General features: G+C 37.6%; 2 protein-coding genes and 1 pseudogene across 2 annotated transcripts; 2 read left to right on the top strand and 1 right to left on the bottom strand.

Moving 5' to 3' along the window:
• Positions 1-11,084: 11,084 nt before the first annotated feature.
• LOC134754488 (uncharacterized) lies at positions 11,085-54,694 on the top strand. Its single transcript, XM_063690822.1, has 8 exons — positions 11,085-11,328; positions 17,707-17,889; positions 22,542-22,624; positions 23,687-23,857; positions 35,481-35,624; positions 36,155-36,295; positions 43,044-43,166; positions 53,997-54,694. Exons 1-8 carry the CDS (start codon positions 11,248-11,250, stop codon positions 54,097-54,099), a joined length of 1,029 nt encoding a protein of 342 aa, XP_063546892.1. The 5' UTR covers positions 11,085-11,247; the 3' UTR covers positions 54,100-54,694.
• LOC134754088 (uncharacterized) lies at positions 38,321-41,340 on the bottom strand. The gene is made up of 2 exons (XM_063690164.1): positions 40,304-41,340; positions 38,321-39,002 (listed from the first exon to the last, which is right to left on the bottom strand). Exons 1-2 carry the CDS (start codon positions 41,278-41,280, stop codon positions 38,972-38,974), a joined length of 1,008 nt encoding a protein of 335 aa, XP_063546234.1. The 5' UTR covers positions 41,281-41,340; the 3' UTR covers positions 38,321-38,971.
• Positions 54,695-54,751: 57 nt separating the features above from the next.
• On the top strand, positions 54,752-56,906 carry LOC134754714 (piwi-like protein Siwi; annotated as a pseudogene).
• The last annotated feature ends 15,183 nt before the right edge of the window (positions 56,907-72,089 follow it).

Consider the following 72,089-nt stretch of genomic DNA (forward strand, 5'->3'; position numbering starts at 1 on the left):
ACTCTTCCTTCTGAAAGAACATTACTGTACGATAAAACACATGGCGATTTATCAGAGCCTGGTGGAGGACTATGCTTGACTGGAGGGAATGAGTGACTATTCATGTACGGATTTTCTTCCTCCAGTGGTCTTGGTATAGGGGCTGCGTAAAGGCTCAATGCCTTTCTGTATGTACAGTTGAATTCGGACATCAACTCCCGTAGCTTCCTCTCTTTCTGGTATACTGGGCAGATCTTCGCCATCGATATGTGGTTACCACGGCAGTTGACGCACACGAAAGTTGCAGTTACGCAGTTAGGATGATCGCCTCCGCATTTAGGGCACATAAATAATTTTGACGTACAATTTCTAACGCTATGACCAATTTTCCAGCATTTGAAACATTGGGTCACAGGGTGAACATAGGGCTCTACTTTAATTCGTAAGCCATCTACGTAAACGAAAGGTGGCAGCTTCGAGCACTTGAAGGATAGCCGTGCCACCTCACTCGGGCACCAATGGCCATCGCCTTTATCTCGACGGTTTAATATTTTGACTGAAATGACTGTCTCAGTGCAAGACACTAACTTTAGTATATCTTCCTCGCAAAGATCAAGGTCTACGTTTCTGATGATGCCATAGCTCAGTCCAATCTCCATTGGTCTGTGTAAAACCCAACCTTGTTTAATAATGTTTTCACATTGAAATATTTGGTCCATATTTTCCTTGTCAATAAACTCCAGCCGAATTTTATAAGGGTTTAAATATTTTATTGCACAAATACCTTTAATGTTATTTTCTTTTAAAAAACGAGCCATGGCAAATTGTTTGGGTAGTTTTTCTTTATTCGAGATATACACCTGAAGGTTAGCTTTGTCGCTGTCATCTTGAGCCATTGTGATGTTTCTCCTTTTTTCTTTTCCTTTCCACTGTATTCCACTCTGGCTCTCCATCTTCACTCCCATTTTCCTTTTCTCTATGTCTTTTAATAGTTTGCCTGCTCATCTCCATCTCCATCAAATGTTCTTCATCATCACTTTTGTAATACTCGGGATCATCATGGGAATCAGTCGGCAGTCTTACCTTCCCTGTGCCATATTTTTAATTTTGAGGCTATACGACGAATTACACTTTGTCTTTGGGAATTTATCTGGCAAAATATTACTAGACGTAGCGTCTTGCCATTTCAGTGTTTGGCCGCGGGCCAACTCAGAGTCCTGAGAATCAGTATCAGTATGTGGTAAACTAGAAAATGAGTTGCTAAGGGGAATACCCGCTTCCTTGTTATTTCCAGCAATCTTGCCATCTGTTTTAGACTTATATTCGCTAATGGGGATGCGGGATCTGGTCTTAAAGTCGATATCCGGCCTACATCTGCGGGCTGAAATATCGCGGCAGATATCGTTCCTGACAGTTACAAACGCAGCGGGAGACGGCGGGGTCAGAACTGGAGGGTCTGTTGACCCTCCAGGATCGCCGAGGGAATCATTCTCCATTTATAAAATTTTAGGTTCAGTAAGAATACCTACACAAATGGGAGAATAGATCTAGCTACACCAGGTGCTAATCTGATAAATTTAATAATTATATTTAAAAAAATTAAATATTCGCGTTTGACGTTGTCAATCGAATGTAAAATAATGTTGACATTGGTGATTGGTGACAGACCGCCAATCTCTTAGTGTAAGGCCTGAGTGGACGCTCGAAGCGGAGCGTTCGGCGGGGCGTGCAGCGTGGCGTCGGACTCACAAGTGATTTGAGCCAGTGGTTGGAAACTCTCCTGTTACGAACAAATGTATGGCAAAGATATTTGTCATTACTTGTCAGTGGCGTGGCGTTGGCAGCACTGCTGAAATGAAATGCCAACTTGACATTAATGCGTATATACGAGCGGCAACCATTTTGAAATATAAAATTCGTGTGCAAAAACTGCAAAATAATATCAGTTTTCTAAAATTGAGTTGAGCACATTTGCTTCTCTTTTATATTATTGTGTGTACTTAGAATTTTGTGTTTTTGAAAAAGAAACCCGTGAAAATGGCCGGCAAAAACTGATATTGTGAAATATGCGGTGTCAGATAAATCACTCGAGGAGGATTCTTTGCCAGATTTCCCAAGCATGAACAGCGGTAAGTCAAAAAGTTCCAAAATACAACTAGGGAACAAGTTATTTCATTAAACATTTTGATTTTTCAGCCGCGTAAGCTGAAGGCCGACCGAGACGCCGATTCAAATCCGGTGTCCATCTCTCCCTAATACCGTAATAGGAGGACAAGCACGTACTGCTCGCCCTTAGTGTCGGTCAAAGACTTCCTAGGCATTTAAAGATGACGTCTATTTCAATTTATAAGTTCCTTAAAAAATGTTATTTGCTATTTATGCGGTGTGTTATTTGAAATTTGAATTTGCTGTTTGCTTAATAGTTAGGGTACAGGGTACTTATAAACCGACACAACACATTATTCATCATCATCTCAATCAATCAATTTTTGGGTGTTTTTGGCTCCATCGATATTGTTGATGATTCCGCCAACGTCAAGGTTTAGAAAGGCACGTGCTTTAGACAATTGGCCGCTGAATATCCACAACGCAGTTCACTCAGATGAGAATCAAATGTAGATCTACCTACAACCAGGATGTGCCACACTGTCCCAATCACTTTAAAGTACTTACTTACTACTACTATCTTCCTCTTATGTTTGCGATTCTTATTGATTTCATTTGCATCACTTGTGCCCCTCAATGTTATGTTTACAGTAGGTACCTACACAATTAAAAAGAAGCCAAAACAAATTTGCTTACAGGTGTAAAACTTGGCGTAGACAAGTTGGAAAAGAAGATCTTGTTCATTTACCCATAGAAAAGTTGCATGAGATTCGTCATCTTTGTGGCGATCATTTTGAACGGAGAGACTTTGGCAAGACAGGAAATAAGTATCCAAATTAAGAGAATTTCCTCAACATGTTGCAAGTAGACAAGGTAACTTTCTATTAGCCATAATTAGTGATTAGTTTTAGTTGTAGCCAACTAAGTGATTAAGTAATAAACACTTTATTGTAACTTTATTACAGACCAGCACAGCAACAGATACATTTTAAAATATAAATATGAAGTTATCCCTTCATCCAGCTTAAACCCCAAACAAACTTGGAACCGAGCGAGACCTAAAATCATGATAAAAAAAATAGATGATAACACACACATTTATAAAAAAAAACCTACATAAATATTAAAAAGTCTCAGTGTAACTGAATGTGTAATTGTAGATTCGACCTGCAATGTAACCTGATTCTTATATACAATAAAAACTTACTTACTACTTACTTACTACTTAAAAACATGTATTAAACGGCGGCATACACCTACCTACCGTCTAAAGAGGTGGTGCTATGCATTCAACAATTTTACTGAGTAACTTGCTCAATACATATATAGTTACTTAGGTAACAGTAATCTAAAAATGGTTACTTCATTTTTTACAATATTTTAAAATTTCAGCTGCAAACCAGATTCAGATTAGATCTATACATGCCAGAGTACCTGTGTCGGCATCAAACAGTGAAAAAGGTATTTATAGAATAGAATAGAAGATGCTTTATTCAAAAACGCTTAATTTAAACTTAACTAATGATGCTGACATAGATTACTATACTAGTTTTGTTTTAAGGCTTTTCACACAGATCTCAAGATAGTTTATCTCTTCGAAACCGTCCAATTTGTAAACGTTTTTAGGGTACCATACCCAAAATGGCAAAAAAGAAACCCTTATAGTTTCATCATGTCCGTCTGTTCGTCCGTATGTCACAGTCATTTTACAATACAAATACAACTCAGCTGTCCGTCTGTCCGTCTGTCTGTCTGTCCGTCTGTCTGTGACGTCTCATGAACCGTGATAGCTAAACAGTTGAAATGTTCACAGATGATGTATTTCTGTTGCCGCTATAACAGCAAATACCTACTAAAAAGTACGGAACCCTCGGTGGGCGAGTCTGACTCGCACTTGGCCTGTTTTTTTTAATATGATACAGGAGGCAAAGGAGCACACGAATCACCTGATGGTAAGAGATTACCGTCGCCCATAGATACCCGCAACACTATAGAGGTTGTAATTAGGCAAAGGAGCACACGAATCACCTGATGGTAAGAGATTACCGTCGCCCATAGATACCCGCAACACTATAGAGGTTGTAATTAGGCAAAGGAGCACACGAATCACCTGATGGTAAGAGATTACCGTCGCCCATAGATACCCGCAACACTATAGAGGTTGTAATTAGGCAAAGGAGCACACGAATCACCTGATGGTAAGAGATTACCGTCGCCCATAGATACCCGCAACACTATAGAGGTTGTAATTAGGCAAAGGAGCACACGAATCACCTGATGGTAAGAGATTACCGTCGCCCATAGATACCCGCAACACTATAGAGGTTGTAATTAGGCAAAGGAGCACACGAATCACCTGATGGTAAGAGATTACCGTCGCCCATAGATACCCGCAACACTATAGGGGTTGTAATTAGGCAAAGGAGCACACGAATCACCTGATGGTAAGAGATTACCGTCGCCCATAGATACCCGCAACACTATAGGGGTTGTAAACTTGTAATTTCATTGCCGGCCTCTTTTCTTGAAGGTTTGAAGGTCGTAATGATCCGGAAATACCGCACGCGACAGTTCATTCCACAGTTTGTCTGTGCGAGGCAGGACCAGGACGTTTCTGGAGAAACTCATAGTTGATGGTCTTCGCGAGTTCGCATGCTCTTTAATAGTTGAGGACTCTTTACTAGGTATTGGGTAGTATTAGATATGCGAGATTTGCTCTCACGCGGACGCCGATATGCATGCCTTCAAGCAGGTCATTAGTAGGTATTTACTAGATCGGTATAAAACAGATAAAAAGTTCAAAGTAAGATATTTAAACGGTCTAAGTACCTACTTGGTTAACAGCCGACTACGACTGACAAATAAAAATAAGTGATGGTGCTAACTGATGTATTATGTACCTATGTTTGCAATTTATTTTTTAAACTTATTTTAACGTGTGAAATGTCTTTAGATTATGTAGTTATGTATTTTTTGGGTTTCAGCACATACTTCAGCTGCTGCATCTGAGAGTACTAGCCAAGCTTGTCTGCAAACTGGAATCATAAGCATTCAACCGGATAAAGGTACCTTTTTAGGGTTCCGTACCCAAAGGGTAAAAATAAAAACGGGACCCTATTACTAAGACTCCTCTGTCCGTCTGTACGTCTGTCTGTCTGTCTGTCTGTCCGTCTGTCACCAGGCTGTTTCTCATGAACCGTGATATCTAGGCAGTTGAAATTTTCACAGATGATGTATTTCTGTTGCCGCTATAACAACAAATACTAAAAACAGAATAACATTAATATTTAAGTGGGGCTCCCATACAACAAACGTGATTTTTTTGTCGTTTTTGCGTAATGGTACGGAACTCTTCGTGCGCGAGTCCGACTCGCACTTGGCCGGTTTTTTTAATACCACGTCGGTGGCAAACAAGCATACGGCCCGCCCTATGGTAAACATTCATCATAGCCTATGTTTTTTTTTAATACTTCGACGGTGGCAAACAAGCATACGGCCCGCCCGATGGCAAACAATCTTCCCTAGCCTATGTTTTTTTTAATACTTCGACGGTAGCAAACAAGCATACGGCCCGCCTTATGTCAAGCAGTCATCGTAGCCTATGGTTTTTTAGGGTTCCCTACTCAAAGGGTAAAAACGGGACCCTATTACTAATCCGTCTGTCTGTCTGTCTGTCTGTCTGTCCGTCTGTCACCAGGCTGTATATCATGAACCGTGATAGCTAGGCAGTTGAAATTCTCACAGATGCTGTATTTCTGTTGCCGCTATAACAACAAATACTAAAAACAGAATAACATTAATATTTAAGTGGGGCTCCCATACAACAAACGTGATTTTTTTGCCGTTTTTGCGTAATGGTACGGAACTCTTCGTGCGCGAGTCCGACTCGCACTTGGCCGGTTTTTTTAATACCACGTCGGTGGCAAACAAGCATACGGCCCGCCCTATGGTAAACATTCATCATAGCCTATGTTTTTTTTAATACTTCGACGGTGGCAAACAAGCATACGGCCCGCCCGATGGTAAACAATCTTCATAGCCTATGTTTTTTTGTTATACTTCGGCGGTAGCAAACAAGCATACGGCCCGCCTTATGTCAAGCAGTCATCGTAGCCTATGGTTTTTTAGGGTTCCCTACTCAAAGGGTAAAAACGGGACCCTATTACTAATCCGTCCGTCTGTCTGTCTGTCTGTCCGTCTGTCACCAGGCTGTATATCATGAACCGAACAGTTGAAATTTTCACAGATGATATATTATTATTATTCTGTAAGTATATATAATTATAGGAGTAGATATAATAATATAGATATAATTAGTTGCCATTGTCTTAATGTTACATTTAATTCTATTCTTTGTTATTCTTTCTTATTATGTTGAAATATTTACTAAAGACTAGTACTTAATATCAAAATAACTTATTTGCTACACCCTGTCAGGGTTCATGTTTCACATATATGTAACTTTGTAGTTACTTAATTATAATGTTGTACATGAATGCAATAAAGAATGATTATGATTATGATTTCTGTTGCCGCTATAACAACAAATACTAAAAAGCACGGAACCCTCGATGGGCGAGTCCGACTCGGCACTTGTCCGGTTTTTTTAATACCACGTCGGTGGCAAACAAGCATACGGCCCGCCCGATGGTAAACAGTCACCGTAGCCTTTATACCACGTCGGTGGCAAACAAGCATACGGCCATGACCCGCCTACAAGGCGCATGATTCTCATCTTCCCCCGCTCCCTCGGCATTCGTCCTTAGCGTGGACAGCGTAGGTCGCAGTGGGGCTTCGTCTACCACGCGTGCTAACGTGTACGTGGGGGGCGTTTCGGAACAAAGGGGCCTACCGCCGCGAACACCGAAGTTTGCAAATTGCAGGCATCTTTTCTGTCACTCTAATTACGCCTTAATTTGAGTAAAAGAGAAAGATTTTTTTTTATATGATGAAATAGTCAGGCGTTTGACCACGATCCCACCTGATGGTAAGTGATGATGCGGTCTACGGTGGAGCACGCTTACCTATGAGATACCTATTAACTCTCCACTATGTCCGCAATTTGCGAACTTCGGTGTTCGCGGTAGGACTCAGGCAGGCATATGCTGCAGTAACGGAGGGATTTAAATACGGCAAACAAGGCAATATTGAGCAGGCGTTGCCAATATTGGAAAAAAATGTTATTATCTTGTATCACAAGTAAGAGATATTAAGTCTGAACAGATTTGAATTACGAGGTGTGAATTGGTCCCTAGACATTCTTTTAACACTATGCATTTTGTTACTGATTTCAGATCAAGTACAAGTACGAGGTACGAGTGTAAATGAGTGCCGAAGAGTACTTTTTACAGTAAGAAATCTCCAGTTAGAGAATCTGCCTCCAATGGAAGATGCGCTACGTAAACATATTCTCCGTGCAGTTTACCAAGGAGGAGTTTGGGGACAATTTATAGCCCGCAGCAACACAGCAACAGCGTTCAGAGCGTTAGAGTGCGTGTTCAGGTATTGTGAACACCACGCCCGCTCCGATATATCTGATGGCGACTGTACCTGCGCTTGTACCGCACAGCGCGATGCGCTCCTAGCAACCACACTGAACTTGTTTTGCATGTTTCTGTTTTAGCTGACACACACCACTTTTGATGTAGATTGTATTTCCACTGGGTATTTACTTACTAGCGCGGCACGATTATATTTATTATTTTTTCTCACTAACTTATTAATTTTGTTTTGTAACTGATTGTTGTTTTTATTCTCATGTAAGTGAAAAATTGTTATTCTTATGAGAAATAAAGATCTTTTAACCGAAACATTACAACCTCGAAAATGCATAAGGAAGGTAATAGGGTTACATTTTTTAGCTAAACAAAGTGATGTCTGCAGCTTTTAGTTTGAGGTATGTTGGCTATTATACGGATACACTTTTTCTGGAGTATAAAGAGGTCGTTTGCGTTTGTCCTATTATTTTTTTATTAATAAAATTAAAATTTTACACGTCATAGTAATTTACAATGCTATTCTAAATTACATTATTATTCACATACATTAAATTATTAAAATTACAATGCATTATTATAAATTCGGTACACAATTGTTAACCAAATGTTTATTATATATAATATTATAATGTTTTAAATATGCAGGACTCATGTGACATTCTATTCCTATCAGAAGAATTCGTTTAACGAGTAAAAGGCAGCAGAGACTAGGTATTTTTTAAGTTTGAGTACGAAAGAATTGTAGCTATTCGCAGTTTTTATGTCTTCAGAGACTCGGTTATAGATTTTAGGGCCAATTGTGTGCAGACATTTTTTAGATTTAGCTAGCCGTGTGCGGGGTGGACGAAGTCCGTGGCGGTGCCTTAAGTTGTATTTGGGTTCCGCAGCGTTAGACTGGAACTGTTCGTAATTAAACCTTACCTGTTTAGCTACCTCTAGGTTATAAAGGCAGGGTAGTGTTAGTATTTTGTTACTAGTGAACAGTTCTTTGGCAGGGTGGTCCCATTTGACACCGGCGACTACACGAATTGCGCGCTTCTGTAGTTTGAAGACTTTCGCGCTCCCCGGCGTCACCCCATAGGTCTATACCATACGCCCATACACACTGCATTACACCACATCTTAACCAGGCTTGCTCGTATGCATAGTAAACAGACAATGTACATTTTACATCCTGGGTTTTGGATTTTAGTATTCTCAAACCGTAAACAAATGACAGGGCCGGATTTAGGGGAGGGCAACCGGGGCAGTTGCCCCGGGCCCCCACAAAAGAGGGCCCCCACAATATATCCAGGGCTATAATCAGCTAGAGGTTAGAAGGGAATTGGCAACTAGCCTCTTATATATTTAGGTTAGTGCGTGGGGCGGTCAGTAACCCAGAGTTACTAAAGTCAATAGGTTTTTACGCGCCTCCACGGTACGTGTGGCGGAGGCGCAGGCCGCCCCTGCTGGCCGAGCCGCACGCGCGCACCGGGTTGATGCGCACGGCCCCTTGGACGAGACGAGAGCCACCAGCACATTTAACGAAGTTGCCAATCGAACTGACGTATTTTATTGTTCCGGGAGTGAATTTGTAAAAGTTGCATTGTTCGTGTTGTGTTATTCTTGGTTATAGTATGTATAGGTATATACCTAGTTATAGTAGTAGTATAGTTATAGTAGTAATTAATTATTTTTTAATGTTAATAGCCTGTCTACACTATCGCATTGGGAAACTGTAAGGATAGCTGTAAGATTTATTAAATAAATAAATTATTGACCAAAAAAAAACTAGAGATTTCGGCCCCCACAATAGAGATTTTTTTCAACATTTAAGTTAGATGAGAAGTCTTTTCATTAACGTTAGATCTATGGGCTCTTTTTGGTAGGATCTAAACTAAATGGAGTTTTGTTTTATTCGTATTAACTTGGAGATTGTGATTCTGTGTAGCCATTCTGCATCAGGGGTCAATAAGGATCAGATCATAGCGTAATAACAGTACACACACAGCCCACAGCAGATCCTGCTTAAAGCTAGTTACCTGTAGTAGGTAGTACCTAAGTTCGACTGTTAAGTGTGATCGTAATGAGGGCTACCGTTTTTGTGGTCACCAGTTGGCGCCACTGTAGATGTAGGTCCAGAAAAACAGATCTCAAATTTCTTCTATGGTTATTTTTATAAAATCAATACGTTCCAATAGTTACAAAGGTATTTTAACGTATGTGCCATTTTTTCAACCTGTTTAATTTTGCATATATTTTAGTTGGCACTTTTTTTAAACCACTAACATTTATTGAGCTATATCTATTGTTTACCATGATTAATCAAAGGTGGACAAAGATGAATAAGGAGTGAATATTAACGATACAAAAGTTTAAAACCCCCAAAACTTCTATGCATTTGACATTTTGAAAGACCTCCATCTACACTAGCGCCCCTAGCGGCGAAATTAAACGCGCTAGCCCTCATTTAATCAGTTCCTACTTCCTTCCTACAGTTATATTTGTGTTTACCAGAACCTGTTTAAATATATTAATTCTAAGAATAGTTTTTTGAAAAAACCTTTATTAGATTTTTTACGAGTACAGTGTATCCGTTTGTAATTTCTACCAGAATATCTTTTGTACAGTTCAGTGTGTAGAAATATAGGTAGGTACAGCATATACGTACATACTTGAGAAATTAATAAAGTTTGTTATAAAATCACTGGTGTTTTATTTTCTAGGATAAAAAAATATCAGTTTAGGATCATCATCATCACACACGGATGGTTTTTATCGGTTAAGGAAGTCACTATTATCGATTTTTCGCAGCACTACTTTCTATCATGTCGGTTATTATCGTTTCGAGAACTCACTATTATCGATTTTTCCCAGCACTGCTTTCTATAAACCATAGACAAATATATAGATAGTATAGGATAGTATATAGCTTTATCTGTGCTATAAACGAGTTTCTTTATGTTGGTAGGAAACTAATATCATGGATTCATGGTCAAACTAAAACGTTTGACAAATACGTACTATGGAGTTCCGTCTCTTAGAACGTAGTGATTATATGCTCTTTGATTTGAGCAGCGTGCACTAAGGCCGCTCCTATACGTTTGCATTTGTTTAACATGCACGTCGCACGCCCCGCCCCGCTGCACGCTCAACACGAGCGTTCACTCAGGCCTTACACTTATATGTATAGTCTCCATGATTTCTAACATTCCTCAGCCGTGCACGGAATTCGCGCGCGGACAGTAATATACTTCTAATTGCCCGAAAAATCGCCCGTGTAAGAGCACCTTTAATTATAAATATAGCCGATCAAACAACTTCGTCAGTAGAAAAAGGCGCGAAATTCAAATTTTCTTAGGGACGACAACAACCCTTCGCGCCTACATTTTTTTAATTTGCCGCTCTTTTCTACTGACGGAAATGGCTTGACAGACTATACAAGACATTCGAACCTTCTTGGGCAGAACCAGGCAGACATGAAACATCATCGCCATATATAAATGAATAAATTAAATTTCGAATTTAGAAGGAAATAAATGACAAATGGCTTCTATTAGTACCTATCAAAAATATCAATCGGGAATTATGGTTTTTGTTATGTAGTATTTCCATCGCTGCTTGTCACTGTTGTTCATGTATTTTATTTAAATAAGTACTGGATTTAAGATAAAGAAATTTGAGAATGGCTAATGCAGACTTTAGAAAGGACGGGACTATACCTGTGCGCCCCAGGAGTGTCTATACAGCACATTCTTACAATCAGGTGAGAAAAATATGTTTTCTATGATTATCAGAGGCCTATGCATAATAAAATAGGTACAAACTAATACTATTAGATGATAATACTATTACTTATTCTGTGCTATTAGCGCCACTTGCACCATCCCACTAACCCGGGGATAACCAGTTAAATCGTTAACCCAGTATCAGATGGTACTGGTAACCATGGTAACTCCAGGTTTAACTGGTTAATCCTGGGTTAGTGGGATGGTGCAAGTGGCGCTTATTGATTTTACGTATAAAATCACTAATAGTATTAAGCTTGTTTTTAGGGTAACGTACACAAAGTGTAAAAACGAGACCCTATTACTAAGACTCCGACGGTCTGTCTGTCTGTCTGTCCGTCTGACACCAGGATGTACATCATCAACCGTGATAGTTAGACAGTTGAAATTTTCACAGATAATGTATTTCTGTTGCCGCTATAACAACAAATACTAAAAACAGAATACCTAAAATAAATATTTAAGTGGGACTTCCATACAACAAACTTGATTTTATTTTCCGTTTTTTGTGTAATGGTGTACGTGCGCGACTCGCACTAGCCCGGTTTTTATTATGCAATAGGCCCCAGGCCCCGTAGACAACGTGTTAATCGCTAACGCTCCGCAGCGAACGAAACGCAACTGTCACAGTCACAGTTATATGGAAGAGTGATAGAGAGACACAAAGCGATTCGATGGCGAAGCGCAAGCGATTGTCACATTGGCTAGGCCGCCTGGTCATGGGTTGTTTAGGTAACTTAAAATATCCAATGATTTTAACAGATAAGTAGGATCCTATTCGTGGCTGGCTCCTACATTATTAAATTCGAAAGTGGCTCCCATTGGTGGAATGCCAATAATAAAATACCTAGCTCATCCTATCAGACTACTTACTAATACATAAGTATTTGAATCAATAAGTAGGTACCTAGAAATTAAATGTAAATATTCCCATGTAGGTAGCCACGATGGCAGAACACAACCCATCCCTAAGTACCTAGTTCGTTTAGTAACTTATGTTACCAGTTTTCACGGAATAAAAGGAAATAGGTAGCGATTTTTAATTATTCATGTAGACAGTTGTAAAGCTTATTTATAAGTGATAGGCTTACAATACAACCTAATAAACATTGTTGTTCTGGTTTTGCAGAATTCCTTATAACATTCGGAAAAATGACGTAAAAAACACGTCAAAAGTACGCTCCCTGTTCATGTGGTTTTTAAATGCTATTTATATCTAACCATATTCAGGATAGGGTAAACTCTCCAGTGAATGAACACCCCCCAGTGAATGAACAAATTCACGTTATTTTGTCTAAAAAAAGAAATATAGCAATTTCTACCACTTCTCGTATTTTTTTTCTTATAAACAATTTTATTTCCTATGCAATGGCAACCAGTGATAAATTTATTTTCAACCAGTTTGAATGTGACTGGCGTTTGCAGTTTACGTGTTTCTGGTTTTGAAGTTTTGTATGGAAAAATTAGATCCCAGATAAGAACAGTGTACGTTTGGAGCAACATATGAAGTGCTTATTTAATGTTTACCTGTAAAAATTTTAGTTATTTGGATAGATTAAGAGTTAAACCTATAAATGCACACTTTGTCGGCGTATTATGCGATTAAGTCTTAATTTTTTAGAGTTCCATTACTGGCTTATCAAATGTTCAGAAACCAGTAAATGAACGGTGTGTTCATTCACTGGTGTCGTCTAGATTTCTTTTTTTTTTTTCTAAATTTATATGTAAACGAAATGGTAATGAGTTTGTTTTTTGTGATTCTGCATAGAAAACGATTCTGATTCATTCAGCCAGTATTGGAACAAACCAAATTTCTAGATTTTTCATAGTCCATTTACTAGATTTTTCATGCCTAGACTTAAATTGACCGGGATATTGACCGTGATTACCTTTTGTATTTTTCATGCCTGCAGTACAAAATTTGGCTTGTTCATTCATTGGGTTTCTACTAATTCTATGTATGAACAATGTACCCACGAACAACAGAATGAAACGTCTATTATTTTAAGCATTATTTGCTGAGCCTGACCTTTTTTCATCAAAATTTGCACGTTGTTTCTTGTTTTAAATATTGATTCTCTTTTTCTTATTAATATGTAACAGATTTCTGCGTTATTGGTGAATAACCATGATTTTATTACATTCTTATATATTTAGTATCAAATAGAGGGGATAAAAAAATATGAACGCTTTCGCTATACCTACTAGAATTGAGCTGGAAACGGGTTATGTGTTAAAAATGTCTTTTTAATGCTAATTAAAAAGATCGAAATTATGTTCATTCACTGGATTTTGCGGTGTTCATTCACTAGTTTTCATGTTCATTCATTAGGTTTTTGGGTACTTTTTGATAAATAATGTTATAACTGAAAAACTTAATTATTAAATGAGGATTGATTAAATTGCAATCAATTATTCAAATTATTAATGAATGCTAACATATACGTGACAGAAGACTTCCCGAAAGATGTCCTGCAGGCTAGAAAAGACTTAAAAGCAGCGCAGCAAGAGGAGACGAGGAAAGGGAACATGGCCACTATTCGCTACGATAAACTTATAATCAAGGGAAAATTGCCAGCAAAAAACCATAACAAACGAAACCGTTCACCTACAAAATCACCAGAAAACATACAAACAAACAAAGACAGAGCCAGCCAATCTGCCCGAAACAAAATAAATAAAACAAATGATCTTGAATTTAGTCGTTCCAGTATCTGAAAGTCCAATTCCAAAAAACTAAAAATGCCCTCTAAGAACCGGAAGACCCCAACTAAACATACAAAACTGATACTAAATAACCACAAGCAACCGGAAAACAAAAAAACGACAACCACAACAACAATAACAAACCCATCTCCCAATACGGCCGGTCACCGCGGGAGCATTAGACCAAAACCCTCTAGCAAACCAAAAAAAAATCTAAATATAAATATATCAACAATAAACACAAGAACATTACGAACTCCTGAATCCTTATTAGAACTCGAGACGGCTTTAGAAAACATAAAATGGGACATCCTCGGTATCAGCGAAATGAGAAGGCCCCAGGAAGCAATTGAAGAGAGACCAGAGTACATAATGTATACTAAAGGTGAAGCAGGTGGCCAAAGGGGCGTAGGCTTTCTAATTAAAAAACACCTCAAAAACCAAATTCTTGACCTAATTGGCATTTCTGACAGGATAGCAGTTCTCAACATGAAAATACCAAGAAAACAACAAAACCTGGACAGTCATACAAACATACGCCCCAACAGAACAAGCTGAACAGAAAGTAATTGAGAACTTTTATGGGGAATTGTCTGAGGTGGTTACAAAATTCTCAAAAAACAATGTAATTCTCATGGGAGACTTAAATGCACAAGTTGGTGTCAAACAAAACAACATGGAACATATAATAGGAAATTTTGGTTTTGGTAAACGAAGCGCAAATGGCCAAAAACTGGTAAATTTCTTGATGAAACACAACCTATACCTCCTTAATAGTCTATTCAGGAAAAAGTCGAGCAATAAGTGGACTTGGATTTCTCCAAATGGAAAAAGTAGAAACGAAATAGACTACATAGCAAGCAACAATCCAAAAGCATTTATAGACACTTCTGTTATACAAAATCTCAACTTCAACACTGACCATCGACTAATTAGAAGCAAACTCAGAATGATTCCACCAAAGGCATCCAGAAAACATATTATAAAAACACCAGACAGGACTATTGACCCAAATCTTAAGGAATTAGCCAAATCGCTGTCAGAAACCATCGATGACTTGATAAAGGATAACACCAGCATCAAAGAAAGTTACCAGAAACAGGAAGAATATTTAACGGCTCCCAAAAAAATCAACTCTAAAAAACAAAAACACTCACTCAGTGAGAAAACTCTCCACCTTATAGAAGAAATAAAGAAACTAATAGCAGAACCCTTCAAAAAGAATAACCTTAAACTAATTGCAGAAATCAGTAAAAAAATTAAAGAAAACATAAGGAGGGATCGCAAAATTAAAAGACTACAGACTTTAGAGAAACATATAATTAAATCAGGGGGTGTGCGAAAGGCCTTTAAAGAACTAAGAGAAATAAACAAGGAATGGATCCCGAAAGTCAAACGAGGAACAAACACCGTGACAAAAAGGGAGGATATAGTTAAAATAGCCACGCAATTTTATGAACAACTATACACAGACTTACCTATGCTTCAAACATCGAACAAAGGGGAATACATTCAGCCTCAAGTACCCGACATAGTAGAGTTCGAGCCGGAAATATTGAAATGCGAAGTGATCAAGGCTATCCAGAGTCAAAAGTTAGAGAAAGCAGCAGGACCCGATAACATCTACAATGAACTTCTAAAAGGGATGGCCTCTGAACTAGCTCCCGTACTCACAAAACTATTCAATAGAATATTAACTAGCCAATGGATACCCAAACAATGGGAAACATCACACATCATCCTATTGCATAAGAAAGGCTCAAAGGAAGACATAGGTAACTACAGGCCTATAAGTCTGATGTCCAACTTGTATAAAATCTTCTCGAAGGTCATACTGGATCGAATAACTAAAAAACTTGATGAAAACCAACCAATCGAACAAGCTGGCTTCAGGAAACATTTTTCAACATTAGACCACATCCACACAGTGAAACAGGTAGTGGAGAAATATAATGAATACAACAAAATTCTATACATGGCATTCATAGACTACAATAAGGCATTCGATAGCATAAGCCACAAAGCCATGGAGGAAAGTTTGTCAAGTCAAGGTATTCCGGAGATATATACTAACGTCATCAAAACCATATATAAAAACAGCAAAGCAAGAGTTCAACTGGAAAAAATTGGCCCAGAGTTTAGAGTGAAAAGAGGCGTGAGACAAGGAGACCCAATGTCCCCCAAGTTATTTTCTGCAGTCCTTGAAAACATTTTCCGCAAACTAGATTGGAGTCACATGGGTCTGAACATAGATGGCAAGAAACTGAACCACCTTAGATTTGCAGATGATATAGTATTATTTGAAGAAGATCCAAAGAAACTGCAAGATATGATCGAGTCACTATACAAAGAAAGCAAAAAAGTTGGCTTAACGATGAACACCACTAAAACAAAATTAATGACCAATTCAATAAAAACGGAAATTAAAATAAATACGACCTTACTAGATTATGTAGAAGAGTACACATACCTTGGCCAACTGATATCTCCGGTAGACCTCACTAGCAAAGAAATAAAGACAAGAATTACCAATGGATGGAAAAAAAAATTGGTCTATGAAGGAAGTCATGAAGTCCACTAATCTCAGCATTACCATAAAAAGAAAAGTATTTAACACATGTATCTTACCCTGCATTACATACGGATGTGAGACATTGCATGGGCACTCAACAAAGAGCACCGAGACAGGCTTAAGTACTGCCAGAGGTCAATGGAAAGAAGTATGACGGGAACACGCAGACTAGACAAAGTGAGAAATGAAGACCTGAGACAAAAAACAAAAGTGACCGACATACTCACTAAAATAGATCAGCAGAAGTGGAGATGGACTGGCCACATGTTGAGAGACAGGCGGGAAAAATGGAGCAAAATAGTAACAGATTGGTATCCAAGAGGTTGTACACGGGGCCAGAAGAGACCTCGTACAAGATGGGAGGATGAAAATGAAAATGAAAATGAAAAATATATTTATTTTGCACACAAAGATGGGAATTTGCAGATGGAGTATACATGAGGTCCAGGTTGCGCGCATACAGCAGGATGAACTCAAACTCACAGCGGGCCCGAACTGGAGAAGAGTGGCCCACGACAGACCTCAATGGAAAGAGCTAGAGGAGGCCTTTGCCAAGCGGCACACTGAGCTATGGGACATACTCTAGCTCAGAATAAAAGGGCTAGATAGATAGATAGATAGATATAATGAATGCTGAGGAATGATTTTTCAAACGGATAATTGCTTAAGTGTTCATTCACTGGAGGTCTTACATATCAGCCTTGCACAATTCGATAGCTTGATTATTCATCTTTAATTTAATATATAGTTTACGTCGGTTTCTTTGATTAAATACATATATATATATAGGTATAGTCTACAGAGCTTTCCCATCCTGCCTCCTGCACAATTGTCTAAATATATACGTTTTCGTGCGAAACTGAATATGCAATGTTTGGAGGGGAATATCTTAGGTATAAACTAGTAAAAATAAAAAATTGTGGTCACAAAATTTGCGGTAAAATAGAGGCCTCATTAAAACAAGCAATTGGACCTTCTGGTAAAGTTGCAAGATTGCATTGGACACACTTTTGTAAAGTAGATATAATTCTCATAAATTGACCTTGTTACTGAAATAAGTTTTTATAATGTTTGGTAGGATGAGTCCAACCTGTCCGTGTTCCAAGACTACAGCAAGTTCTTGGAAGGGGGCCTGGGGCAGGCTGAGCTGGTCGGAGCCACGGGCTGGCAGCCCCCGTGGCGCGCGCCCCTGCAGCGCAACAAAGCCCCGTTCTACCCCGGAGACGACATCTACCATGCGGACACTTGGCGAGAGCTCGAGGTATTACGATTCACGATATTTTGACATCCCTGTGTAAATTGTTAGAAGAGTAAAACTAAACATCCCTCAAACGTGACTACTGTGGCTAGGTACCTATATATGATATCTTTAGAATACGGCACAACTTATTCATAATTATCATAAAAATTACTTTGCCCAGCAGGTCGAGTTGATGATTCTTTACTTACTGAAAGGCGATTTTGTCTGAATTCTCGCTATTGACATCGTATAACCCGGGTCAAAAATTGTTAACCAAGGTATGAAAGGCACTCTTTTCTGCCGAGGTATTTTGGCGCTCGAACGCAGTGAGATCGCCAATAGACACTCTACTTTTCATTTCAAATACGAGGAAAGTAAAATGCATGCGTTTTTTTGAAAACATGACTAAGTATACATTTTTATAGTACTTCTTGAGGGTACTCTCAATTAACAATTCAAGCAAAAGTATCGTTATTTATGGATGGAGAGTCAAATATCTGAATGGAAATTGTATAAAAAATCCATTTAAACTATAATTTCAATTGCTTATTGTAAAAAAATTAAAAAAAAAATCGTACCTCGAACGTAAAATGCTCTAGTGCAGATACGTATCATTTTCCGCACACCTTTTAGAACAACAATGACCCTCTTTCAGAGCATGAGAACGGAAAACTAAGTTTTTAATACAGTTGCTCAAAAAGTGCTACTTTTCGTGGCTGTTTAGCGTGCGGAAAGTTGGTTTTCGCGAAAAGTAAAAAGCACTAGGCTTTTTACTTTTCCAATTTTTTTAAATTTTAACTTGTTCCAATTTATGACTACTTATTGATGAGTGTTAATATTAGTTTCCTTTAAACGTCATAATCAACATAAAAACCTACTGTTAATGTAAGAATACGAAAAATATGCATATTTCCTATTTTATTACTTACCTCTTCATCATTATAAGTATTATAACACGTTTATTTTTTAATGTTGAAAAACCGTAATAAGTTGTCTGAATGGAACGGAACGCCTGTCAAAGAAGAGGCGTATTTTCTTACTGCAAGAATGTTTTAAGATTCCAAAGGCAACATTCGATATTGTTTTTATAAATATACGATACACAAATAATCGCAAATAATGATATTTAGGTAATAATAGTACAATGTTTTAATATTTACAATTGTTTCTGTCTTATAGAACATGCATTTGAAAAAAAACTTTCATTGAAGTGGGTTCAATAATATAGTTGGTCAAACCAAATTGTCAGTAAATAAGAACAAAAAAAACTATACTCATCCTTTTCTTTTGGGTGCTAGTACAGTCGCCATCAGATAAATCGGAGCGGCCGAGGTGTTCACAATATCTGAACACGCGCTCTAACGCCTTGACAATAGAGGCGTGTTCAGGTATTTGTGAGCGCCTTGACCGCTCCGATATATCTGATGGCCACTGTACTAGTGTAAGACAAAGATAGTATGATTCTATCTGTCTATGTTTAAAATGAGACAGTCTTTTGACAAACTATAATAACAAAATCTATTGTAGTCGAATAAAAGCTAGAAAAACACCTTTTCATAATGTCAATGTCAATGATGTCAGTGTCACAGAATTAATAATATAAAAGTTTCTAATTCCATTCCTTACTTGTTGCTTTTCTTATTTTTTCGCAATTGTATTCAAAAACGTCGTTCGATACACGTGCGGATATGACATACTTTCCGCACTAGCATCGAAATGTACTATTTTAATATAATGAATGATTTTTTTTTATTACGTTCATTTTGGATTTGATTTGGTTTGATTTTTTTGGGTATTTCACAGTTAGTAGGTAGTTAGTAGTCTGAGGCAGTTTGTTTAACCCTCGTGCCTTGAAATACTCGCAACGCTCTAGATTCCACTTCTCAATTTTGGAATAATTCGCTTGCTCGGGTATCAATATTAGCACGAGCGGCTAAACAACAACTTTGCCCCATTGTAAAATAATAGTACATTGTGATACAAGTGTGCTAAGTAAAGTTGGTCATTATACACGAGGCGATATTGTGCGCGCGAGCTGTAAGCGAGCGCGCAATAAGAAAGCCGACGTGTGTAATGACCAATGCACACGCGTTTCATACGACGTTTTTCAACACACTTGCACACAAAAAAAGAAACTTTCATATTAATCAAATTTTAATTGTTAAAACAGTAAAAGTCCAAAAGCTGTCATACTGCCGGCCGCCCCTCGCCCCGGCCGCGGGCGGCGGGCGGGCCAGCCGGGCCGCAGCAGGCGGTCGGGCGCGCCGGTGCCGCCAGTCCGACCAATTAAAGAAGGCTCCGTTTCCATGCATATTATTAGCAATCAGTTACCTTCTTAACTCAGTCCGATAATATAACGAACAAGCACGAGTGTTATAATATACTAAAAAAGCACGCGTATTTAATATCTAGGATTATGAGCCAAAAATCGGTGGAATAAAAACGTCGTTTTGAGCAAGTGTGTTGAAAATAACTATTGACTCACCTACCACATGCGAATATAATAATACATAAGGTACATAATATTTTTATTAATATATTATTGCGATGATTAGGGTTCATAAAAAACCGGCCAAGTGCAAGTCGAACTCGCGTTCCAAGGGTTCCGTACATTACACAATTTAAACAATGTATTTTTTATGTGAAATGTCTTTAAAAAACCCGGTCGGATCAAAAACTAAGTAATTAAGTCCGACTCACGCTTGACTGCACATTTCTAATAGGTTTTTCGGTGATCTATAGGTAAAGATCTATTTCGTGTATTTTTTTCAAAATTTTTGACCCAGTAGTTTCGTAGATAAAGGGGGGGAGGGGGGAATGGTCATTTTTTGCCTATTAAAAAAAAATATATATTTGAGATTCTCACAATGAGCTCTTTCATTTGATATGTAACACGATATAGTTTGACAAACTTTATTTTTTAATTTTCTCATTTACCCCCAAAAGTGCCCCCCGTGGGTAATAGTTATTTACGATACAAGTGCGGAAAAGAGGAAATTCGAAACGAGTGGCGATAAATTAAAACACGACCGCAGGGAGTGTTTTAAATCGACACGAGTAGCGAATTACCTATTCGCACGTGTATCGTACAACGTTTTACAGTACATATGGCCCTTTAAACTTTCGACACATGCACGAAAAGTGCTATTTGACGCACTAGTGCGAGATAGTAGCACCATATGTACTGTCATAGTTATTTGTTATACAAGGGTGCAAACTTGTATTTTACCCGCGAGTGTAGAATTGAAACACGAGCAAGCGAAAGGATTCTATAGGTGAACCACGAGCGAAGCGAGTGGTTCTAAAATAGAATCCTGAGCGTAGCGAGTGTTTCAACACACGAGAAGTAAAATACATTTGCGCCCGTGTGTAACACAAAACTTTTCACCTCACTATAGCGAGGAAAGTGCAACATCCACAGGCGTTAGATCATCTTCATCACTGGAATCACTCATTTCTTTACGATATTATAACAGAAAACTCTGGAAGTTGTGTATTTTTACGCGAGTCGGTGAGAAAAGGTTTTAAGTAAAAAAATTGTTGACAATGTTGACATTTCTGATGTATTTTCATTTCAACGATGCGTTTTGAAATTGCATCGACTCAACTTGTGCGTTCAGAATTATATTTAACATCATTATAAAAAAACAAACGTTTCTTATGGAATTTTAAGGTTTACTATCAATAAATAAAGCTAAATGTGGTATTTTTTATTAGATTCTCAAACCATTTATTTAATGATAATTAATATCGAACGAACCATTATCATGAGCGTTTTACGTTTTGTTATCTGTCAAGCTACTTAAACACGCTCCATCCAAGGTCAAATTACTTTCCCCACTAGTGGATAAAACGCGTTTTTCCCCGCTTGTATTGAAGGATAAACGACAACTTTCCGAACTAGTGAGGGGAAAAAATTTAAATGCATTTAACATCGCCGGTGAACCACTGCAGAATTTTTTTTTCAACACCCACATTTTTAAGTGCCATGCTATTGGTCATCACATTAATTATGATATCGCCTGACCGTCTGCAAGACGTTTAAACGGTTTTTGCCCTTAAGGGTCTCCGGCAAGCTCGGTTCTCAATACAAACGTAGTTCCGCTCTCATTCTAAAACGAGTAGCTAGTTTACTCTGAAACTTTGTACTTACAATAGGATAAGGTATATCTATGTCTGAAATTAGTTTATGTAGCTTCAGATACCATAGTTAAAAAAATACACTGAATTTACGTTTTTCATACAAAACGTGTTTTTGCTCTCGTTCGTTTGTTTTATAAACTGGAGCTATATAAACTAATTTCAGACCTAGATATACCTCATGTCATTGTATGTGCAAAGTTTGATTACAATCCAAAACGTAGTTTTAAAATGAAAACGGAACTCCGTTTGTATGGGAAGGTGAAATTCAGCAGAGCTTGACTCTTAGGGTGGTTCACCGGGAATGTCCGCGATTGTACCTAAACAGTACAGTTCATAAGCAGGCACATAAGCACGCTTAGGAGCATGCTCATAAGCACGCTTATTAGCATGCTATTGCAGAGCATGTGTAGCAGTACCTTTATTCTGCTTTAACAAACTTTCGAGCTTACAAATTAGTAAAATAAGTAGTATCAAGTAGTATGGATATAAGTCGCCTAGTTTGTAAATGAAACGGAGTGTTCGACTGACAGGTGACGGAGGTCGGAGGAGCCGGGTACAATGGTTCGGTGACGCCCCACGGCACCATTTGTCTAAGGCTAAGAGATAGAGTTAAGTGAGTGGCTTTTTATATAATATGTTATCGTTTATCGCTGTCTTTCATTTATATTGTTAGTTATTACCTAACCAGTACCTTTCAGTATCTCGGTACAAAGAAGAGGACAGAGGAGGGGTCAGTTTTCAAAGGGTCAATTTTCCGCCCCTATTAGGCCACCCGAGGCATTGAAATAACTGGCTGGCTAATTTTTGTTGAATATAAAATAATAATGACGCAAAACTTGATTAGGTACCCTGGCGCGTCCATTCCCCATTTTTTTTAACAAACTGCCCATAAAACAACAAGTAATATTTATAGAAATATTTTATTAAGTCGAACGGTTAGAAAATAAGTTTATAAATTTTTAAAAGTTATAGTTGTTGGTCGTTGTGCTTATTGTTCTTAGTTATTTTGTTAAATGACATTAAAGATGTGCTCAGAGCTCGTCTATCGTCTATCATCCCAATAAATGTGTGCAATACTAAATAACGCGTAGTAGGTATATGCCTATATTAGTTATATCATCGTTTTTTTGGAAGACTCAATCTAATCTCAAAATTGCTGTAATTTTCAACTCCTTTGCGTTTTCTCATTCTCTAGCAGTGGTCTGTAATTTCACACCATTATTACATTACCTTACCTTCGACAACTTATTTCAGTCCTTTGTCGATTTGTATAATTCCATTTTAGTTTTTTTTATTCCCTTGTAATATTTTGTCATTCCCTTGGTAGCTAAATTATAATTAATGTATAAGTGTAATAAATACGCCAAGTGATGCCTATTATTGATAGGCTTGAAATTAAACTAGGAATATTTTTTTTTAATTTGGTTAAAAAATGTATGATTATTTAAAAATCGCTAGAGTGATGATTTGAATAATCCGATTCTAACAAAAGGATCCAGCAGTTACTTAATTCGTTTAGTTTGGCTTTCGAAAAAGCAGTCAGTGTCGCTTTTCGAGTTACTCGTCAATTTTAGAGGTTATAAAGTCGCTTTACATATTTCTTACATGCCACGGCACAACCACGACGTGCTTTTGCAGGCAAAAAAAATAAATCTCACCACATTATTTTATTTAGGGTGGACATGACGATTGACGGCGCTGTTCGCGTGACCAACGCCAAGAACAACATCATACTGGCGCTGTCGCGATCGGGAGCGGCCGCAGCGCTCATCCACCCCAACGGACGAGTCTACCACTACGGCTCTCGCGTCGAGATACAGGCCTCTCACCTGCAGGGCAACAACAAGTCAGTCAAGTATTTACAACATCAGTGCCCTGTTTATCAAAAGCTTGTAACTTGTAATACTAGCGGATGTCACTATTTGACAGCTTTTGTTAGAAAGGAACTTCCACTTGTATTATAAGTTACAAGCTTTTGATAGACAGGGCACAGGTTTAATGTTGTAAATAGCTAGGTTCAGGCCCTGTAGTGAGTACTGACGCCATCACGATCGGGCCGGGCTAAGTCGTTCAATCTTAGGCGTTCACATATCTCAACTGAGCCGTTTGTAAACAACGGCTGGAGCTTCAACAAGTGGGTAAGAGACTGTCAATTTTACGTGTCACTGCAGCGCTATCGGTATCTAAAATCCACAGATTAACTGTAAGTCCCTGCCGGTTTTCAAACTACGTTGCAAAGCTTATTTAGTGGACCTCCAAAAGGAAGTAACGTAAACTTTTGGTTGAGTGACCTACTCAATAGATAGGTGAGGGTCAGGATGACAGGACCACGACAGCTATTTATTGTTACTACTTACTCCACGATTCAGTACCTATTTGGTACTATTTAGTACCTGACATCAAATAATTGGTACCTCGCTAAAAATCGAGAAATATTGAAAATAAAGTGGTCAGCCATTCTGACGTCAGGTTGACATAGTGCACTGCCTTATGGGAATATAGTTCAGATCCGGAAACCGCTACCAAATTTTAATATGCTGTTGGGCATGGTACTGGGTCTCCAAAACTGCCGGGAGACAGCGGCGCCGGCCATCTACTTCAGCGGAATGACGTCATCAAAATGACTCCCGCCTCGTTGCGAATATTGCATTTTGCACCTAAACTATGCATTGCACATACACGTGTGGGGTATTAAACGAAAGCCAATGAAATATTATATATTTCACTATGTACCAAAATATACAATAGTTTGAGAAATTTATAAATAAATCAAAATGATGAAAAAAAAAACGATTATTTGGGTTTTTCAACCAAACCAAAAGTCGGACGTTAAAGCAATGTACTACAAAATTAAAGCTGATGTCTCAAGCCATACACTGATATCAAAATAATCAAAATCAGACCAAAATTGTGAAAATTATGCATCCAAATGTAGGTATTTGCTAGAACAAAAGTATGAAAGTTAAAAAAATCGAAATTGGTCATTTTCAGGATAATCCGCATAATCTTCTAGTATGTTATTAGCAATATAAAAAGGATCATAAAACTGCTGGGAGACAATCTCTATAGTGCCCGAGTGACAAATAATGGCGTCATACATGTGACCGCTGCGGAAATTTGCATAATCTAAATTATAACTATACCATGAGTCATACATACACGTGTGCTATATCAAACGAAAGGTTATTAAATATATTATGATTCTTTAATACATTATTTATAAAAACAATATATATTTTATGAGCTACAAACAAAGAAAAAGCACTTTTTTTGAGAAAAGTTCATGTATATATATTTTATAGCTCAACTAAAAACGTTATAACAATATCACAGCTTAAATTTTTAATTTCCGATAAAAACTGTGGAAGTTGTACAAAAAAAAACTAAAGCGCGCCAACAATTCTACCTTAAGAGCCAACAGGAGTGGTCATTTCTCCATACAAACGTACTCGACTGTTTCCTCCCTGGTTTTTGAAGCTAGAGGAATGATTTTTTCAACACAGATTAATATTGTCAATATCTGTGTCGGTGTGTTTTGCTTTTTTTGATATTTTTGTTTTTTAAGGCGCTAGAGCCCTTCAAACATGGCCAAAAATGGCCTCACTGACTATGCCGCAATGAGAGGCGTGGTATTCAAAACTGGTATCAATTAGCCAAAAAATCAAAACAGTCCGACACAGACAATTTCATAATCATTTAGATTTCCAAATTTGGTTACGATTGCTTAAGTTTTGGAGGAGGAAACAGTCGAGTACGAAACCTCGATTTTTGAGATTTTTACGCAGGATTTTTCGCCTAAGCTGCAGTTGTCCTTATCGCACTAATTTTAGGGGCGGGGTCAAATTTCTAAATACGTACACGGACAGAAAAGTGATGGGCAATAGTCGACATTGAAAGTCGATAATCTAGTGATGTGATAAGTTATCGATAAACCATAACAAAGTCGCGATTTGCCTCTTAGTAGGCGAAGTAAGTAAAGTGAGTATGCACTTTGGCCTCAGGGGATATCGTTTAACACTATTTATTATTCCTTGGTTCATACAAAGCTGAGCTGACGCACTAGCTACGAGATTAAGTCCTGGCTACCCCCCAAAAAGGGAGGGGATAAGTCGGCTTCTGCGGTCCAGTTTGCCTCTATTTCTACCTATCTCTTGATATGAGATCAAATTTGGTATAAATTTTGTGTAAATTAGGGACGAATAATTTATTTTAGAAATAATAGTTTCACATTTTCATACACAAATCTGAATATACGAACGAAAAATTAAAACTATATATAATTTTTGGTCACAGATTTGCTCTTTAGAAGCAAATTGTGGTGATTTGCACTAAAAATTAATTACACAATTTAGTTTATTCATTCTTTATTTAGAAAAGTATCAGTTCTAAGTACGTATTATTATATTGCTTTATATTTTACAATTTTCACTATTATTCAAAAATTTATTTTAAACAAAGTATTAATTTTATTGAAACTTTTGTGACGTGATCTCATGAAAGGGGCTCCACGAGGCGAAATACTTTTTACGCCAATTTTTTTTTTTTTTTTAATTTACAACAAAGACGAAAGTTCGAAAAAAATGTGGTTACTTAATAATTGCCTAACTTGTTGAAAAAATTACTTTACATAATATCAATTTATAACCGTAGTATATTCCATGATATGTTTTAAATACACCATATTATTTCCTAATTTTTAAAAGAATATTTAATACCTTTAAAATAATATCTGTCTGTCTGTCTGTCTGTCAATCTGCCTGTCCGTCTGTCACCAGGCTGTATCTCGTGAACCGTGATAGCTAAAAAGTTGCAATATTTACGGATGATGTATTTCTGTTGCCGCTATAACAACAAATACTAAAAACAGAATAAAATATTTTTTTAAGTGGGGCTCCCAAACAACAAACGGGATTTTTTGCCGTTTTTTGCGTAATGGTACGGAACCGACTCGCACTTGGCCGTTTTTTGTTAATAGCTTTGAACTTTTTTTATGTGGGAATAAACGCTTCGAATACATTTTTCTAGACATCATTCTGAATCCAATGAGGTATCATACGTATTTTTAGGAGTTAGTATCTCTATTAGTGGCAGCCGTACAAGCCCAATTTCAAAGAAAAACCGCAAATCGATGTACAGGTTAGCCGTTTGGCACACGCATACTAAGAGGTCAAAACAAAATTTTTGACCCGCAGTTTCTAAAAAAAATCCCTTAGGAGGGGTATGCTGAAACATTTTTTTTGTATGAAAAAAAAAACATATTTTTTTTCCAAAAACCTATCGTGTGTGGTATCATACGAAAGGGCTTTTTGAGGCGATTCTAAAATTATACCACATCATTACATTTTAGCCATTTTTTTGTAAATTAAAACAAATAGAATTTTCAAAACACACAAAGTTTGGGGTCAAGTTAAAGGGTTAAGTAGAACTGTGTCACTTTGTATTGAAAAAAAAAACTAAATAAATTTTTTATTGCTTTTTTGGGGTTACATATGAGGATATCACGTATCATTTGTACAAAAAAAATTAGCCATATCGTATCTGGAGGAGCCCAAACTTGGTATGTTTTGAAAATTCTTTTTCTTTCAATTTAAGAAAAAACCGGCCAAGTGCGAATCGGAATCGGGCGCCGAGGGTTCCGTACATTACATAATTTAAACAATGTATTTTTATGTGAAACGTGAGTGAAAGGTAAATTGCGGTTTACGATTTATAACGTATTAAAAAAAAACTACTAACTAGATCTCGTTCAAACCAGTTCTCGGTAAAAGTTGGCAAGGTAATGTACATCATATATTTTTTCAGTTTTATCATTCTCTTATTTTAGAAGTTAGAGGGGGGGTTACACATTTTACCACTTTGGAAGTGTCTCTCGGTCTCGCGCAAACTATTCAGTTTAGAAAAAAAATATATGAGAAACCTCAATATCATTTTTGAAGACCTATCCATAGATACCACACACGTATGGGTTTGATGAAAAAAAAAAATTTTTTTGGGTTTCAGTTGTATGGGGAACCCCTAAAATTTTTTTTTTCCTATTTTTGAGTGAAAATCTTAATGCGGTTCACAGAATACATCTACTTACCAAGTTTCAACAGTTCTTATAGTTTCGGAAAGAAGTGGCTGTGACATACGGACGGACGACAGACAGACAGACATGACGAATCCATAAGGGTTCCGTTTTTTGCCATTTGGCTACGGAACCCTAAAAATGGCTAAAATGCAATGATGTGGTATATTTTCAGAATCGCTTCAAAAAGCCCTTTCGTATGATAGATGAGAAGTATACGATAGGTTTAAAAAAAAAAAAATTTTATACAAAAAAAGGTTTCAGCACTCCCCTCCTAAGGGAATTTTTTTTAGGAACTGCGGGTCAAAATTTTTGTTTTGACTAGTATATACGTGTACCAAACGGCTAACCTGTACATCAATTTGCGGTTTTTTTATGCGAACAGCTTACACTATTTTTTTCACCACCTTGAACCTTTTGTAGACTAGACTATTGTCCCAAAATATTGGGCGACGACCGGTCGTCTGGCCTAGGAGGTAGTGACCCTGCCTGTGAAGCCGATGGTCCTGGGTTCGATGATATGATATGATGAGCACAGATATTTGTTCCTGAGTCATGGGTGTTTTCTATTTGTATTTAAGTATTTATATATTATGTATATCGTTGTCTGAGTACCCATAACACAAGCCTCCTTGGGCTTACCGTGGGACTTAGTCAATCTGTGTAAGAATGTCCTATAATATTGATTTAATATTTATTATTATTTATTTATTTATTGGGTTTCATATTTATTCCGATCAGAATTAGGAGCTCTTCAAATTATACCTATTTTTATCAAAATCTGACACATAAATAAAAAAACGGACCATCAATAAAACTGTATAATTACATCAAAGTAAGAAATATCACATGTCACATGTTTATTTATTATGATAATTTTATCTAACCTGAGGCTTTCTTTTTTTCTATTCAACGGAGCCGGAGAGCGGCAAATTTGTTTTTCAAGACGCTTGCTCGAAAAGATCTTATTTCATGCAGGTGTACTGAAGGGAAAAGGCCTATATTGTTCCCGCGGGAGTTATAGCTTTCTTTTTTAATTAGGTATGTCACTAATTCATACGAACCAAGTAAGTTATAAGTAAAATACTTTGTTTAAAATCAAGGTATAAGGGAGTTTTACTTTTAAAATACTCACGACTATAATTTAATATTTTTGTTTATCATATTTAAAAATATTTAATTGGATTAATTTAACAGCCGTTATCTTGTATGTTTTTATACAACAATGTTTTCTTGTATGTCCATGTTATGTTATGTTTTTTTACTATTCTGTAACTCGAAATGTTAATTAGATTGCAGGTTGTAGAAGGATATTGAATTTAGTTACTAAAAACGCGAGCGGCGTGAGGCCGGCGAGGAGCGCAAATAACGTGCGCGTCGGTGTGCGTGCACCACACACACTGGGATAGTCCCTCGGTACGCGGTACCGCCCCCGTCAGCGCGACGACGATATTCTCTTTCAAATCTCAAAATTGAGTTTGGTCTCGGCTCCTGTTGGCTCTTAATGCGCTCATATTATGCAAAGAATAGTCCTAATTATCGGGTATTCAATGAAACAACATTACATAAAATACTTGAAAACGACATTTTGGAGTGGAATCATAATTTATAAAATGAATAAAAAAAAAAGTTTAAAAAAAATAAAAGAAATATTGACAGAAGCAAGTACAAAATAGGTGTTGAAGTCCCTGACTTCTAAGCTAGGTAAAAAAAAACCTGTTACAGAAGTCAGTGTCTTCTCCCAGACAATAGAAATAGGCAGAATTTGCTGTCTACGTGTGATGTATTGTTTACATGGGACTACTGAACTGATTTTGATAAATGAGGCGTCAAATTCATTCGCCTTTGTAGCCCAGGTGCACAAAACTTAAATTTTAACCGACTTTCAAAGGAGGAGATTAGGTACGAAAAGAAACTGTTTTGCTTATTTACCTAACAATTTCAATTTATAAATTATAATTCCACGTCAAAATATCGTTTTCATGTGTTTTATGTAATGTTCTTTCATTTAATACCCGATAATTAGGACTATTCTTTGCATAATATGAGCGCATTAAGGTAGAATTGTTGGCGCGCTTTAGTTTTTTTTGTACAACTTCCACAGTTTTTATCGGAAATTAAAAATTTAAGCTGTGACGTATAGTTGAATAACTGGTTTCTTTTGTATTAGACGCAACATTGTTATAACGTTTTTAGTTGAGCTATAAAATATATATACACGAACTTTTCTCAAAAAAAGTGCTTTTTCTTTTTTTGTAGCTCCTCAAATATACATTGTTTTTATAAATAATGTATTAAATAATCATAATATATTTAATAACCTTTCGTTTGATATAGCACACGTGTATGTATGACTCATGGTATAGTTATAATTTAGATTATGCAAATTTCGGCAGCGGTCACATGTATGACGCCATTATTTGTCACTCCGGCACTATAGAGATTGTCTCCCGGCAGTTTTATGATCCTTTTTATATTGCTAATAACATACTAGAAGCTTATGCGGATTATCCTGAAAATGACCAATTTCGATTTTTTTAACTTTCATGTCATTTGGATGCATAATTTTCACATTTTTGGTCTGATTTTGATTATTTTGATATCAGTGTATGGCTTGAAACATCAGCTTTAATTTTGTAGTACATTGTTTTAACGTCCGACTTTTGGTTTGGTTGAAAAACCCAAATAATCGAATTTTTTTTTCATCATTTTGATTTATTTATAAATTTCTCTTAAACTATTGTATATTTTGGTACATAGTGTATTAGTGAAATATATAATATTTTATTGGCTTTCGCTTAATACCCCACACGTGTATGTGCAATGCATAGTTTGGGTGCAAAATGCAATATTCGCAACGAGGCGGGAGTCATTATGATGACGTCATTCCGCTGAAGTAGATGGCCGGCGCCGCTGTCTCCCGGCAGTTTTGGAGACCCAGTGTCATGCCCAACTGCATACTAAAATTTGGTAGCGGTTTCCGGATCTGAACTATCTCTTCGACCGTTTCCCATAAGGCATAGTACTAACAGGACCAAGTCTTGGCAAAGATTTAGTATTACCTAATTAGTACCTGACATGAACACTTTTTTTATTTTATTTCGACAAAAAGTTATAGTGATAATAAACTTTGCATGTGCACAGTGGTGCAGCCAGTCAATGTAAAGCGGGCCCAAAAATAAGTTCAAAAGTTAATATTTTTAGCTTAAACATTTACAAGGCGTTAATAGTTGTGTAATGAATCCAAAAATGAACCACGAGCGTAGCGAGTGGTTTGAATAGTGGAATCATGAGCATTGCGAGGGTTTCAAGGCACGAGGTTAAACAAACGAGGTCGAAACGTCGGAGGTAAATTTAAAACTTATTTTACGCGATTAAGTCCCGTCGTTGTAAATAATAACGAGGTTAAACAATTTTTCTACCAATATAACGAGCCTATAAAGTGTCCCACTGCTGGGCGAAGGCCTCCCCCCTAGACTTCCAATCTTCCTGATTAACTGCAGCATCCGTCCAGTTGCTGACAAACGCGTCCAGGTCGTCTCGCCATCTCCGCTTAGACCGACCATGGCGGCGTTTACATTGTGGCACCCACTCCGTGGCTAGTTTAGCCCACATCTGTGGGTGCATACGTCGTACATGGCCTGCCTAGTCCCACTTTAGCCTGGCGGTTTTGACCCCAACGACGACGATGCCTGTTTTGGTGCGCAACGTAGTGTTTCGGATCCGGTCAATACTTTTCACCCCAAGCACGTTGCGCTCCTTTGGCAAACCTTCAGTTTGGTCTTTTGTAATTCGGTGAGTACGTTTGAGCACCGTAAGTGAGGATTGGCAATATGCACATGTGGACGAGTCTCCGCTTAAATATTGCAGAAAAGAAATTGAAGAAATTATCCTAAATATTGCAGAAAAAATATAACCATGCTCTGTCTTGTAAACTTTCCTTTTTAATAAAAAATAAACAGTTCTGAATTTAATTTGCAATTTAACCACCTTTATGTGTGTTTAATGTGTTTATTATACTTAAAGTATCAATGAAATTATATTAAAGAAACCTACTTTTAATTAAAAAAATAGTTGAAATCGATCCACGTAATCTACCTATAAATATATAATAAAAGAAGAAACTGACTGACTGACATATCAACACACAGCCCAAACCGCTGGTTCTAGAGATTCCAAATTTGTCACGTAGGTTTCTTATAAGGTCCAGGGGTGCACTAAAAAAGGATTTCTCAAAATTAACCCCCCATGGGGGTGAAATGAGGGGCCAAAGTTTGTATGAGGAACTTAACTATTTAACTATTTCATTCGAAACTTCACAGGAGTATTCCTAACGATAAATGAATAAACACGTGTTACAGGTTTTTTGAAAATTCAATCCCTAAAAGGGGGAAATGTTGTGACAAAGTCTGAAATCAACATGGGTATTGTTTCTATGGTTTATCGGGTCGCTAATTACGAAAACAACAACGATTTTAAAATCCAACGTAACGGTCGTGAAAAACCATCTCCCCTGTTGGGGTGCAATGGGGTTTAAATGTCTAAATATCAATATGGGTGTCGTTTTTATGGTTTTTGAACGTTAATTACGAAAATGGCATCGATTTTGAAATTGAATAATGTGGTCATGAAAATTCTTGAAAGTACTCGTATTTGTGCCAAATTGCAATTCAAACGGTCCAGTAGTTTCGGAGCAAATCGGGTGTAACAGACGGACCGACAGACAGCCACACGTGATCCTATAAGGGTTCTAATTTGGCTTTTGAGTTATGGAGACCCGCGTTATCCTAATAGATTTTTAAATTTGTATTTGGTGCCATCTCGATCGTCGTCAATCGGTACCTAGGTGAGTGCGGGCGGCGCGGCGGGACGGACGGGGCGGGAGTAGTAAGGCATCGGGAAACTTCCTGCATCCGTAATGTGTACATTCAAGGTGCTACAAGAAGGTGGTTATTCTGTTTGCTTCTTATAAGTTTAGGTTTCCATTCTAAGTAAAATGCAAAACATCGTAAGTACCTACATACTAGAGCGGTACTGTCATAGTAAATTTTGTAACCCCAGTAAATTCACTGCCATCTGTCGACACACTTTAAAACTAAAAATAAATATTTATAAAAATACGATAAAATGTATTTAGATATGGATAAATGTTTTTTTTTATTTGCATTAATTATTTTTATGATTTTGACCCATGTTCTTTCACTGATATGCGTTAAAATTATAAATAACAAACGAAACCGTCAACGCCCTCTATACGAGTGTAGGCCAAAACTAGTGGCGCCCTCTGATCGAGAATCAAATTTTCGTGATTTTCGAGGCACATTTTTTCCTTAGACTGTATCCATCTATTACGGAGTTATATCTATCTGCTACATATATATAAATATATATATATATTCTACCTACGAACCATAAACCATAAAAACCATCTTTTGTAAGTGGTTATAAATTGAAATAAAACTATGAAAACGGATTATATCGCGTATATTGAATTTACAATACATCCCGACGTTTCGAACCCTTTACAGCGTTCGTGGTCAACGGGTGACTGAGGAAAAATTACAAAGTGCAAAAATACCCACATACTAAAATAATGAACAATCATAGACTACAAACTTTAAGGCTGGTTGTACATGCAAAATCGGTTCATAAGGCTAGTTATACACTACAATTATTTTCAAGTAAAGATATATAGGTATATATACGCGATAAAAACTACGCCGGCTCCAACCCTACACCACGGACCCGAGAAGATTTAATTCCCTCCTAAATTGTAGGAGGGTATCCCAATATGGGACCGGCAACAAACTCGGCGGGACACATCTTTTCTAAACATCAGAATGTCCAGCATCATCCAACACTAAGGTCTCACAGTCTTATGTCTCGCTTGCTCCTTTATCAGATGGACTACAGGATCCCAAGCTGGTGGTAGAGAAAAGCCATCTTCCCTATTAAAGTTTGGATATTTCTTAATCTCAATGGCCTCGCGCCATATAGCCAATAAAGCCAATCACTCAATCAAGTTTGATAAGCCTCTGGTTCTTCCATGACATGCTCACAGATTGCAGACCTATTGTGAGCATGTCATGGATAAAGCCAATCACTCAATCAAGTTTGATAAGCCTCTGGTTCTTGCCAAGGAGAAGCGTTACATACCCAGAATGCTGCGCGAGGCCATTGAGATTAAGAAATATCCAAACTTTAATAGGGAAGATGGCTTTTCTCTACCACCATCTTGGGATCCTGTAGTCCATCTGATAAAGGAGCAAGCGAGACATAGACTGTGAGACCTTAGTGTTGGATGATGCTGGACATTCTGATGTTTTGAAAAGATGTGTCCCGCCGAGTTTGTTGCCGGTCCCATATTGGGATACCCTCCTACAATTTAGGAGGGAATTAAATCTTCTCGGGTCCGTGGTGTAGGGTTGGAGCCGGCGTAGTTTTTATCGCGTATATATATATATATATATCTTTACTTGAATATAATTGCAGTGTATAACTAGCCTTATGAACCGATTTTGCATGTACAACCAGCCTTAAAGTTTGTAGTCTATGATTGTTCATTATTTTAGTATGTGGGTATTTTTGCACTTTGTAATTTTTCCTCAGTTACCCGTTGACCACGAACGCTGTAAAGGGTTCGAAACGTCGGGATGTATTATAAATTCAATATACGCGATATAATCCGTTTTCATAGTTTTATTTCATGAGTAACTATCGCGGTAACCGAAGACAATGGTTATAAATTATTTTTGTCTGAAAATCTTAATGGGGTTCACAGAATACATCTACTTACCAAGTTTTAACAGTATTATTCTTATAGTTTCAGAGAAAAGTGGCTGTGACATACGGACGGACGGACGGACGGACGGACGGACGGACAGACAGACAGACAGACATGACGAATCTATAAGGGTTCCGTTTTTTGCCATTTGGCTACGGAACCCTAAAAATGGGTAAAATTTTAGATTAATTGCTTTTGAAAAATAAAACCCCTTTTTGTCTACTTTTATTACAAATATGTATACGTTTTCACCCTATTTAAATATTTTGTTATTCAGAATAAGATTTTAAATGTTGACTTATTTCTGGACCATTCTGTGTAATAGTGCGGCGGTTTTTGGCCTAGAAGTCTTCTGGAAATCGATTTTCGCTCATGTCGTCGCAGACATGGACATATTTGGTATCAGTGCATTCAGTGTGATGTCCTGAATACAAATATATGAGATGACAAGCGCGAAAGTGGTGGGGGTAGATGCTGTGACGTCAAAAAGTCGGTGCAGTCTTTTACTTTTTTTTTTATCATACCTATAACTTGTGGTGACCAGGCGACCAGACGAGTCAGACGATTAACTCCCTAAAAATATATATAAGTATATATGTATATAATGATGAATTTCAGATACGCGAAGATGTGGTACAAGGGCGTTTCGTTCACGGCGGAGCAGTGCGCGCTGGTGTACCTGGTGGACGCAGCCGGCACGCGTACCACCACCGACACCTTCCTCGACATGAGCCAAGACTTCACTCTCAACGTGTTCTACAAGTACGTAACACGTGCGCGGTTCATACTATGTTCATAGCCATGCGGACGAAACTAACTATAGTTTCACTTTCACTCTCAGTGTCTTGGTCAAATTGGGGCCCATCTCGGGTCAAAGCCTTGTGGCATTTTTTACGCTTTGCCACATGCTATGCTATTTCAAATTAGTGAATTTGCTTTTGCTAAAGTGCATGCATGTTTTAACAATTATATGTATTTAGGTATAAGTATAGGTACCTATAATTTCTAGCACCTCGCCTGATTAGCTACTTCTGCTGCTGACAAAACAGTGTAGGTACTATCAATATTAAAACTCTGTAGTTGTTACTGTCTATCGCACTTACGAGTATGCTTAGTGCGGCAGAGCAGTGCGTTGGAGTTATTTTGTTGTTAACAATAATACACACGTAGCTACACTTGTATGGCCATTGTTATCACTTATCCATTAAACCGACATACTTACTTAGCATCTAATTGACACGGTTTGAAATGTGTGTCACTGGAATATAGTTAGTATGTATGTCCCCATGCAGCGAGTCACGGCACGGTCCATCGTACGTGAACGAGGCGCTGTCCCTGCTGGAGACAACGCAGTACTGGCTCACGGACGACGGCATCGACAACTGGATCATCAACAACGTGCGTGTCAGCCAGACCGCCGATGGGCTCGTCAGGCAAGTCACAGCTTTGCTAATAAAACCCTGAAACATCGACACGAAACACGGAAGGTCGCGAGTTGTAAACTCTTCGTCGCTCAATAGTTGTGATGTTTCTGGTTCGGAAAAATGCAAATTGAGGGTCAAGATGTTATATAATAACACAATCGTATTAAGTCTCACCTCGAAATCTTTCCAAAGATATGAAATTTGGTATGTATGTTAATTAAGTCTCTTTTTTCATGTCCACACTATTTGACATTTGGGGACCTCGAGGAATCGCAGCCATCTTGGAAAACGTGTACCATCCTGGAGAAATTTGCATTTTAATCTAAATATACGTTCTCTATGAAAACATGGTGTAAGGCAACATTAAAATTTATTAAATTCTACACAAAAAAGTCCTAGATAACTTTGCGGAAAAAATACATCTTGTTATAGAAAATAATAGCTGAATCCAGATTTAGCGCTTATACCCTTTCAGGGGATATTCTCTTAATATGAAACTTGGAGGAATATGAATTCCACTTTTGCCTATTCATTTGTACACGTTCTAATCCAATATCAACATTTTACTCGACTGCGACTTAAACAGAAAGTAGGGTTATCGGTTTAAATACTGAAAATCAGTACACCCTGTAGCTCAGGATACTGGACGGATTTTTTTAAATGACATATCGGTAGATTCCTCTTGCCCTTCACAACCTGTTTACACCTGTTTATTAAAGAAAACATAATACAGCCGCCTTGAATAGCCGCCGAATAGTAAATCATATGTTTACTTCTAGCGCCTAAACTATTGAGTGGATTTCAATAAAATAGACATCAGTAGATCCATAATTGGTACACGAGTGCTATGCAATACAAATTTACTAAAATAAATGGAGGAAAAATGTGTAAAACTTAAAAATGTGACTACAAAAACAGATTTTAGGTCTTAAATGGGGTTTAGTAGTACTAGTAGTAGTAAATCACTTAAAAATAGGGCTTACAAGTTACAAGGGAAGCTTACAAGTTTCCACACATTTTTTTTCGTGGTTGGGTAGATAATGTTTTTGTGTTCCAAAAATTGGTAAAAAAATTATACAAGTATTTTTTTCATCATCAGCATCATCATCATCATATATTTAAGAGTTATACTCTTGTCGGTGGAGCGATTTCCATAAGTGTCGGTCCTCTGCCTTCTCCTTGACAGCCTGATACGACACGACGTTGAGTTTTTCCTTTACTTGATCTATGTATGTTCTCCTTGGTCTCCCCCTCCGCCTCCTTGCCTCAACTCTCCCTTCAATTATGTTCTTGATCAATTCGTCGTGTCGTAGCAGGTGTCCAAGCATCTTTCCTCTTCTATTTTCTATGGTTCTCAACAAACTCCTCTTCTCTCCTACCATGCGTAAAACCTCTTCATTTGTTTTCTTCTCCGTCCAACTGAACTTTGCCATTCGACGCCAGCACCACATCTCAAAAGCCTCCAGCCTTTCCCTATCACGTTGCCTCATTGTCCACGTTTCGCTTCCGTATAGTGCTATACTCCAGATGTACACTTTTATGAGCCTCTTGCGTATATTGCCTGATATTCGGGCTTTAAATAGGCACTTTTTTGTGTTAAAAGCTTTTTTAGCCATCGCTATTCTGGTAGTAATATCTTGTGTACATCTGGAGTCACTAGTAATTATGCTGCCTAAATATTTAAATAATTTGACCTGTTCTGAGGTGCTATTATTTAAAATTATCGGGTTTTGTCTTTGGTCTTTATTTGAGGTATTTTTCGAAGTCTATTTTGAAGTTATAAGTATCTTAGTTTTGTTTATGTTAATTTTTAGGCTAAACTCGTCAAAAACTGTGTTCATTTCATTGAGTAATTCTTCAAGCTGCTTTGTTGTAGATGCCAGTGCAGCGATGTCGTCAGCAAAGCGAATAAACTGGATATTTTTCCATTAAATTTAACTCCTCCTTTACCAGACTCTACGAGTTTCCTGATAGCACACTATGAAAATATTAAAAATTAGTGGCGAAAGTGGACAACCTTGCCTTGCCCCTTGCTGGATTTTTGCTTTCCTCGTCTCTTCTCCTATTTGTATAGTAGCTTCTTGATTTTTATAGAGCTCAAGAATTATTTTACGGTCTTTATAGTCTAATCCAGCTTCTTTTAAAATTCTAAACATATTTTTCCAATTGACTTTGTCGAAGGCCTTTTCCAAATCTATAAATGCTATATACGTATTCTGATTTAAGTCCATTCTTCTATCTATAACCATTCGTAAGGCAATTATTGCCTCTCTTGTTCCTCTGTTTTGACGAAATCCGTATTGATCGGCGCTTAAATATTCCTCTGTTCTGGATCTTATTCGGTTTTGAATAATTTTTAATAATATTTTACTGGCCTGTGATATTAGGCTTAAGGTTCTATGTTCTTCACATCTTTGGGTATTTCTTTTTTTTGGTAAAGCAATTATTTTCGAAGTAAGGTAATCTGTAGGAATAGTTCCAGTATCGTACATTTGGGCAGTGATTTTATAAATTTCGTCTTTAAGCAGATCACAATTGGCGTATTTTATGAATTCTATATAAATCTTGTCATTTCCTGCAGCTTTTCCGGTTTGTAAATTATTCAGTGCATTATCAAATTCTCTCCTGATTATACTCGGGCCTAAAACATCCAAGTCTACTTCTTCTTCTCTTTCAATGTCGTCGTCATTTAACCCTTCGCCTTTGTATAATTCTTCTATATACGAGGGGTGGCTGGAAAGTAATCTTTGTCTATTACAATTAGAAAGTCACACTGGCCACTATGTTTTCCAAATGTCTGTTTATTCCTTTTTTAAATTTGCCGCCATTCATTTGTTTATTACGTTTTGCTTTGAATTGGCAGCATTAATTGGTGAATATGTCGGAAGAAAAAAGGAAAATGGTAAAAATTGAGCAACGTGCGGTTATTAAGTTCCTCACTCGGGAGGGTAATACTCCATCGCACATCCGAGAACGCATGTTGGCGGTGTTCGGTGACTCATGTCCTTCCGAATTTGTCGTAAAGTTTTGGTCGAAACAATTTAAAAATGGCCGCGAGAGCCTTGAAGACGATCATCGCTGCCGAAGGCCTGTTTCAGCGGTTACTGGTGAAAATGTGGCCCGTGTCAAAAAACTCATTATGGAAGACCGCCGTATTAAGCAGTGGGAGATTGCACGAGATATTGGCATTAGTAAAGAACTGGTGCACCAAATTATTCACGAACATTTGGGAATGTCCAAGGTCAGTGCTCGATGGGTTCCTAGAATGCTGACTCCGTTTGATAAAGAGCGACGTGTCGAGTGCTGCAACGCGTTTTTAGAAATGAGCAAAGGTATGGAGGAAGAAATTGTTTCTAAAATAGTGACTTGTGACGAAACCTGGATTCGCCAATGGGATCCTGAAAGTAAACAGGAGTCCATGTAATGGATATTTAAGGGTGAGAAGCCTCCTCGCAAGTTTAAGGTTCGGGTTCGGGTTCAGGCAAACTGATGGCGACAATTTTTTGGGATGCCGAGGGGATTTTATTAATAGATTATATACCAAAAAATACTACGATGAATGGTACATATTATGCAAACTTATTATATCAGCTCCGAGAAAAAATAAAACAGACACGACGAGGCAAACTTGCCAAAGGAATTCTTATATTGCACGACAACGCCCCCGTGCACACCGCTCAAGTTGTGAAGGCAGCTATGAAAGCAAACGGCTACGACCAGCTGGATCACCCACCTTATAGCCCAGATTTAGCCCCCTGCGACTTCTTTTTGTTCAGGCTTTTAAAAAAAGACCTAAGAGGGCGGCGATTTTTGACCGATGAAGACATGAAGTCTGCAGTAAACGAGCATTTTGACAGCAAAACAAAAGAATATTATTTTAACGGTCTAATGTCACTTTATGACAAATGCAATAAGTGCATTTCTCTTACAGGAGACTATATAGAAAAATAAAAAAACTAGCCACGACAGTTTTTTACTTCATACTTAGGTAGATTACTTTCCAGCCACCCCTCGTACCTTTTCCAGCGTTCTGCTACTTCTTTATTATCTAGTAACATATTACCCGTTTCATCTAGTATAACAGTACTCTTTGTTTTGTAGTTTCTTTCTAATTGTCGTATAATACTATAGGCTTGGTTCATACTACCTTTTCTCATGAAGTCTTCTATCTTATCACAGTTATTAACTATTTCTCTCTCTTTTGCGTCTCTGCACATCGTAGTTATTCTATTTGTAAGTTTCCTATAATTATATAAGCTTTCACTATCCGTCTTATTTTTGTATTTTCTTCTCTCTATCATTAAGTCAATTATTTCCTTAGTAAGCCATTCTTTCCTCGGTGAAATCTTTTCTTTTTCTAAGCATTCTTCCGCAGTATTTATAATTATGTCACGAATATTATTCCATCTTAATTCTATATTAATATCATGTTCATTATTATATATGTTGTTTTTATATACTTCTAATTTATTACCTATTTTATTACTATATTGCACTTTGCCATCACTGTTCTTATCTTTAAGTTTGATGAGATCCACAATCTTTGGTTTTCTTTTTCGTTTATTCTTCCTTACTTCTAAGTTATATGTCGTTATCAGCAGATTATGGTCGGTATTTAAATCTGCTCCCGGTAGTGTTTTACATAATTGCACTTGAGATCGATATTTGTTTTTACATAATATGTAATCTATCTGATATCTGCCAATGTCTCCTGGCATTTTACATGTATATAATCTACGTTTCGGTTGTTGGAATATTGTATTACTAATAAATAAATTATTTTTCTTACAAAATTGCACTAATCGGTCTCCCCTCTTGTTCCTTTTGCCTAATCCAAATTTTCCTACAATGTTATCCTCTATTCCTTCTCCTACTACCGCATTGAAATCTCCCATAATTATCAAATTGTCATTATCTTGCACTGCATCCAATATTGTGTCTATGTTATCGTACATTTTTTCAATTTCATCATCAGGATGACTCCCGGTTGGCATATAAACCTGTATCAAGATCAGTGGGTTGTGATTTTATTTTAACAGCTGTAATTCTGTCATTATAATGTATGGTGACCTGACTGACCCGTCTTAAAATAAAATTTTAGTAGATGATAAGTATAACCTTTTGACTTCTGAGCCCTATTTCTAGAAAAAGGCTTCGTTTTTGGGACATGGTGTTGTATAACTTTTTAGTGTGGAATTTAATAAGTTTTCGTTTCGCCATACACAGTATTCACATTAAACCCAAAAATTCCGAGAAAAAAAGAAAAACCAAAGATGGCGTTTGATCCCCGTGGTCCCCGAAGCTCCAATTTTATGACACGCAAACAGGGATCCCTGAAATTGTAGGTGTCAAATTTCATTACGGTCACTATTGTTTAAACCCCATTTAAGACTTAAAATCTGTTTTTGTAGTCACATTTTTAAGTTTTACACATTTTTCCTCCATTTATTTTAGTAAATTTGTATTGCATAGCACTCGTGTACCAATTATGGATCTACTGATGTCTATTTTATTGAAATCCACTCAATAGTTTAGGCGCTAGAAGTAAAAATATGATTTACTATTCGGCGGCTATTCAAGGCGGCTGTATTAAGTTTTCTTTAATAAAACAGGTGTATACAGGTTGTGAAGGGCAAGAGGAATCTACCGATATGTCATTTTAAAAAATCCGTCCAGTATCCTGAGCTACAGGGTGTACTGATTTTCAGTATTTAAACCATAACCCTACTTTCTGTTTAAGTCGCAGTCGAGTAAAATGTTGATATTGGAGTAGAACGTGTACAAATGAATAGGCAAAAGTGGAATTCATATTCCTCCAAGTTTCATATTAAGAGAATATCCCCTGAAAGGGTATAAGCGCTAAATCTGGATTCAGCTATTATTTTCTATAACAAGATGTATTTTTTCCGCAAAGTTATCTAGGACTTTTTTGTGTAGAATTTAATAAGCTTTAATGTTGCCTTACACCATATTTTCATAGATAACGTATGATTAGAGTAAAACGCAAATTTCTCCAGGATGGTACACATTTTCCAAGATGGCTGCGATTCCTCGAGGTCCCCAAATGTCAAATAGTGTGGACATGAAAAAGAGACTAATTAACATACATACCAAATTTCATATCTTTGGAAGGATTTCGAGGTGAGACTTAATCAGATTGTGCTATTATATGTACTCTTTATTTTGAACGTTGTCGAGATACAAGACTTAGTAGGTGTAACAAATACAATCGTTCGGTCAAATGCCGCATGTATCGAAAATTCACATGCGATGCAAGATCTATGAAACCCTTGACACACGCTAAACCTGTGGTTCTAGAAATCCGTCTTCATGCAAGCTCCACGGCTGCTAAGGCATTGAGCGGCGAATAATCCAGTGAGCGATACTTGCTATAGGTATACAAAAGAGACTGCCAAAGTTTAAAATACGTAAAGATAGAGCAACCCTAAGAGACCTCTTTATGTAGGCGCATTGCCGCGTCGAGTTATTGTAGGGGCCTAGGGGGTCTTAAGTACGAGTATGTATTCCCAACTCAAACCACACATAAACACAGGCATTGCTATGGCAAACATAGAATATCACTAGAACTTTGTCTTTAGGTGCGTAAAGTCCAGGTATAGAAAATGCGTCGTTTGATTGCGCGTATAATTAGCGCAACTCATGCTAGGCTCGCATAAAGTGTGCAATCTATAGCAAACTAGCGCGTGTACTTGCGAATCTGGACGCATCTTTAGAATGGGTGTTTTTTTGTATTCAGGATCCACCGCTGCAGCCACAAGTACCAGCTGCGTACGAGCCCGACTAACGGTTCCGCTTCGATCACCAGCCCCTTTCTGCACTGCACCGCATCTCTGGGGCAGACCCAGCATCTCTTTGTGCGGTACGTAAGCAAACCAACCCTGCAAAGGCAAGATAATAATTTTAGGTCAGGAAATGAATGCCCAAAAAAAGTTATAGAGGGAAATGCTTGGAACACAATTTTTGACTTCGTAGCTTTGTTTCATATCAAAAGTCCCCGGCCGTAACCCTGGTGCTGGGGTATCTCGGAAACTATGCGTCTTAGCGACTTGGACACCTTTCCGAAGTAAAAACATATAAACTTTAAACAAATAACTTTTTTTTTAATTTCCCAGGCTCGATAATACACCAGAGCGTAACGGACGATATAGTAACTAGTGTAGTGGATCAACCCACTAGCACTACCAGGTACAACTGGGACACGTCTAAAAAGGTAGTAGATCACGATAAGATACAATGGGCACTATCAACATTTCAGCCATACAAAGCCCCGGGGCCAGATGGGATCTACCCCATACTACTACAAGAGGGCGCCAATGTACTAATACCACACTTAGGTAGACTGTACAGAGCGTGCATAGCCTTCGGACACGTGCCACGTGTGTAGAAGATGGTAAAAGTAACATACCTGCCTAAACCAGGCAAAGCAGATTACACAAAAGCCAAATCGTACAGGCCGATAAGTCTGTCATCATTGGAGAAACTGGTAGACAGACATATAAGGGATGGTCCTCTTAAGAGACATCCACTGCACCAATTGCAATGTGCGTACCAGCCGGGTAAATCGACTGAAACGGCACTACACCTGGTGACAACCAGAGCAGAGCAGGCGATAGAGAACAAGGAACTATGCCTAGCCACTTTTCTAGACGTGGAGGGGGCATTTGACCGCACCACGTATCAGGCAATCAGCATTGCAGCATCTAAACATGGCATAGAACCGACAATCTGTAGATGGATTGGTACTATGCTAGCCGACTAATAAAGTCCACCCTCATGGGAGATAAAATATTAGCCACGGCCACGAAGGGTTGCCCACAGGGGGGGGGGGGGGGGTTCTTTCACCGACTTTCTGGAGCCTGGTAGTGAACTCACTGCTGGAAGAACTAAACAAAGGCCCAATATACACGGTAGGGTATGCAGATGATTTAGTGATTCTTGTAAACGGGAAATTCCCGGGAACGGTATCGGAAATCATGAATACAGCACTGAAGCAAGTGGAGAGGTGGTGCAACCATCATCAACTCTCCATCAATCCTGGCAAAACAGTAGTAGTATACCAGGAAAAAGACCCTTAACGGCATGAAGCAGCTGAAGCTTTATGGAAGGGTACTGGAAATGTCCGATGAAGTGAAATATCTAGGTTTAACACTAGATAAAGAACTGAACTCGAAAAAGCATGTCGAAACTACCATAACCAAGGCACTGAGGGTGTTTGGAATGTGTAGAACGGCATATGGCAAAACGTGGGGTTTAAACCCAAAGGTACTGAGATGGATCTATACCATGATGGTAAGACCTATCATTCTGTACGGATGCCTGGCATGGTGGCCAAGGACACTAAAGAGCACATGCAGGGATGCCCTTACGAAAATACAAAGAACGGCGTGCATGGCTATTACTGGCGCGTTTAGAACGACGCCAACAGCGGCGATGGAGGTACTACTAGACCTCCCGCCGCTACACCTAGTGATACAGTCTGAGGCGCGGAAATCGTTACACAGGCTGGCTTTGACAGGCCTCTGGAGCGATAGCAAGCTAAAGACTAAATAGGCCGGTCAGCACAGTTCAAAATGTATGAGAAATCTACATTAATTCTCACATTAGAGATTTTTTGAGATGTGATTACCTATATTACAAATAATATATTTTGAAAAAAATCTCCACAAAATATGTCAATTTTTTTTTATAAATCCAAATTATTACTAAAATAGAAAAATAAACCAAAACATCAATCCCCACACTAGAGATTTTCTAATATGCTGTTCTCAAGCATATACTCATTAAGGTTTTTATATTTTCTTCCAGCTTGACACAGAAACCTGCCCTCAATAACTTTCTTTATTAATTTTTTTTTTACATAAAAATAACAACTAATGTGTACATAAAAATTACATGTTAATTAAGCTCTTTATATTTACTTCTACAAAAAAATCTGTTTTTATATTTTCTTCCAGCTTGACACAGAAACCTGCCCTCAATAACTTTCTTTATTAAAATTTTTTTTTTACATAAAAATTACAACTAATGTGTACATAAAAATTACATGTTAATTAAGCTCTTTATATTTACTATATTCTACAAAAAAATCTCTAACGTAAATGAATCCGTTTAATTACTATTAACCATTTTTGTTTCGATTTTTTTTTGTTGCTTATAGAAAATGGACACTCGACTTTTGTTTCACCTTCATAAATCTCTTACTCATGTTAGTGTAATAACAAAAAAAATCTCACGTATATGTAATATTGTATGGAATACAACCATAATTATTACGACGTCCAAGCTATTTAAATTACCCACGCAGACACTAACTGACGGGTACTGATTCACTGTAGAGAACGTTTGATCGACTTCCATATCTCCGTCTCACTTCAATGTTCGCGGTAGACGATCGGTCCGCTTGAACTGCCGAGAGTTCGCGATGCGGTCGACCGTTAATTCTCCCATGACTAACTTACCCAGTTTCATCGGTACGCGTAACGATTATTTACGCATGTTTAATTTTGATTGCGCGCTTACTTAACACACCTCAGGCAAAGCTCCGATAAAACGCGCAATGCATACATTGCGGCATATATCTCACGGTTGTCAGCTATGAGGCTATGACATAGCAATGACAGACAGTGGCAGTTAGTGCCAAATTAGAATACAGACTTTTCTACCAACCATAAAGTTTAGTGCAAAGAGAATTTTAAAATCCTTAGTGAAAACCTCACGGTTTGTGCGAAATTGAGCGTTAAGCTATGCTATGCTAGCTATGATAGCTATGCTAATAAAGATGATGGTGTGATTTACGGAAATTAATAATAGATATAATTTATTTTATTGTATAATACATTCCCGTTTCATTTACACCCAATATTATATCTTTTTCCGTAATCAAATGCGTTTATAATTACTGTAACCGTCTGTGTAGTGTGTAGTGTACCATAATATACGCGATGGTTTGTCCTCCGGGCCCAAAATCGATGATCCCCTTTGATTATTTATTTTAAATGAACGTCAAAATCCAGACAGGAAATTTGATTTTGACATTTACGGCTACTGCCGTAGCAGTCGACAGCAATGTCGCGCTTCAATATTGCTGCAGTCGACTGCATTGCTGCAGAAAACGTGAAAAAGGTCATTCAATTCAATGGGTAGTAGGGTTATGAGATGAAATGACGCAATAATGAAACTTTAGTAAATTAACAATATTATATTAAATCATTATTACATATTATTTTACTCGCACTAAAAGGTTTTAATACAGTTGCGAAAAAATTATAAAAACAACAAGTGAGGAATAAAAACAACAAGTAAGGAATAAAAACTTTGGAAACTTAAAACGCCGCTTAGTAAGCAAAAACGCCTCTTTTTTGACAGGCGTTTCGGCAGCTATTCCTTTAAAGTGATATTTTCCAGAATGAACAATAAATGGGCTACATTGTCCATTTTTTATTTAGTGCAAATCGCCACACTGTAATTGTAACAGGGAAAATTGACACAAAAAATTACATAACATTTAAATTTTTTGTAAACAACTCATTTTTTTTGTATGGAAAGGTCTAATAATTATTTCAAAAATGAATTCCTCGTTCCTAAATTATACGAAAATGATATATAAGTTGCCCTAGTTGCTAAGAACAGGAAGAAATATAGCATAGATTGGACTTGGGGAGCCGACCCTTTCACCCCCCTTTTGGGGGGCGTTACGATCTCGTGGCTACCGGGCTGAATCAGTTTTATTTGCCCTAAGGAACAATCAATCGTGCCAAGCGGCATCGCCTGAGACAAAAGTGCATACTCAATGCGCTTACTTACCACTATAATTTAATAATAAAATTAATGGGCCCTGGAGGGAAATTCTCTGAAAACCTTAAGTTAGCTCATTTTACTTAAAGAAGACATTCTTCTGTTTTTAAAAAGAAACTAAACTGCATTCAAAGGTTTTTAATTTATTTTTTCAATTTTGCTTGTCTAAAAATATTCTTGAGTACTAAATATTTATTTATTTATTTATTTTAAACTTTATTGCACAAGAACAAGTACAAATAGCGGACTTAATTCCTTGAGGCATTCTCTACCAGTCAACCACTGGGCCAAACAGAAATTGTTAAGGTGGGTGCAGTGCGATGCGAAAAAAAAAATTTCTAAATATAAATTCTAATACTAACGCCAATATACAAACTAGTAATATTTATATACTATAATACCTTTATAAACTACATAAATAAACAATATAAATATATATACAAATTTATCATATAATATACATAAATATATATTTGCATGTGCGGGGAAGGGGGGAGCGGGGGGGGTGTCCCACTAGACAGTATCTAGCAGGTGCTTGTAGAGCATTCGTTTGAAAGTCAGCTTGTTTGGGGCTTGTCTAATCGTTCGAATCGAATTCCAAAGACAGATTGCTTGAACAGCGAAAGAAGACGTGAGAAAACCGGTATGGTGAGGGAGAACAGAGAGTTTAAGAGAGCGGGCAGCGCGCAGCTCGCAGCCTGGGCGTGGGGTAATAAAGCTGAAGTTACATTTGAGATATTCTGGAGTGATGGGCTCAAATAGGATAGAGAAGAGTGAGGTGAAATATTCGATTGTATGGAAATTTTGTACGGCAGACGAGTGTAAGACCTAATGTTTCTTGAAGAAATGTTATCATTAACAGTAACTGTATCGACTAGTAGAATAAAATAGGGAGTGTTTATTGTTTGGAATTTTTAGTCGGTTCGATTCCCAGGCGAGACAAGCGAATTTCAAAAAACCTTTGATTGCAGTTTTGTTTCTTTTTAAAAATAAAATGAGCTAACTTAAGGTTTTAAGGCACTTTCCCTTCAGGGCCCATAAAAAATTTCCACACTGTATATTCAGAGCACGTCTTATTCTCAACTGTTAGACCTTAGACTAATATAACTCGATCACAAGTTTCCTTACAATTATACGTAATCGAGGGCCAGGTTCATACTGGTTTCATGTCGCGATGCGCTCGCTGACAAATACCAAGCGGTAAGAATTGCTGACATTTGCGTCTTTTCACTCTCACAGCTCCCACTACTAAAAGCATCGGATGACAGGATCGTTGAAAAGGGACAAACATATCGTTTGACGTTACGTTACTCTTCTCGTGAATTGTCAAAATTTAAAATTCGAAATTAGCTTTATAATTTGTCCGGGCGGCTATTCGAAGTATAACTAAGTGGACGGTCCTTACTAACCAGTAAGATTCAGATCAAGCATAATAGATAGTTGTAAGACTTCAAGGGTCTATTTATATCTGACACAGCATCCAGTATTCTAAACGTTTTGTGAATAGATATAAAAATTTGACAGCTATCGTTTTTCATATAAAGACAGACACTTAATGCATTGAACTATTGAACCTTAACGCAATGCCATAAGCCATAAGGTATACTTTCCTAATATACCTTGAGGCTAATTCGAACTTTTTTATTAAAGATGTCATTTTTTTCATTAGCGTGTGCGTTTCGCTCGTACTAGTTAAAATATGTTTTGGTGCGAGCGAGACGGTCGGGCGAATGATAACAAAATGATATATTATTGACATCTTAAATAAAGTTCGAATTGGCCTCTGTGAATGCCTGGAAATACCGCATACTTTTTAATTTTTTTATGCTGGAAATTGATTTAATTATCGAGAGAAAAATGAATATGTTATTCTTCCATAACTTGTGCAGTTACTGGCAAAAAACTAGAAATGTCCATTAATTGAGCAGAACATTATTTGCTGTTTGTTTCCAAAATCTTGCTGCTATTCTACAAAAATAGTAGTGACTCGGGAGATTTTTAAACATGATCGATACAACTACTTCATAACCACCATAGTAAACTTTTCTCTCGGTGTGGGAGTTCCTCGGTCATGAAAAACTAACAAAATAATTATTTGTTTCAATAAATCTATAATTTACATTATTGTCGAGAGATATTCTGACCTTGTAGTCGTATAAGCTTCATAACCCATTCTACGAAAAATATCTTATGTGGGAATTATTGTTTAAGTAGTATAAAATATTTAAAAAAAAGTTTTATTTCTCAAAAACGGGAACTGATATCAAGTTGTTACTTTACAGTCGGGTATTCAATATGATATAGAATTCACCCATGTAGAAAAATTTGAGTGTGCATTTAATGTAACTTAAACTTTATATTGACTCCACTATAAACACACAAACATGGAATGTGACAATTTCATGAAAAGGATTACGAATATGGGCTGCGATAAGATGCAACCCAAATTTGTGTTCCGTAAGAATTTTAATGTTAAAGTTCCAACAAGGGCTGAATGGACCGAAGGTCTTAAAGCACCAATGTCTGATGAAAATGACATCATATGGTACACAGACGGGTCCAAGACAGATTCTGGTACTGGGGCAGGCATTTATGCAAATGACTTTAGTAGTAGCATAAGCATGGGCAATTACGCCACTGTCTTCCAAGCCGAGACATACGCTATAATTGCCTGTGTACCTATACATGAGAATATAGTTAGGCAAACCCAAGGGAAGAATATCTATATACTCAGCGACAGTCAAGCTGCACTCAAAGCACTTAAGGCGCCCAGAGTGGACTCTAGACTGGTATACAATGGCATCCAAGCTCTGAACAAGCTTGGAAGGCAAAACCAAAGTGCAACTGGTATGGATCCCAGGGCACGAGGGATTCATAGGCAATGAAAATGCAGATGAACTTGCCAGAGCCGGATCTGCAAACAACCTTATAGGTCCGGAACCATTCGTGGGGCTCTCACAGGGAACCAGGGGACCAAAGACCAGGAAGAATGGGACAGTCTGACGGGTCTAAAGCACTCAAAGCTCTTTATACAAGGGGTAGACTCTGGTTGGAGCAAAACTCTTTGGAAACTTAGCAAACGGCAACTCCAAATAATAACGGGGGTGTTTACTGGCCATTACGGGGTCAAGGGAATCCTGGCCAAGATGGGGCACGCTGACAACACCGATTGTTGTATGTGTGGCGAAGAGGAAGAGACAATAGAACACCTTATGTGTGAATGTCACGCCCTCGCCAGACAAAGAATGAAGGACTTTGGAACAGGCTATCTGGAACCAAAGGAATTCAAAACGCAACCCATAAGGTCCATCATTCGGCATATGGAGATTGTGGGGAAAACTCTTGAGTAGCGGACGGATCTTTCCTAGGGGGTAACTGCACAAAAGATCCCTATGGGTCGAAGTGTATGCGTAAGGGCCCCCGAAATTATAAGATAAGATAAGATAAGATAAGATAACATTGACACCATTCCTAAGTAAAAACATAATTTAATTTTTTTTAAACTACGCTTAAACCGCTGAACCGATTTCGTTGAAATCTGGTATAGAAATGATGTTAGTCCCGGGACAGTACATAGGATAGTTTTTATAATCAAAATCATCTTTTAAGGGTGTGAAAGTGGTGTGAAAAGTGGGGTGGAAATTTGTATGGGGAATCAATAACTGCTGAACCTGTTTAAATAATTATTTGGGTCTACATGTTTGATTTAGTAGAAAATAATACCAAACATGACTTTAAACCTAAATTTAAACAGTAATAACCCCAGGAATTCAACTTCGGCGAAGAAGCTGAATTCCCCTCACACCAAATTTCACACCTTCAAAGTATGATTTTTTAAATAAAATAGTAGATTGTGTCATAAGGGAGCAAAATGACATATTTACGGCGAGGGCGTACAATTGAATTCTAAACGAAGCGAAGGATTCAAGTGTTAACGCCCAAGGTGAAAATAATTTTGCTACCATGTGACACATACCTCTTTTCACATCACCTATGAGGAAATTACATACATTAGGTTTCAAAACATTATTATTTTATGCAAGGATCGATACGGACAAAGTGCCAAAAATATGTATACACGACCTTAGTATAGGTATAGGTACATACTTCTGACACTTTGTCCGTATCGATATTTTCAGACGTGACTGTACTGACAAATTAAAAGTACCTACAGCTCATAATTATGTACCTAATATCTTTTCAAAGACAGCAGCAAACACCTAAAATGATAGAATGAAAATCAAGTACATTATTTTTGTAGATTTTTCTGGTAACAAGTTACCCCTTTGAATCAAATCTTCGGAAGAACACAATGAAGACTGATATCACTTATATTTATTATTATAAAGTTATTGATTTAAACTAAGTATTTACAAATTTATACACAATACACAACCGCATAATTATGCTTTGTGAAATATTTGTACGAAACTTTTTAAATATAAACTTTTAAAATTGCATAGACAAGTATGGCTGCGTTTAAGGAGACTTAAAATGTGAAAATAAAAATTAAATTATTAAAATAATGTTCTTTACGTTTCTTTGTAAATTATGTTATGCTAATTTATTAATTTACTTAATTTAAATATACTATTAATTAATTCAAAATACAGTTATTGTTTACAATTACAACCAAATATTATTTAAGTTAGAAAAATTGTATGCACGTAATCGATTATACAGATATTGTAATCGATTATATGCATACTAATTTCATACGTCTTTCTGTCAATATTTCATACTGGCAACAAAATGTCCTTGAACAGAAAAGTGCCACTTTGATCCCTCCTAGCAGGGAAGAAAAATCCAGTTTCCGAATAGGTGATGTGAAAACAATATTATATCCTGTCTCGGGACTTAAAACATCTATTTACCAAATTTCAACTAAATCGGTTCAGCGGTTTAAGCGTGAAGAGGAGTTAAAAAAAAGTTATTTGTTTAAAGTTTATATGTTTTTGCTTCGGAAAGGTGTCGATGTTGATACCATAAATTAATTCAGCACCCCCGATTTATACGAAAACGTAACCAAACCCGGCCTAGCAGCTTCACTTATGTAGATAATCAAGATAAAAATGAGAGCCCTAAATAAACTTTAGAGCGGATATCTCAAAAACTATACAAGATATCAAAAAACTTGACGACTATTAACTGAAAAATAGAACCTTCAAACCCCCCCCCTCTCCCCCCCCCCAGCACCAGGGTTACGGTCGGGGACTTTTGATATGTTCATCTCCTAACTAGTCCAAACAAAGCTACGAAGTAAAAAATTGTGTTCCTAGCATTTCCCTTATTGCTTGGCCTATTTATCCCACCAAAAACGTTTTCATGTAAAATGTTGCCAAGATGAAACCATAAGGCTCGCACTGTCAAAAAGTTATCAGATCTTTTGTAGAGCCAAGCTTCTAACTCTACAAGCCTCTCAAGCTCTGCACAAACTCTACACTCTTTGTCAAAATATCACACTATCACTGAATACATTTTTCACCTTACGCCCATGTGACGGTAGCGAAACGGTCAAGCCACATATTTTGACTAAGGTGTAGAGTGTGAAGTTGGGGCTTGTAGAGTTAGAATCTTGGCTCTACAAGAGATCTGATAACTTTTTGACAGTGCGAGCCTTATGATTTCGTCTTGGCAACATTTTACATGAAAATGTTTTTGGTGTGTTCCCTTTTTTTTGTAAGTTGCTTATGACAATCTTCCATCTAATTTAAAGGGTTGGGGGTAGTTTAGGTACTATTAAAAATCCTGAAATACGAACTGCGGGCCTCTTTTATACAATCTGCATTTTTATCGATTACCCAAACAAACTTTAACCCCCTCTTCCCCCCTAACGCCCTTTTCCATCCCCTTTTTACCCTTATAGGGTGATCTTGGGGTAGAAAACTATTTTATATCCTTCCCCATAACAAAAACTATCTACATACCAAATTTCAACTAAATGGGTTCGGCGGTTATTGATTCCCAATACAAAATTTCACCCCCCTTTTCACCCCCTTAAGGGCTAAAAATTTCAAGATTTAAAATTTTTTTGGTGATTGTGTACTTAGACTATACTATCTTATATAACAAATTTCAGCTTCCTAGGACTTCAGGAAGTACTCTAAAGGTTTTAATGATCATCAGTGAGTAAGTGAGTCAGTGACGAAATCGGAGTTTTTTATATATGAATAAAATCTAAAGTATAAAAGCTATGCAATTGAAAATTATTATGCTTAATAAGACCACTATTGACATCATATCCCGAGATTTTTTTTTATCTGATATAATCCCAACCCAAGTTATGAGGGTTCAAAAAACCGACGAAGCGCTTCGAAAACATGTAGGTAGTGCCCTTGCGCTTCGCTTTGCTCGTCTTGGCGGGAGCACGGTAGTGGCAGATACTTAAGTCCATCCGTTTCTCGTTGTGCCAAAATTCATTAATTGTATTACATTGATTGTATTTCAATACTTTTTGTAAGAGTTATCGTCATATATGTAGTTATCTAAAAATTGTAAAATATAACTTTTTCTACTATAAAACCTAAATAATTAAAGAAAGTTAGGTAAGTATCTCAGTAGTACAAAAGACATCAACGCGTGCATAATATATGAATAGGTATTACTCATGAAATAGTCCCGCGTTGGTGTCTTTTCCACTGGACCGCGGCGCCACGTGATTGGTCAAATTTATTATGGTTGACTAAACCGTTTCGAAATGAATATTATAGTTGAGTTGGGAGCTCATACATGAAAAGTACCCAATTACAGTTTGGTATACGCAATCTTAATTCAACCATTACAGTCGACGAGTAGAAAAAAGCCATTTTTAAGATCCTAAGGGTGCGTTTCGAGCAGAGAGCGTGAGGATGGATAGGATGCGTTGCGAAGGTTTAATTAGTAATGTTTTTGTCAGGCGCGGCGAAAGGCGCATGCACTTCGACGGGAACTCGTTCATAGTGCGCAACGCAGGCCACTCCGCTGGCTTTGACGACAAGAACCAGCTGAAGGTGTACTGAGTACTGACCCCCGCCCACTCAGCACTCAGCACTCGGCCCCAGATGTTGTACGGATCGTTTGATTCCACTATGTGCTATCTAACCGTCGACCTGTTTACAAATTCCAATTACCAATCTTTTAATTTTATTCTAATCACGAAACACATTGGACAAGTCAACCGCAAAATTAGCATTTCTATTAATCATCGTTTTTAATTCGAGGAACTTAGTGTGTAAAGCTTGTTGACAAAGTTTATATCGCCAGTTTCGTTTTTAAATGTTATCATCTTACGACACTGCTAAGCTCACGTTTTTTATGTCAGGTATATGAGTGAGTAGGTACCTACAGTCAAGTCATAGTGATTAAGATTACAGTTTCATGATTCTGTGATATAACGTGCATCATCTTTAATAAACTCAAGTCCACCTTATTATTTTATAAACATTTTGAATACGGTAGACAGATGTTATTACATTTGTCAACGTTGTATAGTCAGCGCCGAAAATAACACTATTTATCATTTTTATTTTGATACGTACTTTTTCTTAGATTATACTGAAACCCTCTTAATTGCTTATTTTTTGTTATTATTACATAAGTGTCCGTTAAGTATTATTACACGCCTACATAACATCTTTCGTTCTTTACCTGCTGCTCCCGGCGGAGAATGTGATGATTCTCCGCACCCACACCCGCACCCGCCCTGATCAGTTGCAAATAGGGTATTTGACACTAGTCAAATCAGTCTTTTTTTGAACTGTCAAAACGATTTTACTACTATGGAATTTATATGAAACACTAGCATGTGACGTCACAATCAAACTACCTACTCTTTATAGTTTTATACGGGTTTTAAAATATAAATTGTGTCTAAAAATAACTGTTGTCTACGTTACTCCATTAATCTTCTGGTGCTTTATTTCATGCATGGTGTAAAATAACTTATTTTAAATACAGCCATATACCCTATTGCAATCGAAAAAAGAGTCTTTCGGCGACCCACTAGAGTTGATGGCGAATTACTTCATCGTCCATTCGACGCCCCAGTGGCGCCTGTATAAGTACCACACGTGGACGTGGATCCCGAGGAGGATAACACCAGCAGTCGCAAGGGGCTGCTGCGTGTCCACGCCAACACTAGGAGGGTACATCTTTGACGGCTGCGTCTTCTACACAGTCAAGAAACTGCACCCCAACCTATGGAGTTGTACTCGGACCGTAAGACGGATGGGCAGCGTATGAGACTGCTGATCAAGCTTACCCAAGATGCGGCCCCCGGGGACTACCATTACCTGCAGATCTACAATCTGATAATAAGAAAATGCTTCTATAAGCTGAACTTGCAGCTGATGGGCAGGGACTTTTTCGACCCTGATGCTAAGGTTGACATACCAGAATATAAGCTGCAGATTTGGCTGGGCTACAAAACCACTATCAATCAATATGAGGACGGCCCCGACACCAGGATACAGAAGCTGCTCGCCTTTAACAGGCGCTTTACGCAAAACAAGGAGGTGGATGCGGAATTGGGGACATGGGACCTCAAACTAGCAAATGAACTGATCAAGTTCAACTCCTGGCTGTCTACTCCCGCCGGAGAACATCACGCAGGGCGACGGACGTAAAAACCCCGCCGGCCTCATCACTGAAGGCTGGACTAGAGACATGAGGTCTCGGCCGCTGTTCTCTTTCGGTCCGTGCCCCTTGTGTGTGGTGACGCCGAGAGCTTCGTGTCGCTCATCATGAAGACTGGCGGCGGGGCCGGCTTCAGAATGCCGCAACCGGAAATTGTGTCCATCCAGCGTGACGGGTCGATGGAGTACGCTAACATGTGCGAGGACGTCATCGCAAAGAAGAACCCGGCCCTCATTCTGTGCGTCTTTGCAAGACAGATGGCGGACAGGTACGAAGCTATCAAGAAGAAGTGCACGGTGGACCGCGCCGTGCCCACGCAGGTGGTGTGCGGCCGCAACATGACCAGCAAGTCCGCCATGTCCATCGCCACCAAGGTGGCCATACAGATCAACTGCAAGCTGGGCGGCGCGCCGTGGACGGTGGACATCCCGCTGCCCAACCTCATGGTGATCGGGTACGACGTATGCCACGACACGCCACGCGCAGCAAGGAAAAGAGCTTCGTCGCCTAAGTGGCCTCTATGGACCGCCAGCAGACGCGCTACATCTCCTCCGTCAACGCGCACACCGCACACCTCCGGCGAGGAGCTCTCCTTTCACATGGGCTTCAACATCACCGTTGCGCTCAAGAAGTACCGCCAGAATCGACCAGAGGCTGCCGTCGCACATCATCATTTACCGTGACGGCGTGGGCGACGGACAAATCCCCTATGTGCATAGCCACGAGGTGGGTGAAATAAAGAAAAAGCTGAACGAGGTTTACGCGGAGTTGCCGTACAAGCTGTGCTTCATCATCGTGTCGAAGCGCATCAACACGCGCATCTTCGTGGCGCGCGGCCGCGGCGAGAACCCGCAGCGCGGCACCGTCATCGACGACGTCGTCACGCTGCCAGATAGATACGGCTTGTTCCTCGTGTCCCAAAACGTGCGTGAGGGAACCATCGCACCGACGTTTTACAACGTCATCGAGGATTCTACTGGCCTGACCCCTGATCATATGCAGCGGTTGACGTACAAGCTGACGCACCTATACTTCAATAATTGTTCATGCGTGCGCGTGCCGTGATGCCGTCCGTGTGTGGCAGTACGCTACGCGTACAAGCCTTCCCTTCGCCTTCCTCGCCGCCAACTCGCTGCAGAACCAGCCGCACTACTCGCTCAACGAGACCCTCTACTCTTCCTCCTCTTACTAATATAATATAATATACTATAGTCTAGTTATATTATATTCGGCCAACAAGGTTCATCTCCTTACTTCGTACAAACACTTGTGATGTGACGAATGCCGTTACGATATCATTTCTCTGGGACGCTATCTCACATAACTCACATTGATCCAGGGGCGTAGCTAGAGGATATGGCGCCCGGGGCAGTCACCAACAAAAGTTTCCCTGCTGCTGCATTTTGCCCCCCCCCCTTGGGTGGCGCCCGAGGCACTTGCCCCCTCTGCCCCCCCCCCCCCCCTAGTTACGCCACTGCATTGATCTATCACGTTTCCTTTGATCAGATAGTAGGGATTATATAAAATATTATAACAATCTAAAAACATTTTTATACTGGATTGTTGAAATGAAAACTATGTATATCTCTCTAATCTAACATATCATGTGTGGTAATAGACCGGTTCAGTGGAATTATGCAATCGTAATTGCATATAGAAATGAGCTTAGCAGTAGGTATTTTGTAAAGCAGACTTCATTTTCCTCACGTTATATTCGGATTTATCTACATTGCGCTTGTCCCATCTGTTTCTTTGCTTGAAAGTTCAAAGTAACTATAATATTATGAGTTAATAAATAACAATAATAATTATTGCCATTGTTTTTTTCGTGTTTGTTGCGAAAAGTATTCCAATTCCAATTCCAAATTATTTATTTGTTAAACATAGGTGTACAACAGGTCTTAAATGTATAATATAGTATCACAATGTTTCGCCACATGGCAAACAAATAGCTACAGAGCCGTAGCGTTAAATTATAAACTAGTCTTAATAAAATATACACAATACAACAAATTAAAAGCAAATGAAATCTCCTGTAGGCCGAGCACATGATTGACGCGACAGTATCTCGCCGCGAGATAGACTACCCGTCTTTTACTAACTGTATAAATTAAAGGGGGACGGGTAGTCTATGTCGCGGCGAGATACTCTCGCGCCAATCATGTGCTAGCCCGGCTGAGTCAGACAAAAATCTTGAATTGAATAATATGCTTTACTTACTAGGAAATCATATAACATTTTTTTAAATTTCTTTAAATCATCAATTACCAAAATTTGTTTTGGTAGCTTATTATAAATTTTTGGTGCCATTCCAAAAAAGCTTTTTGCTAATAACGCTGTTTTACATGATCTAGATTGTATTCTATTTTGATGGCGATAACTTATGAAATAGGAGAATTGGTCAGGGTTATACTTAACATGTAATAGAGACAGGGAAGCGTGAGAATATTTAGCTTAATAAAGTAGGGTTTACATGATTCCATGTTTTGTATACCGCATACTGATCGTAAACACTTTTTTTGAGCTCTGAAAACTAATTCTCTATCAGTACAATTACCCCAGAATATAACCCCGTATCTCAAAGTTGATGTAACATGAGCGTGATAAGAGATTAAAACAGTCGACTGGTTTACAACTTTTCGCAAATTATGTAAGGCATATGAATATTTATTTAGTTTTTTACAAACATTGTCTATGTGGTTTGTCCAACTTAATGTTCGATCTAAGGTTAGACCCAAAAAAGTTGTTGAATCCGTTTCTTCAATGTCCTGATCTTTGTATGTAATTTTCAAATCAGAATCAGTTCTTTTCTCTGTTTAAAGGTCATTGTTTTGGTTTTATTTAAGTTGATAAAAAGATTATTTTGATATAGCCAATCGATTATTAATTCTATTGTTTTATTAATGTGTTGTTCAAATGATGATGGGTCTTCGCTAGTAAAAATCACTGTACTATCATCTGCAAATAAAATTATTTTATCAGTGATTGCTTGTGGCAGATCGTTAATATAGACCAAAAAGAGGAGCGGGCCTAAGACGCTTCCTTGTGGGACGCCAGAATTTGTTTGTTTTAAATCTGAATAAAATGTGACCTCTTTTTTAGACAACACAAATTCGAGTTATTTGTGTGACTTGCTTTCTATTTGTCAAGTAGGATTGTAGTAAATTGTAGGTATTTCCACGGATACCATAATTATACAGTTATGATAATAAAATTTTATGGTCAACAAAATCAAAAGCTTTTGTTAAATCCATATACAATGCTGTAACAGGTACTTTCTTATCTAACTGTGACGTGATTGTGTTAAGTAGATCATAAATGGCCATGTTTATGGATTTATTTTTGCGGAAACCTTTTTGCTCGTCAGCAAAGAGGTTATGTGATTCAAGAAAGCTACTTAAATTGAAATAAATTACTTTTTCTATTATCTTGGAGAAAATAGGTATCAATGCCACTGATCTGTAATTAGTTATCTTTTTTATCTCCTTTTTTGTACAAAGGTCGAACGATGGTAGTTTTTATTTTATCCAGAAATATTCCTTGTTCAATACACATGTTTATAATAAAACTAAGTGGTGCTGCAATGATTTTTGAAACTGTTTTAACTATTTTTGTATTTATCCCGTCATTTCCTGTGTTGGTGTTTTTCAGAGAGTTGATAATTATTCTTATGTCATCTGGATTTGTTGGTTTCATAAAAATCGAATTAACAGAATTGTACGTCATTGTCGTGTTACTTATAGTGTGTATTTATATTAATTGAGTTATCACCTATTGTATTAAGATGAACATAGTGGTTATTGAATGTCTGTGCTATATCTTTGGGGTCAGTTATATTTTTTCCATTATAGTAGTTGATTTCTGAAATGTTATCATTTATGTGTCTCATTTTTGATCTATTTATAATGTTCCAGGTGGCTTTTGACTTGTTGGATGAATTTTGAATATAGAAATTATTTTGAGATTTTTTTGTGAGCAACATTATTTTTTTAAGTTTTTTAGAGTAGTGTTTAAATTCATTTTTATTGTCAGTGGTTGGCTGCAATCTACTTTTCCACAATAATTCTCTTTTCTTTTTACAGCATTTCTGTATGCCACGAGTGATCCACTTTGGTTTATTAATTGAAGATATTTTGCATTTTATAAAGGGAAAACATAAGTCATAAAAGAGTAAAAATTGTTCGTTAAAATAATTAAAGGCTTCATTTGAGTCATTAGACATGTAAACTTCATTAAAATTGAGGGCATTTAAGCATTCCGTAAATTTAACAATATTTTCTTTGCTCATATCTTTTGGTACTAAACCAATGTGACAACAGACACGTAGGTTTTACCGGACATTTTATTAGTTGAGCCGTGTGGTCTGAAAGGGAAAGTTCTATGACCTCTGTTTTACCTCCACGAACGTTGTGTATGATATTGTCAATACACGTATTGCTTTGTAGTCTTGTAGGTTTTGTTATTCCGAAACGAAGATTGTAACCAGATACAAGGTCCATAAAGTCAATTGAATGTTTCGTTCGCTTTAGGATGTCAATATTGAAATCACCGCAAATTATGATTTTTTTCTTATTATCAGAAATACGGCTAAGTATATTACCTAGTATGCTCAAAAAAATTGCTACATCAGAAGCGTTGTATGTAGGAATTCTATACATATATACAAATGATTACGTTGCTTTCTGTAAGCTCAATCGCAGAACATTCAAATAAGCGTGAAACCGAAGTGTGACATATCTGTGAGAACTTTGTATTTATGTATATTTTTGACCAATATACAAGAACCACCATTTCTATTATTTCTAGTTGTATGCTGCCAGTACATAATTGTCTATATGTAGTTGGTTTTCATCTCCTTGTTTCATATTATGCTCAGTGACACAGATTACATCAATTGGCTGTTTAGATATAGAAAATTGGTGCAAGTTTACAGATAGTGCATTAGCTTTATTAATTAGACCGTTAATGTTCTGATGAAGTACATGTATGTGTTTATACACGAAAAAAAGTATAATGGTCACATTGGACGCAATTATTTGGTACTTATTCGCTGTTGGTACACTCGTCGGGGCGGTGTTCACGTTGTCCGTAGATGCGAGTATCGCTGGTGTTTGCGTCGACCTATTATGCTCCGGAGGCGCCGTTAGTACACTCGTCGGGGCAGTGTACACCTTGTCCGTAGATGCTAGTATCGCTGGTGTATGCGTCGACCTATTATGATCCAGAGGGGTGGGGCCCATATTTATAGAGGATTGTTTAATTTCTTCAATCATCCTGTCAATATTTTTAAGTATGCATTCCATTCCTATTTTTGTAATCTTGCCTGAGGGAAATGAGAACATGTTTAGTGATAGTTTTTTTTTGTAGTTCCAAATTTGAATCTATGAAGTATGCATAATTATTTTCTTGGATGTCTTGATTTAAGAGTGTGTTAAATAACTCAATTCTGTAATTATATATTGGCGCACCACAAATGTACGTAGGTGTGCAAACTATGACGTTAGTGTGAGTAATTTTCTTTGTCGCATTTCTTATTTTTTGCACGAGTGCCGACTGATCATAATCTTGAGAGATCTTACCAATTAATAAAATGCAGAAGTCTTGTAATGTGTACCCCTGAAGAAGGTCCTCCAAGTTAGCTACGAGTTCTTTAATTCCACCGCCAGGTGTGGTGACATGTAAGCACTGATGTTTATGGAATATATTTTTTAATACAGTTGCTCAAAAAGTGCTACTTTTCGTGGCTGTTTAGCGTGCGGAAAGTTGGTTTTCGCGAACTAGTGCTTTTTACTTTTCCAATTTTTTTAAATTTATGCTTGTTTCAATTCATGACTACTTATTGATGAGTGTTTATATTAGTTTCCTTTAAACGTCGTAATCAATATAAAAACCTACTGTTAATGTAAGAATACGAAAAATATGCATATTTCATATTTTATTACTTACCTCTTCATCATTATAAGTATTATAACACGTTTATTTTTTAATGTTGAAAATACGTTCTTAATAAGTTGTCTGAATGGAACAGAACGCCTGTTAAAGAAGAGGCGTATTTTCTTACTGCAAGAATGTTTTAAGTTTCCAAAGGCAACATTCGATATTGTTTTAATAAATATACGATACACAAATAATCGTAAATAGCGATATTTAGGTAATAATAGTACAATGTTTTAATATTTACAATTGTTTCATGCATTTGAAAAAAATAAACTTTCATTGAAGTGGGTTCAATAATAATAACAAAATCTATTCTAGTCGAATAAAAGCTAGAAAAACACCTCTTCATAATGTCAATGTCAATGATGTCACAGAATTAATAATATAAAAAGTTTCGAATTCAATTCCTTAATACTTGTTGCTTTTCTTATTTTTTCGCAACTGTATTAAAAAACGTCGTTCGATACACGTGCGGATATGTCATTCTTCACTCTTCCCGAGTCTTGCCACTCGCCTACGGCTCGTGGCAAGATATCTCGGTACTCGTGAAGTAATGACATACTTTCCGCACTAGCATCGAAATGTACTATTGTATGCTATTCAAGATTTTCCTATTTTTCCTGCTACTGATGGAACTAATGACGCATATTTGGTTTATTTTTCTTACTTTATTCTTGGTATTTGTGTGTCGTGGTATATTCTCAGATTCGCTTTTACTTGTTAACTCAGTCTGTTCTATGGTGAAATTATTTTTATAATTTGGCGCAGTTTGATTTACCGAGTCGACAGTTTTTTTCATTGTTTGCGGTTGTGATACATGCGACAATGCTTTTTGTTTCGTTTTTCTGTGTTTAGGCTTGCTTATAATGGGTGACGGTTGGCATTCTAGTTCATTCTGAATTTTATCGGGCCAGTCAGTTTTTAATACGTTCGGGTTCGGACACAGTGGGTCGATTCTGCTATTTGGACATTGTTGTATTTGCACTTGAGATTTGTTACAGTTACATTCAGTGATATTTTGACGTTGATCTTCTATTATCTTTTTTAAGGTTATAGCCTCAAGAGTTTAGTCTGTCCATTTCTGCGTTAGCGTTGGTCAACTGTGTAATTAAATTAGTAACTTGGTGTTTTAAGTCGGTCACCATTACACTTTCCGTCAGATAAATTGGGTAGGCTGCAGTAGGTATCATCGCCCAATGTGGTATTGGGGCTGTCTAGAGAGTGCTCTGAAGTAACAACTCTTCCTATAGACGGGGATAGCTGTCTAGATTCTGCAACTCTATTTTTCTGGGGCCAGCTATGTTGTTAAGAGTAGACTTTATGGTAGAAGAGCCGGCAGTAAAGATTCGAACCAACGTGATACCGCGATTAGATGCACAATGGTTTCCCATAAAAGTGATGCTAAGTCCGAATTTGATAGTCTGCCACGGCGGAACTGGCCGAAAGTACAAAAAAAATAGCCACTTCCGGTGCGAAAAAGGGGGGGTCATTTAACCCATCTGATACTGCAATAATAGCTATGGCATCAGTTAGAAATTTACTGGTAGATACAGAAAAGCGAAATCTGCCAGTATGATTCCTGCCGGAAGTGCTTGGCATACGCTCTCAAAGGTGACCATCGGGACCCCTAAATTAACCCATCTGATACCAGCATGAAACCAATTCCAGTCGGTAGATATGAACCTTCTATTCAGGAATATATAAGTCTGCCAGGGCGTTTTCAGCCGAAACACCTTGACATACGAGATTTTGTGGCGCAACATCCGTGGTACCCGTATTTCGGAATTGTACATATTACGGACATTTCAAATACTGCAGGCTTATTAATTTATTACTCTATGCTTATATTTGTATATTATTACGTTATTAATAACATATATTTATAATAAATTAAGTTAAAATAAATTAAATAATGTGATTAATATGATTGATAGTCATTGAATTAGCTATATGAATCGTTTGTCTTTGTCTGTCATTTTGACTTATGTATTTGTAAGAAAAGGGTAAAACATAATTTAACTAATTCAGGCTCGTAAAGTTTTACGAATAAGGGGGTATTAGTATTCATAACTAAATCAGGCTTGAAATGCGACATAAAATGATTTTTGGTGGTTTCTTTTACGCTTGAGGCGTTTTTTCACCTATTTGGTGTGTCTAATCACTATCTTATGTAGCGGAGAGAGGGGCAAGACGAGTAAGACGGGGTAGCGGCTTTATATGGCGACACGACTGACCAACCATCAGAATCCCGTTAGTGCATGACGATGCGTCGCCATCATGGCAATCAGTTCGCACAGTGACCGGCTAGACAAATGGTGTCGTTAATTATTTATTTGCAACAAAACTGTTTTTGCCATATTCCTTGTTATTTCTAGGGTTCCGTACCTAAAGGGTAAAAACGGGACCCTATAACTAAGACTCCGCTGTCTGTCTGTCTGTCTGTCCGTCTGTCACCAGCCTGTATCTCATCAACCGTGATAGCGTGACATTTTCACAGATGATGTATTTCTGTTGCCGCTATAACAACAAACTATAACTAATTGTTTATAACACCTGTATTCATTACCTGTAATGCACAATTGATGCATAAATGATTCTAAAAACATAATAAAATAAATATTTAAGTGGGGTTCCCATACAACAAACATGACTTTTTGCCGTTTTTTGCGTAATGGTATTATGGTACGGAACGCGACTCGCACTTGGCCGGTTTTTGTGTTTTATTTGGTTTGCGTTTGTTTGCTTATTATCACCAGCACATATATACTGTTAATTTATTCCTATGGCCCAGCAATCACGCCAACAGCTAAGGACTTGTTTGGTTTCAAGTACGGTTTTTTTTTTTACTTTCGAATTTCATTAGGCACATGGGGCAAGATAGGGTTGACGGCCGTAGTTTTAAAGTGATAAACTGGTGAAGAATTGCGGATTTGAATTTATTTATTCTTCTCTTGTAGAACGGTGAAAAAGTATAAAAGAAAGTCAAATAGAGGAGAGTGGTTAGAGGCCAAGAAAATAGGGGTGGATGCTGTTATAAAGGGAAGATGGGGTACATGTTAGCTGTAAACACATTTTCTGTCTCTCAGACGACTTAAGAAATAAAAGTAAAACAGTTCGTGAGAAGGTATTAGACGATGGACCCAATATCCAAAAATTGAAGTTTTGTTTAGACCCTAAATATAATATTTCTATGAATTATTCTTATCTTGTCCGGTAGGGGTTCCCCCATCTTACCATACCTGGGGGGCAAGATGGAGAGTAGGCACTTTTGGCCATTTTAATTTATTTTTAATTTAATTATCTAACTAGAGAGTTCCTAGTAAGTGTTGATTATGAAAGACTGATTACCAAAGATAATAATAAAAATAACAAAAACTTAAAAAGAATAGCATTTTTAGTTTTATTGGACTTGAAACATTAAGTATACCGTCATTCCCACCTCTCCCCTACAATTCTTGACGTTGACGCAAAAATGACGTAGTTTAACATTCAGGGTGTTGTTTTATAACACTACAAATTGAGATAACTAATCTATTGACGACCGGTCTGGCCTACTTACTGCCTGCAAAGCCGATGGTCTTGGGTTCGAATTCCGATAAGGGCATATATTTGTGTGATGAAAACATATATTTATTCCTGAGTCATGGTTGTTATCTATGTATTTAAGTATATATTTATCTATATAAGTATGTATGTATATCCTCGCCTAGTACCCATAATACTCCCAATATTTATAAATAACAACAGAAATACATCATCTGTGAAAATTTCAACTGTCTAGCTATCACGGTTCATGAGATACAGCCTGGTGACAGACGGAACGGACGGACAGACGGACAGCGGAGTCTTAGTAATAGGGTCCCGTCTTTACCCTTTGGGTACGGTGTAAAATGATGTAAAATGCTCATATTTGGATTATTGGTAAAAATCGTCCTTGACGTTGAAAATCCTGTCTTTTTACACCCGTTTACAATAAGTATGTAATAATAATAATTTTGTTCATTCTGGTAAATAAGGATATTGTAATTTAAAATTATTTTATTATTTATATATAAGGTGCTAACAAATTAGCTACAGAAATTTTACGAGATGGTACTTTACACTAGAACAATTAACTTTTAACAGAAATTAAGAAATTTTCTCATAATTTTTATTTTATTTACCGAACAAAATAAATAAACTATAATTATATCTAAAAAATAATCATCATGTATTTAACTGCTTGTTTGTCTTAAATGTCATTGTCAACGTGTCATTTGATTTATCAACGTGAAGTGGCCAGTTACGTTTTATATTTAAAAGAGGTTTTAGAATCTGTTCAATGAGGTCTCATTTAATTATCTCATTAACAGAGTTTTTTTACAAAGCAAATTTGTTTTCCAATTTTCTCAAAATAACATCATAAAACCTATAATGTTTCATACTTACATATACTTCAGGAGCCGAGTACTATCAACTGTAAAGATATCGGTAGCTAATTTGTTAGCACCTTTAATAAGGCAAACAAAGAAGTATAAAACCGTAAGCAGGTATTAAATTAATGCCCAAATTATATTGTGTATTTAATAAATATGAAATATATGTTATTAATAACGTAATAATATACAAATATAAGCATAGAGTAATAAATTAATAAGCCTGCAGTATTTGAAATGTCCGTAATATGTACAATTCCGAAATACGGGTACCACGGATGTTGCGCCACTTGCGCCACAAAATCTCGTATGTCAAGGTGTTTCGGCTGAAAACGCCCTGGCAGACTTATATATTCCTGAATAGTAGGTTCATATCTACCGACTGGAATTGGTTTCATGCTGGTATCAGATGGGTTAATTTAGGGGTCCCGATGGTCACCTTTGAGAGCGTATGCCAAGCACTTCCGGCAGGAATCATACTGGCAGATTTCGCTTTTCTGTATCTACCAGTAAATTTCTAACTGATGCCATAGCTATTATTGCAGTATCAGATGGGTTAAATGACCCCCCCCTTTTTCGCACCGGAAGTGGCTATCTTTTTTGTACTTTCGGCCAGTTCCGCCGTGGCAGACTATCAAATTCGGACTTAGCATCACTTTTATGGGAAACCATTGTGCATCTCATCGCAGTATCACGTTGGTTCGAAACTTTACTGCCGGCTCTCCAACCATTAGTTGTGATAGTTGCGCTGCGTTATGACACATGGAACATTTCCAATTTATTTTATTCTCTTTTGTCATTAACTGATATCTCTTAAACGTTACATTCGTATTCAGTATATCATAGGTTTTGTGACATGATGAGCACTTTAAGTAATCGTGGGACTGAGTTTTCCTAGGATCCATTTTACCTTATGTTATGTAAACTTGCTCCTACCGTTATTTTCTGTTTACTATTCGCAAAGTCGTATCATCTTCGGTAAGAAATAGTACTTTTCGCCATCTTGTGGTGAGTAGATAAACAATTATTAATTATATTTACACTGCACTGAGAATAATGTTATTAGTCTATATGATAATTATTTACAGTTCTTTAACACAAAATGATTGCAAAAAGGTTCAAGGGTCATTGACATCTAAATTGAGCGTCCTTTCGGCGGCAGTTATCTAATTTAAATTTTTTAGTTATTTTCACTTATTGTAAGCATTGAATATTGTTTATTTAATTATGTAATCACTGTTTTTAATCACTGCTAGGGAAAAAGTTTATAATATTCTAGTAATTACTATAAAAGTCTCTGATGCATAAGTAATGAAGTTAGGTTAGGCTAGTTTTATCTCACAGCGTTGTCAAATCACTACAGTTTCTTGAAATAACATTCACCATTAATAATTACACTTTAATATAAAACACTTTTCAGATACTTTTGCGTTATTTTACATTTTTAGGAATTAAAATACGCGGGATCGATTGTTATTGTGACGACAGCGCCACAGTACTCGTAACTCGTAATTGTAACTCTGTGAGTATCAGGATGGCGGGTGTAAGTACATCAACAAATGGAGCTGCGGTATACGTCAGGAGTTAGTGCTAGCAATGTGCCAAATGTGCGCCAAGATTGGAAAAATGTGCTCTTTAAACTCCAAGTAGGCCAGGAAATAAATGCCCAAAAAAAGGTATAGAGGGAAATGCAAGGAACACAATTTTTAACTTCGTAGCTTTGTTTGGACTAGTTAGGAGATGAACATATCAAAAGTCCCCGGCCATAACCCTGGTGCTGGAGGGACGGGGGTTTGAAGGTTCCATTTTTCGGTTTTTCGATTATATCTCGGAAACTATGCGTCAGAGCGACTTGGCCACTTATACAAAATGAAAAGAGATTTAATTTGTTAAAAGTTTTATTCAGTCAAGTTTTTCGATATCTTGTATAGTTTTTGAGATATCCGCTCTTCAAGGTTTATTTAGACCTCTCATTTTTATCTTGATTATCTACATCGGTGAAGCTTTCGTATAAATCGGGGGTGCTGAATTCATTACCTAGGAATGGTGTCAATGTTGATACCATAAATGAATTCAGCACCCGCGATTTATACGAAAACGATCCCAAACCCGGCCTAGCAGCTTCACCGATGTAGATAATCATATCAAGATGAACATATCAAAAATCCCAACCTGACGTCAGGTTGGCGGGTGCATGCATTTCCAGTTCTAGCTAGTGGCTGCCAGAACCGGTATATTTTAGTTTAGGTACGATATTGATTTGTATTCCATTCAAATAAGAAAAGTGATCCAAATTATGCGAATGGTTAGAAAACCTATCCTATCAGGAAAATAAACCATGTAGTTCATATATTTTCTAAAGCTTTCATAAAACGTTTTAGGCACGCAGAGATAAAACGGCCAGTTTGACCTATTAAATCTTGCATTATTCCACGAAAAATGTATATTACCTTAGTGTATTGTATTATATCTTGCATTATAGCGCACTAAAAGTATATATTAGTTACTATAACCTATTATGTAAATTTAAGTACCTATATTGTCCATGCAGTTTAAAAAAATACCGAGTTACGTGAGTATCAGGATGGCGGGTGTACATCAACAAATGGAGCTGCGGTATACGTCAGGAGTTAGTGCTAGCAATGTGCCAAATGTGCGCCAAAATTGGAGCAATGTGCTCTTTAAACTCCAGAGATATTTCCAGTTCTAGCTAATGGCTGCTCAAGGGTAAAAGTACTGCCTACGGTTAGTGCTCGCAATGTGCTTCCACATGTATGAAGCACAATCAAATTCAGAGAGCGGTTAAAGGGTAAATATGGAATTGAATAAGTATATATATATATAGCCTGCTTATTTGAAATAGCGATATCACAAATCATATCTTTATCATTGCTATTTCAAATAAGCAGGCGTGTATATATATATTCAATTCCATATTACTCTTTAACCGCTCTCTGAATTTGATTGTGCTTCATACATGTGGAAGCACATTGCAAGCACTAACCTTAGGCAGTACTTTCACCCTTGAGTAGGCAGCCATTAGCTAGAACTGGAAATATCTCTGGAGTTTAAAGAGCACATTGCTCCAATTTTGGCGCACATTTGGCACATTGCTAGCACTAACTCCTGACGTATACCGCAGCTCCATTTGTTGATGTACACCCGCCATCCTGATACTCACGTAACTCGGTATTTTTTTAAACCGCATGGACAATATAGGTACTTAAATTTACATAATAGGTTATAGTAACTAATATATACTTTTAGTGCGCTATAATGCAAGATATAATACAATACACTAAGTGTTGAGCGTAGACTGTTTTTCGTTGAAGCTCGTACGCCGAAGACTGGAACGCGCTGGCCGAAGTGAAGCTACCGCTGCCAATTACCTCAGAAATACCACCACCATGTTACCGGGTTAGTGTGAGGGTTAGTAAGAACACTTATTTTAGGGTTAATAAGTTGTTAAGTGTAGAGGTGTTGTAGAAAGACTAGTTGTTGATGGACTAGTTGTTGACGGACTAGTTGTTGACGGACTAGTTGTTGACGGACTGACGAGGCTCGGTTGGGCAGTCATATTTATATGAGAGCGCGACCGCGCCCCGCCCACTGTGTCACGTGGGTGAGTTGTGCAGAGTCAGTTTCCATTTATTGGCCAATCAGCTTACGCTATTTTACAAAGTTAGGGAATAGGTAATATTTATTGTGGGACATTGATTCTTAATAATAAACATTGATTGACTTATAACTATGCACGAAATATAGTAAAACATATAAAAGTAAAAACATAAACACACGAAATGGAAATAAAACAGTTATCACACAAACAGAATATAAAACAGAATCGTCAATTATTTACACGTTATTTTATGCCTAGACCTACTTATACCTATTCGCGACACTAAGGTAATATACATTTTTCGTGGAATAATGCAAGATTTAATAGGTCAAACTGGCCGTTTTATCTCTGCGTGCCTAAAACGTTTTATGAAAGCTTTAGAAAATATATGAACTACATGGTTTATTTTCCTGATAGGATAGGTTTTCTAACCATTCGCATAATTTGGATCACTTTTCTTATTTGAATGGAATACAAATCAATATCGTACCTAAACTAAAATATACCGGTTCTGGCGCTCGCGGCCGCTACCGCGACACGCTTGCCGCGCCACGCTCACTGCTTCGCGCATTGTTTTGGTCGCAGTTCACCTATTGACCTAACACACCTCCTCGCTTCTCGCGTCGCTCGTCGCGTCGTCGCACCTGTCTAAGCTCGAGCTGTCAAATGACACTCTTCCGTATATGGATGGTATAGAAAGGATCGCAATCTCTTATGGCAGAATTGTCGCAAAAGTGACCGCTTTCAGCTTTAAATAATAGTTCCTAATCTCTCCGGTGGCGCTAGTTAGGCTCTGGGACATGAGTATAACATGAACCATATAAGGCAACAAATAACCCGACCAAATTACGTAGGTTGTTTTTGGTAGTATTTCGTTGTATGGTGGCGCCGCCTAATTACTGTTTTTTGATGGACACTTTTCATACATTGAGATTTGGCTCCTTTATATAGTCTCCATGCTTCCGTAGTCCAAATGCGTTTCAGACCTAAAGCGATATAGCCTAAACAGTTTGTCCTAACGCTTTTTAGTTTGAATTCTGATGTATAGGTACCAAATGCGTTTAAGAACTAAAGCGATATAACTCAAATAGTTTTAGACAATGCTAATCGGTTCTACAGAGATGAAGGCATAATGATAATTAGGAAATTGGCGTTTAAGACTATAAGCGACTTAGGCTATGTGTAGACATAGGTAAAAAACACGTTTAACCTTTTCGACGCCGTGTCAAACACAAAAGCAGTCATCCAGACGCCACGTCACCGAAGTGTCAAAACTTAAATTGAACTTTATGCATATGCACGTAGGTCTATGTTGCTCTGTGGTATGACCGATTAATCGGCCTTTGGCGTTGAACCTACGGTGCGTATATATCAGTCATTGGCGTCCAAAAGGTTAAGGCACGCCATAGAGTAACTTATACTAGAGCGGTACTGTCATGGTAAATTTTGTAACCCCAGTAAATTCACTGCCATCTGTCGACACACTTTAAAACTAAAAATAAATATTTATAAAAATACGATAAAATGTATTTAAATATGGATAAATGTTTTTTTTAATTGCATTAATTATTTTTATGATTTTGACCCATGTTCTTTCACTGATATGCGTTAAAATTATAAATAACAAACGAAACCGTCAACGCCCTCTATACGAGTGTAGGCCAAAACTAGTGGCGCCCTCTGATAGAGAATCAAATTTTCGTGATTTTCGAGGCACGTTTTTTCCTTAGACTGTATCCATCTATTACGGAGTTATATCTATCTTTGGGCACGCGGAGCACAAAGGATCCTGACGGTCGGCGGGTGGACCTTATTTTGAGGCTCATTCCAGTGAGAGGTACAGTCGCGTCTAAAGGGGCCCACTCACTGACTATCAGTCCGCCGGACGATATCGGCCTGTCAGTTGTTCGGAACTGTCAAATTTTTGTTCTAACTGACAGGTCGATGTCGTCCGGCGGACTGATAGTCAGTGGGTCACTTAAAAATATCGATACGGATTACGGACAAAGTAGGTACCAAAAATATGTTTACCCGACCTTATTGCCTATATTTTAAGGTAGTACTTTGTCCGTATCGATATTTTTAGACGTGACTGTAGATTGCTGGTAGCTCAGAATAATGACTAAAGCATAGAAGTCGGGCAAAAATGCTTCGCAAATATGTATACCCGTACTTTACTTCCTTACGAATTAGATAATGTGCCGAAAAGAGATGCATATATGCTTGTTATTTCTCATTTACGTACGGTGTCATAAGTTTGATAATTTGCTAGGGATGTAACTGTGTCGACTTTTTATATCGATAAATTATGCATAAGTTTATGTGCCGTGTAAAAGAATAATCACGAAATTGGCAAATTGATAATAGTCTGGCTAATGAAAGTTGAACCTGAAAAAACGCGGCA

Source organism: Cydia strobilella, chromosome Z (genome assembly GCF_947568885.1).
Source record: "Cydia strobilella chromosome Z, ilCydStro3.1, whole genome shotgun sequence".
Classification (NCBI taxonomy): domain Eukaryota; kingdom Metazoa; phylum Arthropoda; class Insecta; order Lepidoptera; family Tortricidae; genus Cydia; species Cydia strobilella.

Bases quoted from the DNA above. Each gene is read 5' to 3' on its own strand.
- LOC134754088 (XM_063690164.1), bottom strand. From the start codon at position 41,280: ATGCCAACCGGGAGTCATCCTGATGATGAAATTGAAAAAATGTACGAT. The intron at 39,003-40,303 runs GTACGAGGGGTG...CCTCGTATATAG, and splicing joins GTAGCAGAACGCTGGAAAAG to AAGAATTATACAAAGGCGAA.
- LOC134754488 (XM_063690822.1), top strand. From the start codon at position 11,248: ATGGCTAATGCAGACTTTAGAAAGGACGGGACTATACCTGTGCGCCCC. The intron at 35,625-36,154 runs GTACGTAACACG...GTCCCCATGCAG, and splicing joins ACTCTCAACGTGTTCTACAA to CGAGTCACGGCACGGTCCAT. The intron at 36,296-43,043 runs GCAAGTCACAGC...TTTTGTATTCAG, and splicing joins ACCGCCGATGGGCTCGTCAG to GATCCACCGCTGCAGCCACA.